This window comes from Macaca nemestrina, chromosome X (genome assembly GCF_043159975.1).
Source record: "Macaca nemestrina isolate mMacNem1 chromosome X, mMacNem.hap1, whole genome shotgun sequence".
NCBI classification, from domain to species: Eukaryota; Metazoa; Chordata; class Mammalia; order Primates; family Cercopithecidae; genus Macaca; species Macaca nemestrina.
In genome coordinates this window covers 80,285,246-80,357,334 of record NC_092145.1, presented here as the reverse complement: position 1 = coordinate 80,357,334, position 72,089 = coordinate 80,285,246, and the positions used below count along the sequence as shown (strand labels likewise).

The 72,089-nt window shown below is 40.3% G+C and overlaps 1 long non-coding RNA gene across 8 annotated transcripts; it reads right to left on the bottom strand.

The window, feature by feature from the left end:
* Positions 1 to 23,697: 23,697 nt before the first annotated feature.
* On the bottom strand, positions 23,698 to 61,344 carry LOC105496944 (uncharacterized). Of its 8 annotated transcripts, XR_011618215.1 has the most exons (6): positions 61,125 to 61,334; positions 48,365 to 48,511; positions 47,596 to 47,750; positions 47,062 to 47,162; positions 41,043 to 41,111; positions 23,698 to 37,923 (listed from the first exon to the last, which is right to left on the bottom strand). It is a non-coding gene; the product is annotated as an uncharacterized lncRNA (long non-coding RNA). The 8 variants fall into 8 exon arrangements; XR_011618211.1 differs by having other exon boundaries at positions 41,043 to 47,162; positions 61,125 to 61,344; XR_011618214.1 differs by having other exon boundaries at positions 23,698 to 34,932; positions 41,043 to 47,162; positions 61,125 to 61,344.
* Between the last annotated feature and the right edge of the window lie 10,745 nt (positions 61,345 to 72,089).

Sequence of the window (72,089 nt, the reverse complement as noted above, 5' to 3'; positions counted from 1 at the left end):
GAACTAATGGTAGTACTTTATCTTCCACCAAAAATTACTTTGTGTACACAAGGAGGCCATACTGAACATACTTCCTGACAATAAAAAAAACAAAATAAAACAGAAATGAGGGGAAAGAAGTCTAAAGTTACAGTATTCTCCCCTTATCTATGGTTTTCCTTTACAAAATTTCTATTACCTGGGGTCAAACGTGGTTCAAAAACATTATGTGGAAAATTCCAGGAATAAACAATTCATAAATTCCAAATTGTCTGCTGTTCTGAGTAATGCAATGAAATCTCAAACTGTCCAGCAAAAAGAATTACTCCCTTTTCCTGTGTATACCCCACCTTATATGCTACCACCCGTTAGTCACTTAGTACCCTTCTCACTTCAGATTGACTGCTGCATTTACACAGTGCTTAACAATGGCCCCAATATAAGAGCTGTGATGCCAACAATACAGATGTGCCAAAGAGAAGCCACAAAGTGCTTCCTTTAGGAAAAAGGTGAACATTTTCAACTGAATAAGAAAAAAAAAATTGTACACTGAGGTTACCAAGAGCTATAGTAACAAATCTTCTAAGTGCACTTTGGGAGGTCAAGGTGGGAGGACCATTTGAACCCAATTGATTCATCACCAAGTCCCTGAAGAAGCACCAAATTAAAAATCTTAAGATAACAAATGTGCTAGAAAAATACATGCTACCAATACAGGAGAGGAAGTTCTAAAATTACTTGCAAATGACAATGGTAAGAAATCAAATTTGGTTATGAAACATTCAGGCTAAAGAACCAAAGCATATATACCTCTACACTTAAAAATGTTGGTTGCTTCGTCAAATGTCTTTATTATTGAATAACTGATTTCCAATATTGCTGAAGTGCTATATTAAGAGGAATTTTCTTCGTAAATTTATCAATTTATAAAGGGCAACATTGTGAGGGCAAATAAAGCACTAAGATTCAGAGGAATGAGTTATTTGTGCAAAATACATAACAAAATTTGGCATTTAGACATGCGAAAAATATGGGCAATAAGATACTACTCAACGTTGCCAAAAATTCATGACTCCCCTCGCCAACCCCACACTCCCAAGAAAAAGTACATAGGTATGGAAATGCATTGAATAGTTCCTTTAAAACCTTTAATATTGGCTGGAAAGAACTGAGGAATCCTAATTAAACTGGAAAACGCACAAGAAATGTGCATGGAATGTACTCTCTAAAGGGGCAACACAGTGGACAGTCAAGGAACTCCACATATTCGTAGTGTTATTTGCAAGTGTCTAAGCAGCATCCACAAATAAAAAGTAGGTGGCTGAAGTTACAGGCTGATGCTACACATTAGTAACACAATGTGATCACACAAATTTGGCAAAACATAAGTATTCAAGTCTGAGGTGCATCAATTTGACAAAATGTATGTCAAACAGATGTCAGATAGCAAAAGGCTACATTAGGGACTACAGATTTGCACATTAGTTGCTCATCATTTCAAAACAAGTAACAAACCTTCAAACCTTTAATTTTATTGAGCAAATTCATTGTACCCAAGATCAATTGGCACAGAACAGAAATATCCCTACTAGGTAACATGAGTTGGCAAACGTAATTAGACATTGCACCAAAACCAACCCAAAACAAAAACCTAAACACAATTCACCTATCACTGTGTATATGAGAAAGCATGAATACTATCTCCAAGAAGTCCTTAAGATCCTGTACTTTTCTCAGCTGCAAAATCTTACTAAAATGTTACTGTCTAAACAATAGAAGACAGCACTGCACCTGTTATTTCCAAAAGACAAGGCCATGCAAATACATATGAAAGATTTCCATTGTTTCCCATGTTGTCCAGAGAAGCTAAAATTGGAATTTCAATTATACAGATCAAAATATTCCATTTGCTGAGTTTAGCTGCTAATTGGATGTCAAACCCAATTTGAAAAACCAGGGCAGATGCCGTGGTTCACCCCTGTAGTCTCAGCACTTTGGGGAGCTGAGGTGGTAAGATAGCTTGCGCACAGAAGTTTGAGACCACCCCGGGTAACACAGCAAGAAAACATTGTCTCCACATAAAATTTAAAAAGTAACCAGTGAAGCTACAAAATAGAGTAGCACTACTTAAGATGTTTATCCTACTTCAGGACAGCAATAATCCAGGAATGGATGTTGACAATGCAACTGCAAAGCAGCATATGTCAACATGTGTAACAGGAGCAGATGGACAATTTATTATTTTTTTTAGAGTCTCGCTGTGCCACCCAGGCTGGAGTGCAGTGGCGTGATCTCGGCTCACTGCAACCTCTGCCTCCTGGATTCAAGCGATTCTCCTGCCTCAGCCTCCCAAGTAGCTGGGAGTACAGGTGCCCGCCACCACGCCCGGGTAATTTTTTGTGTTTTTAGTAGAGACGGGGTTTCACTATGCTGGCCAGGCTGGTCTTGAACTGCTGACCTTGTGATCCGCCCACCTCGGCATCCCAAAGTGCTGGGATTACAGGCGTGAGCCACTGTGCCCGGCCGCAGATGGACGATTTAAAAAGGGTTATGGCATTAGCTCCTCTTCAAGAAGCCAAAGAACTACTAAGGCGTTCATAAAAAGCTGCTAAGAGAACTTAGTTATACTACTAACGTTGGGATTCCGTCTGTTAAACCTTAATTTTATGAAACGATGTCCTAGGCAGAATGCTTGAAAATAGTTAAGTGGCTACTAATATCATTAGGTCACTTAACCCAGTAGTGGTTAACTGGGAATATATAACCCAGTCTACCAGGTAAATGGTTTGGAACCATAGCAGAAGAACTCCAGTTGACCAAAAAAAAAAAAAAAAAAAAAAAAAAAAAAGAAAAAGAAAAAGAAAAAAGAAAAATGAAAAACTAAGAGCTTCATGTCCACTTGCAAGATGACTGTCCTTAGAGCTATCACATTGCCAATGGGTGGGGACTCTATTGTAAAGATATGGTTCCCATCCGGCAGGGATACTATGGTAGTGGACAAAATTTTATCAGCATCTTTCCAGAGAGCAAATAATTTGAAGATACGCACTAATACCATCAAGAACTCCACCTTTTTAGGATTCAGGGACTGTTGTGCGTTTATTGCTTGTGATGGTAAACTCCCATCTAAAATTTTCTGCTTAATTCAATCTAGGTGATACTTTATTAAGGCCGTAATTAAGCAATTCTGATTTCTTATTATCAGTTGATATAGGAGATATTTCACAATACACTGACAGGTTCTAGAAAGTCCCTTTCTATGGATAGAGAGTATGACAAGCTATGTAGAGACCTAAGTGTTGCTAGATTAAATGCTTTAGTCCAGTGTAGGAAGGAATCAATGAAGGTGAACTAACCTGAACTTCCAACGATGAAAAATCTTCTGTGCTGCAACATGAGGCTCCTTCGCATCACTGAAATGGCGAACCAGAGAAACATATCCACTAATCCCACCCATACTCCAAGGACACAGAAAAAAGTATTTATTCCCTCCCTTGTGGAAAGTGTGCAGTTTGTAGTTCCCTTATGCATAAAATCCAAAGTATTTCGCTTTAAAATGCTATTTTGTGTGCTGGATCTAAATTTTAAGATGTGTAAGGTAGTTATATATTTATATTATTATATAAATTTTATTGTATATATATTCATAAGCTCTGTCAGTATGTTACTCTTAAAGTTTAAAATAAGCCAAATCATTCTTTTCCTGACTGCATTTAACATGTAGTTGATGTTGGGATTTGAACCAGCAAGTGCAAAGAAAGCTTTCAGGGCCCTAAAAACTAAGTACAATAAGCACCGCATACAGTCAAAGGACAGATACTTCAATATAGAGTACTGAATACAAGGTGCACTGGTCAATCCAGCTGGCAGTGACCAAAGATTACCTTTCTCAATGTTTGTTGATATTACAGAGCTCTTTTGGCTACATGTACCACAGGCAAAAGACACCACTATTATCAGGCTCATTCCTTCTCCCGATGAAAGCACAGGTATTCTTTGTTGTCTTCATTGAAAACCTTTTGCAGACATTCTTGAGGTTGATACCCAAAACTATCCTTCTGAGTCAAAACCATATCACAACATCCTTTACTACAAGCTCTAGTCCTAATGTAAGGTATGGAATTTCTTAAATCATTTATTTTGGAGTCCCATCCAAGATCTCCTAACGTCATTGGTGATGTGGTAAAAGGCTAAAGGTAAATAGGGGAAACCTACAAAGGGCTCCCTAAGTCACTTGTGATCACTCTCTTAGTAAGTCATATACTAAGTATATACTTCTGCTAGGCAACTATTGGGAAATTTATCCATACTTCTCTTCCTGTAATATATGTGAGTTTGTGTATCTTAAACAATTCAAGCCTGCATATAATAATGGAGGCATTACAAGTTGGAACTTTTATATAAAGATAGTTCATAAACTTCATTTTCAACATACTGAGCAGGATGAAAGTGAAATAGTAGCACATGCAGTTAAAAAATAGCATGCAGTGAGTCCCTGAGATGAACATGAAGAATGCAGCATAGCAGTATCTGTCTCGGCAGTCTTCTGATCCGGTCAAGCAGAAGCTAGCTAACCCAAAAGCTAACCCTTTTAGCTCCCATCCTAAGGGGCCCACAGAATTTCACAAATACATACATTAGGTGACCAAGGGCCTTGTCTGCATGTTGCAGCATTCCCTGGGGAACAAATGTGCAGTGCTGGTCCCTATCATCTTGTCAAGGCATTCTCATCATATATGAAGAAACCTGGTTTCCTGTATCAGGTGAATATAGTTTTAGGATCAAAGAAACTTCTCAGTAAGTTAACTTTTCTTAACTATACCCTCAAGTGTAAAACATGGAATATAGGAAGTGCTTAAAGTCTTGCTGAAGCAGATGACTTCTAATGTCTGTAGGTGTGTTTGTTGCTTAAATGTCTTGTACTTACCAAACACTAAGATTATTTGGAACATTTGAAATCCACAGCCCAATCCCCATTTTAGTCTCTCTGCCCCTCTCCCATCAATCAAAAAATTGAACACAATAATAAGTAATCAGAAAACACTGACAGGACGCAGGCTGGCCCATCAACCGCAACACGGCACTAGAAGCCAAGGAAGGGGCAGGGAGGAAGCCTGCATATAATAATGGAGGCATTACAAGTTGGGACTTTTATATAAAGATAGTTCATAAACTTCATTTTCAACATACTGAGCCGGATGAAAGTGAAATAGTAAAGTTGCAAAGGAGAAATTTTTCAAAGTCACTGCTAATAACCAAATTGGCTGCTTGTCAGGGCTTGGTAATAGAACTGCAGCCATTCCTGACTTTCAGGGCACGTGACAGGTTACAAAACCATGTCCCCTGATTCTTAGATGATATGCACCCTTCCCTCCCTGCTGCCCCAAACACCTTCTCTGATGCTTCCCATCATACAGACACCACAGCCCCATATCACAAGAAACCATCCCTTCCACAGAGTTCCCACGTCTTAAACCAAGTGGTCCCTCACACAGTGTTTGAACTCATCCAGAGCATGAACAATTGCTCACCCTCAAAATACATGAAACCAGCAAAAGGGGGTAAAAGTAGGACTATGACTTGTCAGCAAGATAGGGGGACAGGCTTGGGGATGATATGAAGATGGTTGCTGAGATCACATTTCTTCTTGGTCTGATGCTCAATTTCTTCAAAGCACTATGCAGTTTTTCCTTCTTTGAAACAGATTCCAGATAGATCCTCCATCCCTTCCACTCTTTCTCTCCTGTCCCAAACCCTCAGGGCCCTACACTTAGCTATCTCCCCTCCCCAAAAACTTTCAAATAAAATTCCCAGTAACATCAACACTTGTATTACAGGAGATGTTTACCAGCTATACACTATCCCACACTCCTACTTTTTATTTCCCTTTTGTTGTATAATAAATGAGAAGCCAAGACTTTGAACTTCTTAAACTCCAAAAACAAAAGTAATAGGGGCACATGCAGTTTGTTTGAGTTTTCAATCTAGCCTGGGGAAGCCCACACAAGCCACCCTATACCCAACCCCAGATCTTAACATTCACACCTAAAAATTGATGGGTATAATCAAGGTAATGAAGTAATCATCTATTAAGCTCTAGAATTCTATAGATTATGGACTTGTATTCCACTTCTCAAACCACACATCCCTTACCTTGAGGCTTTGGAGAGGTACTGCCAAACTCAAAACAACTCTGACAGTAGCAGCGGCCCCAAAGGACTTGGATCAATATTCTGAAGATGAAGAAGGTCTTCCAAATAAGCAGCAGGTTGTCCACCATGAAAAAGTCTAATGCCAAATTAGTTTTTCTTCTATTGTCCTGCCCTCAGGACAAAAGGGCACCACCAGATTCTGCCTAAAAGCTACCTTTAAGGTTTGATATAAGGGAACATGAGGCATCCAATGCCCGGGTAAAAGTAAGGGAATATAATCCCTGATATTTGGGAATGCACTGGGACCAGGGTAAAACAAAGTGACTTCTTGGACAGACTAACTTAATTCTATAGGCAGTATGAAAATAAGACATCATTGGTGATGTGGTAAAAGGCTAAAGGTAAATAGGGGAAACCTACAAAGGGCTCCCTAAGTCACTTGTGATCACTCTCTTAGTAAGTCATATACTAAGTATATACTTCTGCTAGGCAACTATTGGGAAATTTATCCATACTTCTCTTCCTGTAATATATGTGAGTTTGTGTATCTTAAACAATTCAAAGTTTTCTTTGAACTATAAAATGCCATGAATTAAGCCCTCGAATTCAAATTGAACTGGAAGGCATTCTGATCTTGTTAAAATTATTTTCTCTCCAATTCACACTTATCTGTACAATGGACATTAATAACTAATTTGTTAGAGGATTAATACCAATAATTAACTTGTTAGAGGAGCCAGGAAACAGAATATCTGCAAGGCCCAGAGTAGATAATAATAAATAGGAATGCAGACATAAGATGTTCAGTTTTGGAACAGTAAAGCTGTAATGAGTTTTCTTTAAAATCAAACAATTGTACAATGCATTATAGTCTATAACTTACCCTGTAGTTCAAATAAATAAAACATTCCCCTGTTACAGAAAGACAGCCCTCCTCCCAGCAACATTTCAGACTGGATGGATTGATTCCTCACCTGACGTAACTCCAAAATCCTCACGGAACAAGCCAGGAAGTCAAATTGAGGCTGAAGACCTGAAAGTACAGGGGACTAAACCTGGAAAAATAGTTGACCCGATGGCTAGTTGGCTCCCAAGAATTTCTCTGTCCTGGTAGCCAGATAAAGTAATCAAAGGGTAATCCTATACTTGGAAAGCCAGTGGAATACTTAGGAACAAGTCTTATGTCAAAGGGCTTCTTCCATGGAGTGTTGTTAATGTGCAAAAACATGTCTATAACAAGGTTGTTAGGACAGACTCACCATAACAGGAAATACCAGAGAGGTCAAGGGTATCCAGGAAAGTCCAAAGATAACAATGTAGTACAAATAGAGCAATTAAGAGGTTACATTCTTGCATTATAAGACTTGGGGGTTCAAAGAGAAAGTCCAGAATTTACTGGCTGGCCATTCTTGCCAAGTTCTGAACTTTTATGGATTGGATGACTCTTTGAAATGTAATAAAAACAATAGTAACGTTAGTGTTGGTGAGATGAGTATATCAATTAGAACAACCTGTAGGTTTGGCTATCCTTAAAACAAGCCAACCTTAGGAAGAAACGTCCTTTAAAAAGAAAAAAAAAAAAAAAAAAGGGCATTTCTTCCCAAGGTTGGTTCTTTAAAAAAAAGAGAGAGAGAGATTAATTCTTGCTATGTTGCCCAGGGTGAAGTATAATGGCTACTCACAGGCATGATCTCACTACTGATCACCATGGGAGTTTTGACCAGCACCATTTCCAACCTGGGCTGGTTCACCCCCTCTCAGGCAACCTGGTGATCCCCCGTGCCCAGGAGGTCACCATATTGATGCCGAATTTAGCTCAGGAATCCAATCGGCATAGCTCACTACAGCTCAGAATTCCTGGGCTCAAACAATCCTCCCTCCTCAGCCTCCTGAGTAGCTAGGGCTACAAGCGCAAGCCTCCAAGCACAGCAAAAATAGCCTTTTTAGAAGTCATTTCTGAATGGGGTTATTGTTCCTGCCAGGTTTGAAAAACATGTGGACACAATGGTCACATCCAGGTGTGTACTAGAGAGGCACTGCACTTAATCCTATCTACCTAAGCTATAAACTTTTCAGACTGTATCCTCGACTGATCTTTCTAGGAGCACAGTCACCACTGGATATTGAAAAGGACCTAATTTTTACCTCCAACTGACACATCATTGATAAAGATAATGAGTCTTCACTATGTGCTATCGGGCTCGATGTTACCGAGAGTAGCTGCCCTCAATTACCCCATCAGAAAAAAATAAGGAATATTACTAGAATTTTGCTTCCTAAGTTAAAAACTGAGCTATGCATACATAGAACAGTGTGAGACACCTAACATTTAATGTGTGCTCAGTTAATGTTAACTCTTGGAGGTTTTTGGTTTTGTCTTTTTGTTGTTTTTTTTTTTGTTTTTTTTTTTTTTTTTTGAGACGGACTCTCTCACTGTCACCCACTCTGGAGTGCAGTGGTGTGATCTCAGCTCACTGCAACCTCTGCCTCCTGGGTTCAAGCAATTCTCATGCCTCAGCTTCCAGAGTAGCTGGGATTACATGCATGCACCACTATACTCAGTGAATTTTTTTTTTTTTTTTTAGTAGAGACGGGGGTTTCACCATGTTGGCCCAGGCTGGTCTCGAACTCTCAACCTCAGGTGATCCGCCTGCCTCAGCCTCCCAAAGTGCTGGAATTACAGGCACGAGCCACCGTGTCTGGACTCTTAACTATTGTTATCAAAAGACTACTATAAAAAAAGAATGCACTGCCTAGAATGGAACAAACAGTAAGAGATGATTAAGAGATATTTAAATGAGGCCGGGCATAGTGGCTTATGCCTGTAATCCCCTAGCACTTTGGGAGGCTGAGGCAGGCAGATCACTTAAGGTCAGGAGTTGGAGACCAGCCTGGTCAACATGGTGAAACCCCGTCTCTACTAAAAATACAAAAATTAGCCAGGAGTGGTGGTGTCCACCTGTAGTCCCAGCTACTTGGGAAGCCGGGGCAGGAGAATTGCTTGAACCCAAGAGACAAGAGGCTGCAGTGAGCCAAGATCACGACAATGCACTCCAGCCTGGGTGACAGCGCAAAACCCTGTCTCAAAAATACATACATACATACATACATACATACATACATACTTAAATGAGAAGTAACACAGTTGTTTTCGATGGAAAAGTACTGGAAAAGCAGATTAAAAGCATAGAATAACCTTACAGTCATTAAACCATCCAGTGAAAGAGAAATGAACAGAGCCATGTCCTAGCATAGGGATGAAACTAGAAAACAAAGAATAGAAATGCAAAACACACACGCATGCACACACACGCGCACACACACACAATCAGGTCTCTAACAAGTTCGGTTTGTAATAAGAGAAATTGTCAGAGAAATATGCCCACAAAAATGTATCCGTAAGTATGTTAAATGTATTATGTTCAGATTTAATAAAAACCTAAGTCCTAATGTTTAAAAGGAAAAAAATTTAATTAAAAAATAAAGGAAATGTTTCAAAACGATCATGGTCCAAATGAAAGATTTCTATGCATTCCCATCTAAAGAGAGGAAAATATTCTTGGTAAGAGCCACCTAAAAATGTCATCAATATCCGTACACACTAGAAAGAAACATAGCAATAATCCAAGTGGTTCTGCATATGCTTTCATTGTGCCATGCTTTTTTTCTTTCAAATATTTGAAAATGAATACCTATGGCCTTTTATAATTTTTTTAATACAAAGTATATTGGAGGAAAAGAAAATGATTCTCTTTGTAACCCTAAGTCATAGACATATATGTTTGAACTTATTACTTCCTTTAAAATATTGACTGAAGGCCCTCAGAGAATATGAAAGAAATACCAAGAAATAAAAGAGAAAGCATCATACGTTCAGGTAGTGGACATCAATTTTACATAACACAGTGACCTACATTAAAAATAATAGCTTTAAAAAAGAATAATTTTTAAATCATAAAACTATTTTAATGTAATTGTTTCACTTTAATTAAGGAGGAAAAGAATGAACAGTGATGCCAAAGATATCACATCTAGAATGGAAAATATTTGTGTTAATTTTTGGATAGCCTGTGGTAATATCACTATGGCTACCTCATAATCCCAGTAAACTGAAGTTGTATCTTAATACTTCAGAGTCCACGTCAAGATTTTTATTGCAAAATTAAACGATTCTTGATTTTATGTTACCATGACCAAGTTCATTAGCTTAATAAAATGTGTAAGCAATTAACAAAAGCATCACATGAATGTTCCAGAGCAGCATAATCCATTAGATAGCAGAAAAACAAAATGTGGTATATAAGCAAATTGTGACTCTAAACAAATACATACTAATAGATGTGGTATATATATAAACAAAACATGGTACATAAATAAAATGAATGATAAACAAAATGTGGCATATACATACAATGAAGTATTATTCAGCTATAAAAAAGAATAAAGTTCTGACATATGCTATAACATGGGTGAACCTTGAAGGCATTGTGCTAAGTGAAATATGCCAGATGCAAAAGGACAAATATTGTATGATTCCACTTACACAAAATATTTGGAATAGGCAAATTCAGAGACTGAAAGTACATTAGAGGTTACCAACGGCAAAAAGAAAGAGACGAATGTACTATACTAATACAAGGTATTAACAATAGGGGAAACGGTGTGGAGCATATGGGAATCCTCTGTACTATGATTGTAACTTTTCTGTAAATAAAAAACATTGTGAAACAAAACACTTATTTAAAAAAAAAAAAAAAACAGGATGATATCCACCCTCATAAAAATTTACCCTATAAACAATTAATACATATTTTGAATTTTCTTTTCTTTTTTTTTTTTTTTTGAGACAGAGTCTTGCTCTGCCGCCCAGGCTGGAGTGCAGCGCCCAGGCTGGAGTGCAGCGGCCGGATTTCAGCTCACTGCAAGCTCCGCCTCCCGGGTTTACGCCATTCTCCTGCCTCAGCCTCCTGAGTAGTTGGGACTACAGGCGCCCGCCACCTCGCCCGGCTAGTTTTTTGTATTTTTTAGTAGAGACGGGGTTTCACCCTGTTAGCCAGGATGGTCTCGATCTCCTGACCTCGTGATCCGCCCGTCTGGGGCCCCCAAAGTGCTGGGATTACAGGCTTCAGCCACCGCGCCCGGACCATATTTTGAATTTTCTATGTGCTAAAACATACTTACTACAAATTCAGTAAGTCAAACTAAACCAAGTTTATAATATCCTTGTAAAATCCCTGGTGTGCAAAGACAATTTTGGAAAACCTGTTTTGTGCTACAGTGGTAAAATACAGGTTTAATAGCCTGGACTCGTGTGTATTTGAAGAAAATTACTTAAGCAAGTGTAAAATGGTTAACACTGCAGTATAAACTAAAATGTTTTGGAAGAGCAATTTGAGAAGAACTTTAATAAATAAGAACTGTTCTTATTTTTACCAACTTTTTCAAGGATGCCATTATATAGAAATCATAGAACTACCCACAAAAAGACACAAGAATTAAGTTTTCACCACACCATTTTTTGTGAAAGAGACAATCGAAAGTCTTATTAATAAAGAAATGTTAAATTATGTTACATAAATTATGATATCCATGAAATTTCATTTCACACTAACAGTCAAGTATTCTGATACATAGTCCAGAGTCACATGTTAAACACTAAAATTGATGCTATTAAAAACATAAAATTGAATGGCTTGTGTATGAAAAGGGGTCCTGTTAAGCCATGCAAAGTCCATGGCAAGGCAGACAACTTTCTATGAATATGATAGTCATGACACACCCCATAAAAATTACTTATGACTCAACCAAGAACACAAGCAGTATAAAGCAATGGGCATGCAACAAACTACAGATCATGAAATATTATCAGAACTGTTTCTGATATAGCTCTGCTACTGTTACTATTACATGCACTCTTATTAAAAAGCCCCCTACATTAATTCTAATAAGTAAATTTTCTGTTACAAAAGTCCATATAGGCATTTATACCATGTGACATCTGGCAGAAATATATATAATAGTAGCAAAGAAAAACAAAAAACCTGGGTAGAATTAACACAAAATAGACTAATAAAAACATTCGAGATGGAGACTAGTGAACTGCTGAAGTAGGGAAGTCAAGAGTCAGGAAAAGTCATTGACTCAAACATTATTAAAATAGAACCAAGAAATTTAGAGTATACGGAATGGCATCACATAAATGAGTCTAAATAAAGATAGGCAGCAAGAGGCACAATAAATAACAACATTATAAATGTACTTCCACAATCAAAATAATTCTACACTATCACAGGAAAAGACAGTCAATGACACCAACCAGTGAGTCCAGAAGTGAAATAGATGAGAATTTAGTATTTGATATATAGAACTTTAAATGAGTGAGCAGGCACAGGGGTACTTGCCTACAGTCTCAGATACTCAGGAGGCTGGGTCGAGAGGATCACTTGAGCCCAGGAGTTCAAATCTAGCCTGGGCAACATGGCAAAACCCTGTCTCTTAAAAAAAAAAAAAAAAAAAAAAAAAAAAAAAAAAAAAAAAAAAACAAAGAAAGAGTGAACAAAATGTAGATTTTTCAATCAATATTGGGACAACAGCTAGCCATTTAAAATAAAATGTGAGGCCGGGCGCGGTGGCTCAAGCCTGTAATCCCAGCACTTTGGGAGGCCGAGGCGGGCGGATCACAAGGTCAGGAGATCGAGACCACAGTGAAACCCCGTCTCTACTAAAAATACAAAAAATTAGCCGGGCGCGGTGGTGGGCGCCTGTAGTCCCAGCTGCTCAGGAGGCTGAGGCAGGAGAATGGCGGGAACCCGGGAGGCGGAGCTTGCAGTGAGCCGAGATCGCGCCACTGCACTCCAGCCTGGGCAACAGCGTGAGACTCCGTCTCAAAAAAAAAAAAAAAAATAAAATAAAATGTGAAATCATTATATGGCTACCAACCTCAAAGTAAAATCCAAATTGATCAATAACTTAAAAATAGCTAAATCATGAAAGTACTAAAAAGTACTCATGTGATATTGATTTCCTCTGACCTACTAAAAGCTATATTCAAAGATTTCCTAAAATTGAACCATTTTTGCAATGGTGGGTATGAACACCACTTGCCCAATTGTGTATTGATCATAAATTTGCTCCTGGATTCTTGTTGCCAAATTTTTATTTACATTATTTGCTTATCTATCACTTTTAAAAATAGATCGACAGATTTTTCAGTTTTTATCAAGCTATAAATATGCCGACTTCATAATAAGACCATTGTCTTTCATATGCAGAAACCATCTCTGGAAGGTTGCTTGTATCTGGTAAGGAGGAAGGAAGATTGAGAACTGGGAATCTAAAAGCAGAAAAGAAGACTTTTAACTAGAACAACTTTAGTACAAATTGAATTTTGTAGTATTTACCATTTGCACATATTACTTTTTTTAAAACAACTTATAATCTCATCTCTACAAAAAATTTAAAAATTAGTGGAGTATTGTGGCCTGCACCTATAGTCCCAGCTACTCAGTAGGCTGAGGTGGGAGGATCACTTGAGGCCAGGAGGTGGAGGTTGCAGCCAGCCAAGATGGTGCCACTGCACTCCAACCTGGGTGACAAAAGGAAACCCTGTCTCAAAAAAAAAAAAAAAAATTAGCCAGGCATGGTGGCACGCGCTACTCAGGAGGCTGAGGTGGAAGGAGTGGAAGGATTGCTTGAGTCCGGAAGGTCAAGGTTGCAGTGAGCCATGATCTCGCCACTGCACTCCAACATGGGCAACACAGTGAGGCTGTCTCAAAAAAAAAAAAAAAAGAAAGAAAAGAAAAAGAAACAAAAAGAAATGCCCTACTGGACTGTAACTTATAAATGATTAAAATGGTAAATTTTATGCTACATGTATCTCACCACACACAAAAGGAAAAACAAATCACCTGGATCTTCCAAACACTATATATAGAAAATTTTTGTTCTCACTCTGGATACACCTGCCCCATTCTCCTAGCACCTACAACTGCTTTTATATCTCAGTGCTATATGTTTAAAAAATATAAGTAACAATGTATGTTTCACCCATTTTCTTCCACAGAAGAAAACTCATTATATGTATTATCTTTATATGCCTTTGTTCACTTAATATAGCCTTCAAATTTTCTACTACTTGCCACCTCATTCATTTCTATAGCATTCTAGTATTCCATTATGAGAATCTACCAGTTTATCCAGTCCCTTATTGATGAGCCCCTGGATAGTTTCCAACATTTTGCTATTATAAAATATTCTTCAATGTTACATATGCAACCTGTTTCACTTTTTCAGAAATGTAAGATAATTCTTAGAAGAGGATTCACTAGATAAAATAAAGGCGACTGTAATTTTTTTTCTCCCTTCCCCCCAGGAAGGCCGCCTTTACTCAGCCAGCGGCAGGAAACAGCCTGCTTTGGAGGTCAAATGGAGGGCTGGTGGGGCCGGCTCAAATCTTCTATCCCCAGCTCTTTTGAAATTCCAGATCCCTGGCTTTGTCTTAAGCAAAAGTACTGTGGAAGCTGCAGCATTTCCTCCTCCTTTCCAGAAACTGAGCGAGAAAAGCCACCCTGGAAGGTGTACAAACGCTGCCTCATGCCCAACAAACCACAGGACCTGGACGCGCTAACTGCAGCCCCACAGCCACCACCCACCAAAGCCCGGGGAGATTCCCCAGGGCAACTATTACTTTGATAAACATCTCCAAAGTATCCTTCATAAGTATTATATTATTTTGCATTCCAGCATTCTGTAAGTGCCAGTTTTCCCATAGTCCTGCCAACAAAGTTCTCAAATATTAACTTTCTGTAGCTTTTCACATTTCTCCTATAAATGACTTAAGCATGCTTTCATATATTAAAGTGTCATTGGTTTTCCTGGGAACTATCTGTTCATGACCATTGCTCATTTTTAACTAGGGTCTTTTGATTTTCCTTATTTTTTTTAGAAGCTTTTTATATATTAATGGAAATTAGCACTTAATATGCGTTGCAAATATTTTTTCCAGTTTCTCGTTTCTCTTTTGACTTCATTTAGAATGTTTTGACACAAAATATTTTATTTTTTAAAAAAATTAATATTTAAATATTTAAAAATATTTTTTATGCAGCTGCATTTACGAATCTTATTTTATGGCTTCTATGTTTGAAGACAGAAAGATTACGATGTGTTTACAATTCAGTGAGCAAAGGATGGTTTCATTAACAAATGGAATATGTAATTAACTAATTAGGACAGAGAAAAGAGTAAACCCTTTTCACTTAAATAGGTTAATTAAGAATTAAAAGACTTTGGAAGAACATGAAAAAATATACACAAATATACTGATTTGGTCTCAGAGTTCAGAATTCCTTTCTGAAAATAAATCTGTTAAGGGCAAACTGCCCCAAGAAGCTTCTTGGTGCTGCCCGCCCCTCCCCACTCTGCAACTCCTCTCCATGCTGTCCCAAGCCTTTTTACATTTCTAAGCCCTTATCTAGATGCTGCAGTGAAGCCAGCAGACTTTACCTATCAGGCCTTGCTACTATAAAGCACACCCCAATTACAAACCATCCGGACCACACAGGGGGAGGTCGTGGGAAGCATAAACAAACTTTACCTACAACCTCCGGTACCATAATGTGGCAGAATTAACCAGCAAACAACCCCAGGATGCGGCCACACCAAAGAACTCCCTCAAACTCCCTCCCCAGTATAAACCCTTCATTCCGTAAGCTAGCTGCTGCTGCCTCCTCTGTCTGTGATAAAGCAGCCAGCAGGTTTAATAAAAGCTTGCCTGAACTTGGGTCTTGCTGTCTTGTCCTTTCTCTCAGCTGAGCTTACAAAATCAAAAGTCAAATTTATTTACTTTACAATATTACAAATAACACAAATATGTTAAACTCAATTAAATTTTATGTCATGATACTTACCAATCTTTTATTTTCGGAATTCTTCTTTTGGTATTAGGAATAAGAAAAGGATTGACATGCTTAATATCCTTAATATTTTAAGCACTCTTTTCCATTTTTTTTCTTTTTCCGGTTCAGGTTTGAGCACTGATAAGCACTCTTTAAAGAGAAACATTTTAATGTTTTGGAAGTGCTTTCCATAGTAATAAGCCTATCCTCCTACTCAGCCCAGCTGACTAGCCTAGCTAGGAAACAGCCAGTCAGGCTGACAGTTAATAAGAACTCAAGCTCATGCCTGTATTTACAGGGCTTTAGGAGGCTGAGGTGGGAGGATCACTTGAGGGCCTTAGATCAAGACCAACCTGGGCAACATAGCCAGACCCCATTCTCTAACAACAACAACAAAAATTAGCAGGGGGTGGTGGGAGGCTGAGGCAGGAGGATCACTTGAACCCAGGAGTTCAAGGTTGCAGTGAGCTATGATCACACCACCGCAATACAGCCTGTGCAACAGCTTGTACAACCCTGTCTCCAAAAAAATAACCCAAGTTTTCAATATGTATAGCCACATATAAACTAGAACTTAAGACCTAAGGATTCATGTGAAAGCAGAAACTGAGTAAGTAGAAGCCCTAGGGTAGAGAAGGGCATAGAAAGTCAAACAAGAGAGCAAAACAACCTGAGGCAAGATGATGACAAAGCAAAAATGCAGAGCAAACATGAACGCACACACGTACACACGCATAGTTTCTCCAGATGCCTCGATTTCCTAATAGCTTTCTAGTTCCCCTTACTGAGAGGCATAGCTACATGCCGGGTCCTTTAGTGGGTTTCCAGTAAAATCCCTGTCTCCCTTACTGCTCATGATCCCTTGCAGTCTTGCTTATTACAGCCCCCTTATTTGATCTGGCATTTGTGTTCTTCACAAAAAAAACTTTACTAAAACCAGAGGCAAAATATAAAAATGCATCTGTCATCTAATGAAGAATAAATCTAGTCTTTGTCTCCTGTTCCTGGTACAGAGCTTCAGAGAGGCTTGGGATTTCCTGATTAATGGAAGTGTCTTTGTTATTCATAAGGAGCCCCTATGGACTATACCTGAGTTTATACTTGGGGGCGACTCAAGGTAGGCCCTCACATAGTTTCTTTTTTTTTTTTTTTTTTTTTTTTTTGAGACAGAGTCTCACTCTGTCACCCAGGCTGGAGTGCAGTAGCCAGATCTCAGCTCACTGCAAGCTCCACCTCCCGGGTTCATGCCATTCTCCTGCCTCAGCCTCCCGAGTAGCTGGGACTACAGACGCCCGCCACCGCGCCCGGCTAGTTTTTTGTATTTTTAGTAGAGACGGGGTTTCACCTTGTTAGCCAGGATGGTCTCGATCTCCTGACCTCGTGATCCGCCTGTCTCGGCCTCCCAAAGTGCTGGGATTACAGGCTTGAGCCACCGCGCCCGGCCGTCCCTCACATAGTTTCAAAGGACGGGCTGGCCATGCCAGACAGACCAAGCATATGATTAGAGGGTTGCAACTTTTAGCCACACCCCCAGATGTTCAGAGAGTAAAGAGGAGCTGGAGAAGGAAGTTAATAATGTGGCCAATAAAACTCTGGACACTCAAAGCTCAAGGAGCTTCCTGGTGGGTGAACACTTTGTGTGACTGGTAGTTAGTGTTAACTCCGGGTAGTTAGTGTCAGAATTGAAATGAATTGCAGGATACCCAGTTGGTGTCAGACAATTGGTGTCAGAACAGTATCTATCACTCATTATTCACGTACCAACTAACAAAATTATTAACTGTTTTCCACCAAAGTAGTACATTTTCATTAAGGAAAAAAAAAAGGATAACCAACATGAACATTTTAGTAGCTATACGTCAACATTTTTAACTCTACTAGGAAAATTCATCAAAGAGGTTACAAAACTTACCTCAATTTTCAATATGGAGGAAAATACTATTATCTATATCAAATTATGCCCAGATACCAAGGCCAATCTGTGTTTTTAATTCTCGTCAAGTGAAGAGGCCTATTATTTTAAACAAACTTCCTATATTCTAATTACACTGATGTGAAACCACACAATAAAAATCTAATATTCCCTTGTACTTCTTTCTTAAAGAATGGTTCTGGGCCGGGAGTGGTGGCTCAAGCCTGTAATCCCAGCACTTTGGGAGGCCGAGACGGGCGGATCACGAGGTCAGGAGATCGAGACCATCCTGGCTAACACGGTGAAACCCCGTCTCTACTAAAAAATACAAAAAACTAGCCGGGCGAGGTGGCGGGCGCCTGTAGTCCCAGCTACTCGGGAGGCTGAGGCAGGAGAATGGCGTGAACCCGGGAGGCGGAGCTTGCAGTGAGCCGAGATCCGGCCACTGCACTCCAGCCTGGGCGACAGAACAAGACTCCGTCTCAAAAAAAAAAAAAAGAATGGTTCTGGGCCGGGTGCGGTGGCTCACCCCTATAATCCCAGCACTTCGGGAAGTTGAAGCAGGCGGATCACAAGGTCAGGAGATACAGACCATCCTGGCTAACACGGTGAAATCCCATCTCTACTAAAAATACAAAAAAAATTAGCTGGGCGTGGTGGCACATGCCCGTAATCCCAGGTACTCGGGAGGCTGAGGCAGGAGAATGGCGTGAACTCAGGAGGCGGAGCTTGCAGTGAGCCGAGATCGCACCACTGTACTCCAGCCTGGGCGAGAGAGCCAGAAAAAAAAAAAAAAAAAGAATGGCTCCTTCCAAATATTTGAACGCCAATTTCCAAGTAAACTGTGGGGAAGGAATGGCACCTAAATTTTTAAATTAACACAATTCTTTCAGGTAACTATATGCACAGTATGAGAGCAAAAGGAAGCAAACAAAAAAAGCCAATATGTCAAAGATTTTGCTTAAAATCCTGTAAGCTTAGGTTATTGTCTTTAATGTAACCTAAAGGACTCCCAATATTTTTTAGCTTGCCCCCAAAACACAACAGGTATCATGTATTTAAACTCTCTCTCATTAAACTGGCCCACTTCTGCCCTTAAGCAGTTTGCATGTGATCAGTTACAGAAGGGTCCAGTATTTAACTATTTTACACATTCAGCTTATGTGCACAGACTGAGACTAGTATCCTTAGGAAGACCTGCTGCCAAGGTTGGCCTTTTACTAGATTGATTGTGCAAATAAAAGCGGGTCATGTTGAATACCTGCTTTCCTTCCGGGAATCTGGAATTTTGGTACATGCAAAGCAGAAAGTGCCTACAGGACCAACCTACAATAGAAACTTTGGGTGTCGAGTCCCTAATGGGCTTCTCGAGCAGAAACATGGCACACGTGTTGCCAAATTTTTATTGCTAAAAGAATGCCCTCTGTATGACCACTCATGGGAGGGAGATAGCATAAGGAGGCCTGCACACTGGTTCCTCCAGACTCCACTTTGTCTTTTTCCCTTATGCTAACCTTAGAAAGGCTATATATGCTTATTATGTTGCTGTAACATGTCTTAGCTGTATGACTTTATGTTAAGTCCCGTGATCTATGATCCGCAAGACACTGTCTATTTTTCGGCATTAAGTTGCCAAACCATAGAGGCAACCTTTCTTTTTTTTCCAACTTTTAAAATGCATTTTCACAATTACAGTTAAATAGTACATGTATGTATAATTAACAGTTAGATGTTTCTGGTTATAATTCTCCTGTTGCACTTCCGTTACTAGTTTAGAACTGTCAATAAATGAGATTACACATACAGAACACAAAACCACAGCTCAGTAATTACTTCTGACTTAGAATAAAATGTTACACTGGTTTTTAGGCAAAATGATGCATTTACCTAGCAAAGCAAGACTTTTTTTTTTTTTTTGGACAGGGTACCTTTCTCCAAAAAAAATGAAAAATGGTATTTCCCAAACTTGTTTCCTAATCTCATTCCCAGCAAGACACTTTTCTTCTTTAGTGATGCAGAAGATCCTTTTACATATTAAACTAAAATATATAGTTTATGTCCTACTTTCAATTAATGTCATTACTATCAAGTTCCAGGCTAATAAAAATAGGAACTTAGGGGACCTCCTCTTTTGGCTTTGGTGCCCCCCTCCCTCTGTCTCTGTAGGGGGAGCTTCTTCCTTCTGTCTTTTCTCTTCCTCCTTGCCTATTAAACTCTCCACTCCTTAAAACCACTCCACACGTGTCCGTGTTGTTTTATCTAAACCGGCCTCAGGAATAAGAACCCTGGTATTCCTCCACTCATCAGAGCCATATCATTTTGGTGCATGGGCCGGAAAAGGAAAATTCAATCATCAGACATGTTGAGTATGGAGCGGATTTCAACTTCAAATCTGTCCTTTAATCTCAAGGCTCTCTTCCAGCTACCCTGTCACCAAACTTTCTATTGGTAGTCTCTTACCCTCTCTCTGTGTGTCTAATGTACAGGAATCTTTACAGTTCAGGGAAAACAGGTCTGTTAGAAACAATCGTGAATCACAGCAGGCAGTAACTCAATAAATGCTTCTCTCTCTCTGTTTTCTCTGGCAAGCACATGGTATTTCTAAGCCACCTAGTAGAAATCAGGTTCTAGGCCTCTTCTGGGAACGGGAAGTTTCTGCTTTTAACAGTTAGGAGTAAGATGTCTTCCGTAGCCCAATTTTAGTCTCGATCTTGTCCCACTGGCAGGAAAACGACCATTTGGCTCCTATGTTCCTTTAAGGCACTGATTTTGTCTCCTATTAAGACAGTACTTAATTAGTAAGGGGATTTTTCAGTCCGGAGAGTAAATGCTTTAGCATGGGCTATAATAGCAGAATACACAGTTCAATCTAGCACCCCCCCCCCTTAAAGGGGCCTTGCCCAATTACATGGTTTTTCTTGAAATCCGTTTTTTGGAAGGCACACAGGCCATGCAAGTCTAGGAGGTCAAAGGGAAATAAAAGGCAGAGAACTGATTGATTGGGGACAGCGTGAGTAAGGAACTCAGTTCCTCTGGTGCCATGGCTTGGAGGGGCACATTGTAGTCATGGGCGGCACACTTAAGCGGGTGCCGGGAATCCAGGAGCCCTGGAGAGAAAATAGTTGGGGGGAAAATAGTTGGGGGGACGCCCTCTATTGTTTTCATCTCCAACCTGGATCACATTATGAAAGGAAGCAGACTAAAAGGATATTTATTCTCACTTCTCTTTCTAGATGGGTAACACTCCCCTGGAGTGTATGTTGAAGCATTGGGACTGCTTCGACCTTGCAACTTTGAAGAAAAAGTGGCTTATTTTCTTTTGCACAAGGGTATGGTCTTTTTGCTAGACCTTTGCAAATGTTGCAAGATCAACCCAGCTCTTTTAGCAACTATATCGGGCAGGCCCAGGAAAACTACTTCCCCAAAATTAAAAAAGTAACTTTCAAGGAAATCATTCTGATGGTCCCTCTTATTTGGGGCCCCTTCAGTGACCTTAGGCAAGTAAAGGGAAATTGAGGCTGATTTTCTGATGACCCTGATAGGTATACAGAAGCTTTCCAAAATTTAACTCACATATTTGACCTCATATGGAGGGATGTTATGTTGCTGCTAAGTCAAACCCTCACTGCAGCTAAAACAGGCAGCTCTGCAAGCAGAAGAAAATTTTGGAGATGAGCAATATGTCTCCTATAGTGGTCCAGAAGGGAAAAGAGAAAAATAGGGAAGGCAAAGAAATAGGGGATAAACCATTCCCAATAGGAAGAGAGGTATTACCTCTTGACAACCCTAATTGAAACTCCTTTCTATGGTGTTTTTCCTTCTTTTGTGGTTTAAAATGGCTTCTATCTCTTTTATAATGTTCTTCCAACCTAGGAAAAGTTAATTTGCCAAATCTTAAAATGCTTGGCATAGAGCTGAGCTAGGGGAAAGGGAACCCAGAAGCCTCATATCCCGGCAAAAGGGTAAACATTTCTTACCAGTTGGGCTTTTGGCTTCTCTCTCCCTGTGCCAACTGGTAAAAGGGATAATAAGGATCACTGTTGACGTTCTCTGTAAATGTATAATTAATGAAAAAGGATTTGTAAGGTTGGTCTTAAGCTGCAGACAATCTTGTGTGCTTTGCATGTCTTTCTGTATCCTTCTGTCGAAGAAAGGGAATCTTAGGTTAGGATGCAGGCCCAGGACCCCATAAGCCTGCTGTTCAAGCCAGCCCAGCAAAGCGGTCGGTGGCAAAGTCAGCTACAGGCCTCCATCTTGTTTCATGTCTTTGGGAACGTCATCTGTAACCGCATGGCAATACTTTGTTTTAGTCTCTGCCATTTTACAATGGTGGCTGTCTTTTTGTGCTAAATAAGATAAGCCAGTTTGTCAATCTGGGTGGTGCCAGCTGATCCATCAAGGGCAGGGTTTACAAAATATCTTAAGCACTGATCTTGAGAGCAGTTTGGGGAGGGTCAAAATCTTGTGGCCTCCAGCTGCATGGCTCCTGTGGCTAGTTTCTTGGTCTGGTCCCCAGGCAAGAGGGAAATATATCTTGGGAAGCCACTGTTATTGTCTTTGTGTTAGACTATAGACTGTAAACCAGGCTCCTCCCAAAGTTGGTTTAGCCTATGCCCAGAGATGGGCAAGGACAACTTGAGGCCTGGAAACAAAATGAAGTTGTTTGGGTGGGATCTCTTTCACTGTCTCAGTGACAGTTTTGCAATGACAGTTTCAAAAGCTATCACTCCTTTAAAAATACCTTGTATACTCAATTAAATCATAACCTAATTAAAGCTCGTTGGTTTCACCTGTAAGGGTGCTTTTGGTAACGTTCAAAAGCCGAAAATCTTAACTGCTTGGTGTGGTTAAAGTCAAGTAACAAGGGATTTAAAAGGATTTTCCTAAAGAGCGCTCAGCTTAATTAAAAGTAAATGTTCAAGTTATAGGTATATTTAAAGGCCTTTATGCTTTTCTCTTCTTGAATCTTGCTTTTCTGGAAAAGGGCTCTTTTCTTCTCAGTTGATTGAATTATTTTTCTCCATTTTTTGTCTCACCACTCTTAATGCATGCATATAAAGTCCTAAAATAACTTCTGGTAGTATGGGACTCCTGGGGAAAAACAGACGAGGCACCACAAACCCCGTTTTAGGAAAAAACCTGTTTTCCTCATGAAACCCTGGGAATTAAAAGGAGATAGATCCCTCTCAAAATCAAAGGCTTTATTCTGTTTTGCACTGTGTTATCTGACGGTTTTGAGTTTTGGGGGTTATCAGAAATTACTTTGCATTATGAGAGCACTTTGGTGTGTAATAACTAGGTAGAAAATACACAGTAAGGGATGGCTAATAGTAGTTATAAAACAGAGAAGCTAACAGCAATAAGAATAACATACTCTTTTACATTATTATATGTATATAATAATAACAATAATGTCTAACTTATTGGAAGCCTATTCTTTATCAGGAACTATATATGCTTTACATGTATTATTTCATTGAATCCTCACTGTATCCCTGTAAGGGAGGTGTTTTTAGATGAGTCAATTGAGGACCAGGGCTGCTAAATCAATTGCTCAAGGTCAAACAGCTGGAGTGGAGCTGGGATTAAATTTAGGGAGTCTAAGTAGCGTCTGGCTCTAATAATTAGGCCTTTATGTATCTATGCTGTTGTCTATATATCTACACTGGAATCTGTATGTCTATCAGCATCTGCAAGTGTATTACACATTATCTATCTCTATCTCTATCTACTTTGTATATTAAATTAAATGTTTGTTAAAAAAAAAAAAAAAAAACAGAGAAGCATGCTCTTGGCCACCTGAAAAATATGGAAACATCCCCATCCCCCACTGGGAGATGAGACTCCCATCAGGGATGGGCTGATTACAAATAAGCCAATTGGCTTTGGGTTGCCTTGCAATGAAATGCATGGTAGAAGCACTACACCATCTTCTCCCGTAGCATCTATATGGTCTTTTCATGAATTAAGCATTAAAATAAAAGCATAGCAAGGAGGTCTTAAGACACTAATCTGCCCTTTAGCAAAAGGGTTACAAAACGTTTGTAAAGATTTCACCTCATGGTCAAATTGGTTAGGATTAGATGGGATTATCTATATGGGTTCGTGGAAACGAATTGGAGTTAACATTAATAAACTAATGCAAGGGTAAAATTTTGCTTTGAACAAAATTTTCACGTCATAGTAAAGGCTGATGAAACGTTTTTGCCTTTTGAATTATTGTTTTTACAAAATAATTTATGGCAATCTGGAAATTGTCCTTACTGATGCCTGGCTTTTTGGATGGTTCAGACGGCCCCTAAAACATTCAGAAAAGAGGTAAACAAGATCATTTGACATGTTTAGTCACACGAGATTGCCAAAATGATGTCCAATCTTCTTTATTGTTATAAAGTTATATTGTTATAAGTTACATTTTGGTGAATAAATACTAATATGTTCCAAAATTGTATGGGATTTCTAAAATTCTAATGTCTATGTATATGCTATCAATCATAATTAAGGGTAAAGTTACTGTAAACCATGAAGATAAATAAACTTCTTTCTTAGTCATATATTTAACCATAACTATCCTGGAAATTTTTGATTCACAGACAATTGTCTTGCTTTGTTCCTTCTCAAAAGACAGTTTATAATCAAGCTATATTAAGGACTTTAACAGGTGTTCTCAAATGCAGGTTTTTAATAGCTTTAAAGATTGTAACATTGAAATAAAGAATGTATGGGACTCATGAAGAATTGACATGTTGACAAATATCAAGCAAAACAAAAGTTAACTAAGTGGACTATACTCAGAAAGTTAAAGCAACCTTTTTGACTGTTGCTTGAATATTGCTAATCTTTGTTTTGATTTTCAGAGTCAAGGAAAGTTATTTTAAACTATTTATGGGCTTTAATAATTGAGTAAGGTATACCCCTGTGAACAAAATTTGGAGCATGTTTACTTTTCTCTGCCTGGTTCCTCTAGAATTTGGAAACCATCTGTGAGTACTCTTAACTTATGGCAATATAGTTGTTTGCATCAGTGCGATACAAATCCATTTTTCTTTGTCAACAGGATACAACTGGAAAAACTGGTTATTTTACCAAGGCTTTGACTGAAAGGGTGTGCTTCCCTTTAAGGAATCAAGCTTGACGTGCAAAGCCAATAAAAGCCCCTTGGGGAGAACTGGCCTCATACCTTCTCTGCACAGTCCCTGCACAGTGTTCCTAACCTGTGGTCTGTAAAGAATGTCACTTACTAACAGGTATAGAAGCTCTGAGTTTATCTTGGGACCTCAAGAGGAGAGGATTACCCAACTCACAGGTATTACAGGATACAACCCATGGCTGGGCTCGGCTTTAAAAGTCTTATCTGAGGCTGGGCGCGGTGGCTCAAGCCTGTAATCCCAGCACTTTGGGAGGCCGAGACGGGCGGATCACGAGTTCAGGAGATCGAGACCATCCTGGCTAACACGGTGAAACCCCGTCTCTACTAAAATACAAAAAAAATTAGCCGGGCGAGGTGGCGGGCGCCTGTACTCCCAGCTGCTCGGGAGGCTGAGGCAGGAGAATGGCGTGAACCCGGGAGGCGGGGCTTGCAGTGAGCTGAGATCCGGCCACTGCACTCCAGCCTGGGCAACAGAGCTAGACTCCGTCTCAAAAAAAAAAAAAAAAAAAAAAAGTCTTATCTGAAATTCCTTGTGGAACAGAGTTTCATCAAAGCCAAGCCAAAAGGCCTATGTAAAAATAACCATTCTTGCTGCACTTTATGCAAATAATCAGGCCAAGTATAAGACTAAAGTTTATTCATAGTTTTTACCAAAAATGAGGACTGGAGAGAAGAATTTTGCTCCAAAGTTTACCATACATTTGTCATTAAATCCTACTCTCATTGTTTTTAAGCGTTATGCCTACATTTTAGACGAACCCTGCTTATTCCTGTGAATCAAGTGATGATCTTCTGCAGCTTGGAAAAAAAGAAAAGGGATGGGTAAGGTAAAAATGTGAATCAATATGCTAGTTCTGGGCAATTATCTTGCAAATTCTGCCAAGTAATGAAAGTGAGTAAGTGCCCATAACCCGGAGGTTTCTTTGTCTGGGAAAATAAAACAAAGAACTTCATAGACCCCCAAAGGGGAATTCCGTATCTTGGCAAGTAAAATTTTAGATGGAAATTACCTACCACACCACATTTGTGGGAACTGCTGTCCTCATTCTACTATTTGCAATAGGTGCTACACATGGTAGCACCTTCTAACTGAAATATTGGACAGAGTTTCCATTACTGTAGTATTTTGCTTAATTATTATCCTTATAGCAGGGATAATAGTTGACAAAAAGGAAGCATGAAAGTTTTACTATCACTGAGTCTGCTAGGACTTTTTATTAGGTTTAGTAATGTAGTTTTAAATGAAACACGCTGCTTTTGGATTAACAACTCTAGTAAAGTAGAGGAAAATCTACAGGTACTTAGAAATCAAATCAAAATTATTGACAGGCTCAGGGAAAATGCCGGCTTCAGCCTCGAGTGGCTACAATCCCTCTTTAATAAATTCCAGTCTTCTTTATGGAATTGCTTAACCCCTTTATTAAGCACTCTCTTGCTTATATGTCTTGTATTGATATTTGGACCCTGTATACTCAATACTATAACTCAAATTGTTTATTCTCGCCGAGAAGCAATCAAACTCCAAACGGTGCTGTAAACTGAACCACACATGGACAACGCCATTCTTCTGAGGATTCTTAGATCAACCCCAGAAGGAACCTTAGCTGCTGTTCCCCATTCGATGTCCCTTTTCAGCAGGAAGTAGCCAGAAAGAGTCGTCGCCCCAAACCCCCTAACAGCAGTTAGGGTGGCATCTCCACAGGGGGGAATGTTGTAGGAAAAGGGGTCCTTGGTAAGTTTTCGTTTGTTAAAGCATCTCTGGGAAAGTTTCTTGTAAAGCTCTGGCTCTCAGAGCCAGGCCAGCAACTTTTGATATGCAAATGCAGGCCATTAGGAACTGTGCCCACCCAAACATGGAGATTCCCGGGGCCTTCTTACCCTTTCCCCACAGGTTCCTGGCAACATGGCCGCCCCCACATATCCCCACGTGTGTAGACTATCATGGTGCCCTGCATTTGCATATTAAAAGGCTAGGGTGGGAGGGCGAGCTTTTTCACAGGCCATGTGAATGAAATGCCTAGTCAAACCAATCCCTTGAGCCCTATGCAAATCAAACACCGCCTCCTCCAGCCTCTGCATATATACCTGGCAGGTATTGTTGGCAGGTAGGGGCCTCCACTTTCGGCTTTGGAGCCCCACTCCATCTGCCTCTGTACAGGGGGAGTTTCTTCCTTCTGTCTTCTCCCTTCCTTCTTGCCTATTAAACTCTCCACTCCTTAAAACCAAAAACAACAACAACAACAACAACAAAAACAGGAACTCATACTTTTCAATTACAAATAGTACATGCAATCCACCCTACTTGGATGACTACAAGAAGTTCAGAATCTTTCAGTGGCCCATTGTAGCTAACTGCATAGACTTGACCTCCAGCAACCATGACTCAGGACCGAGATAAAGCATACGCTGCTATCTCTAAAATGACAAACTTGGCTGGGCACAGTGGCTCAGACCTCTAACCCCAGCACTTTGGGTGGCTCAGCCGGGTGAACTGTTTGAGCCCAGGAGTTTGAGACCAGCCTGGGCTACTTGGCGGAAACCCCATCTCTACAAAAAAAAAAAAAAAAGTCCAAAAAATTAGCCAGGCATGGCGGTACACGTCTGTAGTCCCAGCTACTCAGAAGGCTGAGGTGGGGGAGAATCACTTGAGACTGGGAAGTTGAGGATACAGTGAGCCATGATCGTGCCACTGCACTCCAGCCTGAGTGATAGAGACCCTATCTCAAAAAATTAAATTAAAAAATAAATAAACTGACAAAGTTAATTATCTAGGTACAGTTAAAAAATGAAGGAGGTTCTCCTAACAAAACTATAGTAATTGATTATTATCATAGTATCTTCTCTAATACCTCCAAATGCATTTTCCTCCTCATGCCCACTTTGGAACATACCATGCTATCAGTATTTTTGTTAGGCTCTTTTCCATGGGTACGAACCATGTTTCAGAGTCCTGAGAGTATTCACTGCACCTTCTATGACTAAAATTACATTTGGTAAGGAAACAATTAGTCAACTGTGCAAAGATAAATTATAAGCACATTCATCACAGCTGACATATAATAAGAAGGTGAATAATCTTCAATATGCCAGTTTATTAATTTACTACAATATACCCATCAATGTAACCAGAATACTTGTTTCCACATAAAGACTACATTCTTTTCCTATAGCCAAATTATAATCATAAAATTGCTTAATTAAGCACAGAATCAAAACAGGTGTCACAATTAGATAAAATATATGCTCAATACTATCAAAGAAGTCTGGCATTTAAAAGTCTATACAAAGGCCAGACATGGTGGCTCATGCCTGTAATCCTAGCACCTTGGGAGGGCAGGCAGATCACTTGAGGCCAGGCATTTGAGACCAGCCTGGCCAACATGAAGAAACTCCATCTTTACTAAAAAATACAAAAATTAGCTGGGTGTAGTGGCACAAACCTGTAATCCCAGCTACTTGGGAGGCTGAGACATGAGAATAGCTTGCACCTGAGAGGCAAGGTTTGTAGTGAGCCAAGATCTCGCCACTGCACTCCAGCCTGGGTGACAAACCGAGACTCTGTCTCATAAAAAATAAAAGTCTATACACCAAAAGTTTCATAGTTTTAGTTGAGCGACAAGATTATAGCTTATCTTGATTATATTTATTTCTTTATGTGGTATCTGAATTGTTTATAAGTATCTCTGTACTTTTTTTTTTTTTTTTGAGACAGGGTCTTGCTCTGTCACCCAACTTGGAGTGCAGTGATGCGATCATAGCTCATTGCAGTCTTCAATTCCTGGGCTCAGCAATACTCCTGCCTCCGCCTCCACCTCCTGGGCTTGTGAAATTGGCAGGTAAATTTCTAAAATGGTCTCATGACATTACTTCAGACTACAGCATCTGGCTGACATTTTCTCTAACACTGCTGCTTCAGTAAGAGTATAAACAGTATAAACAGAAGCATCTTTAGAAACATATATATAAGATGAAGGGCATATGTGCTTAGTGGCCAAGATGTAGAAATGCAATATGAACACATCTGAATCAAGTGGTGGCCACACTCACATTCCCATCTAAGGGAAACTGTTCCACCCATAGTTCTGGAGAACATAGTTCTGGGAAGCAGTCCTAGACAGCAATAATTTTTAAAATATGATCTGCCTTGTAGTCCAAAGCAGAAAGTACCAGGTGTAGGGGACACTTCCCCAGTGCCATTATATATCATCACAAGACTCAAAAAGTGACTGCCCAAGCAGGGCAGAATTAAGTCACTGAAATTCTTACACTAAGGAATAAAGTCTGTGAAATGCAAAATAAATAGAATTTGTGGAATGCAAGAAAGTTGGAAAACATGAAATAAATCCCTTTGGGCACTATCTCATACACCCGGGCAACAAGCAACATTTAATTATGAATAGTTGAAAATTTATGGGGAAGCAGAATGCAGACTAAGCTCAGAGGTACAGTAAAGGTTGACTCAACAATGAGAAAGGCACTGAACAAACACACCGAGGAATTAAGAAATGTTAAAGGTGGTATACTAGGATGGATGACACAAACTCTTGCTGCTGACATTCCCAGATGTGTCTTGGAACTAATTTCCAAACTCAGGAAACCGAATTAAATTTTTTCTTTAAATTTTAATTGTCTTTACTCAAATTCCTTACTTGACTTCTTATGAGATCCCTGTCCATCTTAGAGGCTGACCAAGCCCCGCCTTGGGTGGTCCGAATTGCTTAGGTGGTCCCAATTGCTTGGCTGGCCCAAGAGATGTCTGTTTCTTAACAATACAAGAGCCTATAGAAATTGCTAAAGGGATTTCAGCCACAACTGAAGCTCACCAAGAATGAGTTTTCTGGAAGTGGTTAAAGTGTCACAGTAGGGAGTAAGGAAGTAAGAATCCCCACCAAACGTAAGAGAACAGAATGATAATAGTCCCTACTAGTCCATGACAAGGCTGCCAATTAGGCATTTAAAGCTATCAAAGATGATGCTGTGAGGGACCTGGCAACTTTTGTAATAGTCTGACTTTCAGTGTTTTACTAATGGCCAAGCAGCAAATATTTTAGGATTTGTAGGCCATATGGTCCCTGTCCCCATTACTCCACTCTGCTGCTGTAGCATAAAAGCAGCCATACACAACACATATGAGTGTGAGGCCAGGTGCAGTGGCTCACGCCTGTAATTCCAACACTTTGGGAGGTCCAGGCAGGCGGATCACCTGAGGTCAGGAGTTTAAGACCTGCCTGACCAACATGGAGAAACCCCGTCTCTACTGAAAATACAAAATTAGCCAGACGTGGTGGTGCATGCCTGTAATCCTAGCTACTAGGGAGGCTGAGGCAGGAGAATCGCTTGAACCCAGGAGGCGGAGGTTGCAGTGAGCCAAGATCACACCATTGCACTCCAGCCTGGGCAACAAGAGCAAAACACCATCTCAAAAATAAATAAATAAATAAATGTGACCATGTTCCAATAAAACTTTATTTATGGACACTGACACTTGAATTTCTTATAATTTTGATGTCATTAAGTATTATAATTCTGATTTTTTCAATAATTAAAAAATATAAACAACAATCTTTGCTCAGACTATACAAAAATAAGTGTTTGGCCAGATTTGGCTCTTGGGCCAGTTTGCTGGACCCTGATATAGAGAACTGAGAGGCTGCATCAAAAATGGTCCTTTAACTTACTTTTCTTTGAAGATGCTGTATTTTAATATTCTCAAGGATATTCTGATGTCCCCATGGATATTCAGTGTAAACTGCCTACTTAGTGAAATACTGTTGCTCTATTTTTCTCACCATTTTATCCATTTTAAGTGTATACAGTTCAGTAGTATTAAGTATATTCACATTTTTGTGCAACCAATCTCCAGAACTTTTTTCATCTTGCAAAACTGAAACTCTATTCCCATTAAACAATGACCCTCTTCCCCCTGCCCCAGCCCCTGGCAACAACCCTGGTACCCCCTGGCAACTACTTTCTGTTTCTATTAATTTGGCTCATGCTTCAGGCTACCCCATACCATCATTCTGGGACACAAGAACCAGACAGCAATTTGTGTTACTATCTAGAGTGGCAGAGGTGAATACATTAGAGATTCCATACATGAAAACTGTAATATGTTAAGGGGCTCTAGATTAAAAATATGTAAATAGCCAGGTGTGGTGGCTCACGCCTGTAATCCCGGCACTTTGGGAGACGAGGCAGGTGGATCACCTGAGGTCAGGAGTTCAAGACCAGCCTAACCAACATGGTGAAACTCCCCCATCTCTACAAAAATACAAAAACTAGCCAGGCATGATGTCGGGTGCCTGTAATCCCAGCTACTTGGGAGGCTGAGGCGGGAGAATCGCTTGAACCCAGTTGTAGTGAGCCAAGATCGTGCCACTGCACTCCAGCTTGGGCAACAAGCAAGACTCTGTCTTAAAAAAATAAAAAAATTATGTAAATAATATTAAGTAATATGTAATTATTAAGAAATGTCTGTCTGCCTGGCGGCCACATAATAAAATACACCTGTCACATCAGTCATGGTGTCTGACAACACACCCTCAGCCTTCTAAGAAAAACAGAATTGCACAAAATCTTCATACATAGCCATAGAAAATAATGTTTTATTTCATATGGCACCAAATCAAAGGACAACCATAGGGTAAGCCATAATCTTATGGCAGAATCTGAAGTGAGAAGCTCTAGTCAAAAAACAGTAATCTGAACCAAGGAGACTGGCTCCCAGAAATTTGAATTGCTGAACAAAGAATCACATAAACATCAGCAAAAACTGAAGCTGAAAGGTTTCCCAAAATAAAAAATAAAGGTATGAGGGATACATAAGCATGTTCAGTTGTCATGATTGGATTGGGGTCACCACTGATACTTAGTGGAAAGCAGTCAGAGATAGAAGATATTCTGCAATGTAGCAGCCAGTCCCTCAAAGCAAAAAATTGAAATATATCATCAGACTCATTACAAATTCAAATTAGTACTTTGGTACATAAGAATGAAAACTTTAACATGAAGTGATATAAAAGCTCAGTAATTCAGGATGTTTTTAGGAAAATGAAGTTCAAAACAGAATAGGTGGCAAGGAACAGTGGCTCACGCCTATAATCCCAGCACTTTGGGAGGCTGAGGCGGGCAGATCACTTGAGTTCAGGAGTTTGAGACCAGCCTGGCCAACATGGTGAAACCCCATCTCTACTAAAAATACAAAAATTAGCTGGGTGTGGTGGTGTGTGCCTGTAATCCCAGCTATTCGGGAGGCTGAGGCAAGAGAATCGCTTGAACCTGGGAGGCGGAGGTTTCAGTGAGCCGAGATTGTGCCACTTCATTCCAGCTGCATGCAGCTAGACTCTGACTCAAAACAAACAAGAAGCCCAGAATAGGTGCATTGGCTTAAGATTTCATTACTGTGCCAAATTACAAATCTAGTTGAAAAATTGAGTCTAATATCAGTTACTGCTTACTGTTAAGCTGACAAATTTAGTTACAAATAAGAGACACTTGTTCAGGGAAGGCAGAAAACTGATGAGGTTCTTAAAAGCTTCCTTGACTCCCTTATTATGCTGAGGGGATTTGCCACCCAAATTCTCTAATTAGATTCTTGTGAAATGCCAGATTGCCAAATTGTCATATGTATAGCTTCACAACCTCTTGCTCTTACTTGACTTAGCCTAAGTAAGTTTCTGTTGTTTACAAACAAACTCCAACTCCAAACATGATTCTTTTTTTTTTTTTTTTTTTTTTGAGACAGAGTCTCGCTCTGTTGCTCGGGCTTCAGTGCAGTGGTGCTATCATGGTTCACTGCAACCTCTACCTCCCAAGCTCGAGCTATCCTCCTACTTCAGCCTGGGACTACAGATACCAGCCACCATGCTCAGCTAATGCTTTTTTAAATTTTTAGTACAGGCGGGGTCTTCCTATGTTGCCCAGGCTGGTCTCAAACTCTTGGGCTCAAGTGATCCACCCACCTTGACCTCCTGAAGTGCTGGGATTATAGGTAGGAGCCACTGCACCTGTCCTGATTGTTTTCTTTTTTTTTATATAATGAGACAGGGTCTCGCTATGTTGCCCAGGCTGGTCTTGAACTGCTGAGCTCAAACAATCCTCCCGCCTTGGCCCCCAAAGGGCTAGATTACAGGCATGAACTACTACCATGCCCAGCCAATTTTTTTTTTTTTTTTTAAGTAGAGACAGAGTCTTGCTATGTGGCCCGGGCTGGTCTCGAACTCCAGAGCTCAAGTGATCCACCCACCTTGGCCTCCCAAAGTGCTGGGATTACAGGCATGAGCCACCACACCTGGCCTGATTGTTTCTAAATGGCAGCAAGAACAGGATTTGACAGCAAGGGCAAATCACATAATATGTGGCATATTCAGAATTGGTTGTGAGTTTCCAGTAGAAAGCACTGAGAATATCCATAGGGCAAAATGGAATACTAATAATCCTCATCTGCCTTTGCCTTTGTACTGGACAGCAGACCTTACTTAAGCCCATCAAAGGCAAGGTTTGGGCCTGCCACAGCAGATTTCAAAAAGACAAAGCAATGCAAGCCATGTGTTCAAAATGCCCTAAGTGGCTATTCAGGTAATATACAAAAGTAAGACCAGGCTAATTAGTGTACTGTGTGGTAAACTAGAGAGCAGAAGGCCCTTCTTTAAAATGAGCCTACCACTGCTTGTCCTCAGTGTGAATTTAGACCCCATCTTCTGATATTTCAGGAGACAGTAAAAATCCAGATTTTTATCTAAAATCTTTTTAATTTTTAAACAGTCACCTGATTTTAACAAAATACTATGTGTGCAAAAAGGAACCATCTACAGGAATGATCTAGTCCAGAGGATACCAGGTTGCTCACAACGTCTTATGAAGTTGTTTAACCCATAGTGAGAAATACTATACAATTACACCAGACCAAAGACATACATACATACAAATATGTAGCTGGGACAAAAATTTCACAGAACAATGCAGTCATCCCTCGGTATCCATGGAAGAGTGGTTCCAGGAATCCCTACAGATTCTAAAATCCATGGATATACACATTCCTTATATAAAATGGTATATTTACATATAACCTACATATATCTTCCTGTCTCTTTAAATCATCTCTAGATTACTTATAACAAATACAATGTAAACACCATATAAATATATTGTATTTTTTAAAATTTGCATTATTTTGTATTGTTGTATTTTTTTCCAAATATTTTTTATCTGTGGTGGTGGAACCCACAGATACGGAACCTGTGGATACAGAGCACCTCCTGGTGATGCTTGATGATGCCCTTTGCCAGATGAAGGCTGATATTTTCTTATTTTCTTATCTGTCTTCTAGCTAAATCTATTCTTTCCTAATCTACTTCATTTTAATATCCACAATTGCATTCAAAACTGTGGCCTAGTTTTAAACACTGCCCAAGAGAAACTGCCAAGCCATTGGCTGAGTTAAAGAGGTAATGGTACATACCCATGTTTTGTACCACATGAGAAAAAGGAAACATTTCAAATAAGCCAAAACTATAAAGAAACAGAAGCTATGAGGTTATACAAGCATTTATAAACATATTCTGTTGGCCTGAAATATTTTAAAACAATTGAAGCTTCCCCCCAACCCCATTGGTTCCAGGATCCCCCACAGATATTCAAGACCTTTACAGAAAATGTTCTAGTAATTGCATACAACCTATACACATCCTATCATATACTTTAAATCACCTCTAAATTTAAAAAAAAAAACAAAAACAAAAAACAAACCTGAAGCCAATCAGGCTTTTTGTAGACAGCTGGTCATCTTAGGCAGACATTTCCACTGGGCAACAATCAGCAGAAGTCAAGTACTAAAGTCTTCTCCTTTGGAGAAGGAAATATGTATGTCCCAATTACACACAATGTCAAACATTCCCTACTAACCTCCTAGAAGCGTCAGTTGCCCTTTACCATTCCATTTGCACCCTTGTTTATATTTTAAAGAAACTGCCCTCCTAATGTCTCTATTAAAAATGATTGAACAAAAGATCACCCCCCTCACACACAAAAGACAGTGTTTCAAGAAAAGAAGAAAACACCAGAACCATCTTATACATTTATGGCATCTGGATCCTACAGGCATTTGCAACTGCAGTCCTTGAAACAAAGAGAAGTCCAACAGTCAGTTGTTAATGGATACATTATAAGCTGTAAGAAACAAGCAAAGTAAAAGCAGCAAAATAGGGTAATCATCATATTAATGGCAGAAAACAAAAGTGAAGATCCACAAACTGCTGCTGTGGGTATATAAGTATCTATCTAAACTGGGATACAATAGGCCTAGTAAATTTGTCTTCTCAGGAATTGGAATTGAGCTATTAAAAGTAATCACAGTTCACAAAGGAAACTGAAGCTGAAAGGATACAACAAGCAACACAATGCAGAGGTGAGGTCAAGAGGATCATAAGCAGGCAAAACTTATGAGGAAGATGAAGCCATAAGTAAGCAGAACCTATAAATAGGCTAAAAATATGAAATGGAGGGCCGGGCACAATGGCTCATGCCTGTCATCTCAGCACTTTGGGAGGCCTAGGTGGGAGGATCACCTGATGTCAGGAGTTCGAGACCAGGCTGGCCAATTTGGTGAAACCTCATCTCTACTAAAAATACAAAAACTAGCCAGGCATGGTGGCTGGTGCCTGTAATCCCAGCTACTCAGGAGGTTGAGGCAGGAAAACCACTTGAACCCTGGAGGCAGAGGTTGCAGTGAGCTGAGATCTCACCACTGCACTCCAGCCTGGGTGACAGAGCAAGACTCCATCTCAAAAAAAAAAAAAAAAAAAAAAGAGAGAGAGAGAGAGAGAGAGATGGAGAAAAAACAAAGTGGATGGGCGAGCCAATATTTAAAAAGCAGAAATTATAAGACACAACAGATAAGCAGAGAGGCCGGGCTCACACCTGTAATCCCAGCACTTTGGGAGGCTGAGGCAGGCGGATCACCTGAGGTCAGGAGTTCAAGGCAGGGAGAAACCCCATCTCTACTAAAAATACAACATTAGCCAGGCGTGATGGCAGGTGCCTGTAATCCCAGCTGCTTGAGAGGCTGAGGCAGGAGAATCACTTGAACCCAGGAGGAGCTTCTCTGAATCCAGTTCACATACCTAACAGGCATAATCATATTAAGGTCCCCCTAAACAGGTGTCCCTTGGTATCCACAGAGGAATTGGTTCCAGAATCCCCCACAGATATTCAAATATTTTATATAAAATATTCTAGTAAATGCATACAACCTATACACATCCTCTCATATATGTTAAATCATCTCTAGATTACTTATAATACCTAATACAATATAAATGCTATGTAAATAGTGGTTATACTCTATTGTTTAGGGAATAACGACCAAAAAAAAAGTCTGTACATGTTCAGTACAGACACAACCATCTATATTTTTTAGCCAAATATTTTTGATCCACAGGTGGCTGAATCCACAGATGTGAAACCCACAGATACAAAAGATCACCTGTATGTGAAACTGCATGTGATCCAAGTCACCATTATTTCCCCACAGGTGGCCTGCAAATAACCTGTCATTAAGTGAGCTCAACAGAGAATTTGTTTCTAGCAATCACAAGTGCCTAACCCATAGTAAGAAGCAGAACAGCCCCCTAGGAAGAATGTAGTTTAGGAAACTAGCTACAAACCTGAAGAGAATCCTCTTTGTTTTGAAGATGTTGTACAAACCAGCTTGTGATATCATGGAACTTTTAGAACTTTTACCCAGGAGAAGGTGAGTCTTTAAGAGACTTGGTAGATACTGCGATCAAGCAGCTTTAAAGAGCTAAACCAGATAGAATGAATGTGTCATAGTGTTATCCATGCCCAAAATCTTTCTAAAGAAAAACCTTCTTAGCCAGGCAAACCAGACTGCTAAGAAAGCATTCTTGTGACCAACTATCCCTCCTCCAAATCCAAAGTTGATCAGACCAAGGGTAAGTAAGGCTCAGACTCAAGGGCATATGTCTACAAGCTGGTCAACAGCCTATGACTTGTGACATGAAAGCCCTCCCCAAACAAGGATGAGGTGAGAAAATTAGATTAAATTTGTAATTGGGAAAAACAGAAGAACAGAAACTCAGCAGCTGAAGTGAATGGATACATGGTAAAAGAACATACCACAGCTACGTAAGAAGCATGAAAGATTTAAATAAGATCAACTTGTGAGGAATAGGCACAGGAGTCAGAAGCCATAAAGAAGCAAAAACTGGCCAGGCATGGTGGCTCACGCCTGTAATCCCAGTACCTTGGGAGGTCAAGGCAGGAAGATCACTTGACACCAGGAGTTCAATAATAACCTGGGCAACATAGTGAGACCCTGTCTCTATTAGTTAAAAAAAAAAAAAAAAAAAAAGAAAAGAAAGAAGCAGAAACTATCCATTAGCAATAGGATAAAGAATAGAAATGAGGAAGTGAGTATGTAGCAGGAAAGGAGTTCATAGCAATAATGTAAACTATTACATTCCTAGTAATTTACCAAATTAATTAAATAAAGACATTCCTAATAAACTGAGCTAAGTTGTCAAGTCAGAATACTATATTATGGGCCAGGCATGGTGGCTCATGCCTATAGTCCCAGCACTTTGGGAGGCTGAGGCAGGCAGATTGCTTTGAGCTCAGGAGTTTGAGACCAGCCTAGGCAACACAGTGAAACCCCATCTCTACAAAAAATACAAAAATGAGCTGGGCATGGTGGTGCATGCCTGTATTCCTAGCTACTTGGGAGGATGAGGTGAGAGAATCGCTTGAGCCGGGAGTCGGAGGTTGCAGTGAGCCAATTGCACCATGGCACTCCAGCCTGGGTGACAAAGCAAGACCCTGTTTCCAAAAAAAAAAAAAAAAGAGAGAGAGAGAGAATACTATATTATGATCTGGTGTAAGGGAAAAGGGAAAGAATACTGAATGATGAGAATCAATAATGCCTATAACCAGTAACAAACAAAAAGTATGTGTGACCTCACAAAGGGTTGCTTAGAAAATTAAAATCTCCAAACTATAGATCAGAATGTAGATCTGATACAACTTAACAGGCATATAAAATAGCATTAGGATATAAGGAGAGTAAGATTTCAGAGTTAACTGTGAGACTGTCAAGTTCCAAAGATGGTCAGGTACCTCTGGATGCTACATGACTGAGTTGCATTCTAGTTTTAGAGCTTGATTCTGGATACACTTATAGTAGCTGGACTGTGTTAGGCTAAAGCAATTTTGTATTGTAAGTAGGGAAAGAGATACATTTGCACATAGTAATCAATAGGGGGAAATGTCCTAGACCTGCCAAATAGCAACTACTATCCCTGCGGTCTCAGGAAACTTAACAACCCACAGGGAATCAGATTCTCAATTTAATGACAACTTGGCAACATGGAGAGTAGCAAGAGCTAAAGCCGACAGTCTGTAAAGAGAAAGATAGTGTAGAAGGAAGGTCACACCTATAGTAGTTGCAAAAGCTCAAGTTATGAATGAGAAACAAAATCTAAGTATTCAGTAACCAGGAGGTTAGAGAAAGACAGAAAATGAGGAAATCAATCTGTAGTAGGACCAAGATGATGTGCACAAGGAGAGAAGAGCTTAATCACATTAATGATACCACACTAGTCGAATTCCGTAAACTTCTTTAAAATTATCCAAATGACCCCATTTCTTGCAATGAAATCTGGATTGCAAGGAAGAGACCCTCAAAAGGAATGCAGCTATTTGGAATCGGTTATACTGAAGCAACAGGGTAGAGAGCCAAGCAAAGTACACAATAGTGGTGACATGCAAAGCATCTAATTTAGCTACCGCCAGTGCTCTCAGAAACTTAAAACTGTGAAATATGGAAACAGGTAATCAGTAGCAAAGACCAGAGGTGAAAAAGGATTCTAAGGGAAAATCAGAGGCATAAATATGAGGAAGTCCACTATGACTAAGCAGAAACTAGGTGAGCAGAAGTTGTAAGAGTACAGTATCATAAAGCAGGTATTGGCAAACTACAGCCAACAAACCAAATCCAGCCCACTACCTTTTTCTGTAACTAGTTTTGTTGGAACACAGCCATACTCATTCATTTATGTATTGTCTATGACTGCTTTCATGCTACAAGAGCAGAAACCATATGGCCCAGAAAACCTAAAATATTTACCACTGGGCCTTTTACAGAAAAAGTTTGCTAACTCCCCTCATAGAAGATAGCATAAGCCAATGGCAGGAAAACTGAAACAGGCTGAGAGAATATTTAAGTCATGTTAAAAGCAGAGCACTGGAGAAAAGATTTTGAAAGTCCTACTGTTGAGAGCTCCACAAGTACCCTTACTATAACCCCGCAAACCCTGAATGTGCTGAACATTTAGAAAAATTAGTTACATACCACACACCAAAGAGGTTCCCAATGGGAAAGATTTGTATTAAAAAAAACAATAAAAAGTATAAAGGAATTATGAACTATAAAAAATATATTTATCTTCCTATTATAAAATGCAAGTGGAGAATAAACCATAAAGAAAAAGATATTTGAGCTACATACAAATTAATAATTTATAGGCCAAACTGGGGGAAATATCTGCAACATACGATAGACTAAAACTAAGTCTTGAAAAATAAACTCAAAAATAAAGACCCAAGATTTTTACCTCTTCTATCTTGTTAGGAATCAAAGAAATACAAATTAAAATATCAAAGGCCATTTTTCACCTTTACAACTGGCAAATTCTTCTGAAACCTTAATACAGTGTACTGGTGAAAAAGTAAAAAAAAAAAAGGCATTCTTATACACCACTAGAAGGACTATATATTTTATCCAACCTCAGAAAATAAACACACATATGTACAACAATTTATCTATAGAGATATTCACTGTACCACTATTTATACACAATTAAAAGAGCAGTAATTAAAACAAGATTCCAAATATCGGATACAAGTTAAATTTTTACATTCATGCAGTGGTGTATTATGTGCCAATTTTTAAAAGATGTTATTCAAGTATATTTAATGGCATGAGATATATTTGAGATTGGTTCAGTTTAAAACAATAGGCAACAAAAGATTTCATTAATGATCCTAACATCAACAATTGAAAAAGACTGCAATCCCCCGCAAAACAACTCACTTTTGAACATAGAAAAAGACCGGGCAGGGCATGGTAGCTCACGCTGTAATCCCAACACTTTGGAAGGCTAAGGTGAGCAAACAGCTTGAGCCCAGGAGTTTAAGACCAGCCTAGGCAACATGGAGAAACCCCGTCTCTACGAAAAACACAAAAATTATCTGGGAGTGGTGGTGCACACCTATGGTCCCAGCTACTCAGGAGGCTGAGAGGTAGGAGGATCCCTTGAGCCAGGGAGGTCAAGGCTGCAGTAAGCCATGATAGCACTACCACACTCCAGCCTGGACAACAGAGTGGGGCTCTGTCTCAAAAAAACAAAAAAAAAAAAAAAAAAAAGGGAAAAAAATAATAAATAGAAAATAAAATTTGAAATATCAAATTTAGCAAACATAATTCAAAATTCTTGAAAAGTATGAATCTGGCTGCTGGGCATGGTGGCTCATGCCTGTAATCCCAACACTTTGGGAGGCTGAGGTGGGCAGATCACGACATCAGGAGTTCGAGACCAGCCTGGCCAGCATGGTGAAACCCCATCTCTACTAAAAAAAATATCAAAAATTGGCTGGGCATGGTGGTGTACACCTGTAATCCCAGCCACTCAGGAGGCTGAGGCAGGAGAATTGCTTGAACCCAGGAGGCAGAGGCTGCAGTGGGCTGAGACCGCACCACTACACTCCAGCCTGGGCGACAGAGCTAGACTCCGTCTCAAAAAATAAAAATAAAAAAAGAAAAGTATGAATCTTCTTCCAGAAATGTAAAGTTGGTTTATTATTAGGAAAGCTATTAAACATAACAAATACAACAAACAGTCAAAGAAGAATATTTACTTTCATATTCAACAATTGCTTACCTGAGATACCTGTTCCTTTGTCCAAATCACCTTTTGAGATATCAGTGGAAGAATTAATACTTCATAATCCTGAAAGCCAAATTTAGGGTTTGAAATAGCACAGCCCACTATCTTGCCTGTTAAGATAATGATTATATCCAAAGTAACCTCCGTATTAGATTCACTTATGAGGTAAGTAGGGTAGAAAACACGTTGGTGAAAAAGGTAAGCACACCAGAGCTGGTAATGTAAAGTTAAGAACAAATAACACAGTATAAAGACAACATCACTTCTAAGCCATACAAAGAAAGACCCATGATGAGGAAGAGATTCCCCTAAGGAATGGTAATAACATGGCCCATGAAGAATATTCATGGAATTTGTATGAATATTCTGCAAATCATGCACGTAAGACACAGATCACAAGAGACTTCAGTGCTGATTCAAATACAGCTGTATTATTTTTATTATATACACTGTAAATCAAATAACTCTGAATGGTTGTTTTATTGTATACATCTTTCTGTTTGAAAGTCTTTGTGTATGTATACTGTAGAGCAGGGGTCAGCATGCTATGGCCCCTGGGCCAAATCCAACCTACTACCTGTTTTTGTAAATCAAGTTTTACCAGAACACAATCATGCTCATTTGTATCCATATTGTCTATGGACGTTTTCATGCTACAGCAGCAGAGTTGAATAGAGAGACTACCTAGCCCTTTACAAAAGAAGTTTGCCAACCCGTGCCATAGAGTGTCCCTTAATGGAACAGCTGGCAAAACCTACACCTAGCAGAACGAATGAAATGTTCATTCATAGTAATTTACTAAATTAATTAAAGACTATTCGTAATAAACTGAGCTAAGTTGCCAAGTCGGAATACTGTATTATGATGTGGTGTAAAGGAAAGAACACTGAGTGATCAGAACCAATGATGAAGCAGTAACAACAAAAAGTATGTATGACCTCCCGCCTCAGCCTCCCAAGTACCTGGGACTACATGGGACCACAGCCATGCACCACCACACCCAGCTAATTTTTATTTTTCGGCAGAGATGAGGTCTCGCGACGTTGCCCAGACTGATCTCAAACTCCTGTGCTCAAGCTCAAGCGATCCTCCCACCTCAGCCTCCCAAAGTGTTGGGATTACAGGCACGAGCCACCATATCCGACCTCCATCTCTACTCTTTTGAGTCTATGTGACTTTATTCATTGTATGAGTCAGGCAGCTACTCTGAATGGAAGGAAAAGAATTATTATTTCGCAGGAAAGAACAAATATGGTTACCCTTATATACAAAGGGTCAGAGCATAGAGGTATTGAGAGCAGATGAAAAAACAAAGACATTTCAGAGCACAAAAGATAATAGAATAATGACAGGCCATTGCTGTACATACTTACTTAGCTGTGAGCGCCAGAGTAGAGTGAATCAAAGGAAAGTAAAGAAGGGGTACCCATTCAATACTGCTTCTTGGGTCTAGCTAGTTTTAATGGTGCTAATGTACACAGTGAAAGCTAATAAACTTGGTTCTGAAATCAGAAATTTCTCTAAAGAAAATAATCAAAGAAGTACACTAAAATTAATATTTAAAATGAATATTTAGATAATAATAAATTTTAAAACCTGTAGGCCGGGCACAGTGGCTCACGCCCGTAATCCCGGGTGGCCGAGGTGGGCAAATCACGAAGTCAGGAGTTCGAGAATAGCCTGGCAAACATGGTGAAACCCCATCTCTACTAAAAATACAAAAAATTAGCTGAGTGTAATGGCGGGCACCTGTAGTCCCAGCTACTCAGGAGGCTGAAGCAGAATTGCTTGAACCCCGGAGGCAGAGGTTGCAGTGAGCCAAGATCGTGCCACTGCACTCTAGCTCAGGCAACTGAGTGAGACTCCATCTCAAAAAAAAAAAAAAAAAAAAGTTTGTGTAAAGAGAAAAATGGCTGAATAAAATAAGACTAAAAATAGCACATGACTGCATTCTGGGATTATGAGTAATTTTTCTTTTCCTCTTAATACTACTTTTTGGTGGTTTCCAATTTTTAAACTTTTTTTTGTTGTTGTTGATTTTGAGACAGAGTTTCCCTCTGTCACCCAGGCTGGAGTGCAATGGCACGATCTCAGCTCACTGTAACCTCCACCTTCTGGGCTCAAGTGATTCTCCTGCTTCAGCCTCCCGAGTAGCTGCAATTACAGGCATGAGCCACGCTGTCCCACTAATTTTTGTATTTTTAGTAGAGACGGGGTTTCATCATGTTGGCCAGGCTGCTCTCAAACTCCTGACCTCCTGCCTCGCCTCCCAAAGTGCTGGGATTACAGGCATGAGCCACCACGCCTGGCCAACAATAAACTCTTTACATGCATAAACATAATAAATACGTTAAAAAAGAAGAGAAACCTACTATGTGTACCCCATGCCCTAGATAAATGCCATACAGCTACAACAAAAAGACTTTAAGTTGGGGATAACCGAGCTGCCTGGGCTATCAAAAGATTTTAAGTTGGGGAGTGTAATGCAGTCTTGAAGGCTAGCCTACCAAAGAAAAGAGAAAGGGAATTAGAAACAGGACATGCCTATGACAAAGAGGAAGATGGACAAAGTGATCATGGAAGAACAGAAAGAAGAGTAAAAGGAGGGTTCAGATAAAAAATCTTGCTTATTCAACAGGATTAAGAAAGGAGACCAGAGCTAGGCACGGTGGCTTATACCTGTAATCCCAGGATTTTGGGAGGCAAAGGCAGGTGGATTGCCTGAGTCCAGAAGTTTGCGACCAGCCTGGGCAACATGGGAAAACCCCATCTCTACAAAAAATACAAAAAATTAGCTGGGCATGGTGGCGCACGCTTGTAGTCCCAACCACTCGGGAAGTTGAAGTGAGAGGATCACCTGAGCACAGGAAGTTGAGGCTGCAATGAGCAGTGAATGTATCATTGCACTCCAGCCTGAGTCACTGTCTCACAAAAAAAAAAAAAAAAAAAAGAGAGAGACCAAAAATTGCTCCATAAAATGGAATGCTTTCTAGGGACTATATAAGGCACTTGGCTTTGGCCTTCCTCATCTTGGTGAATGTCTCTTTCCAGTTACCAAGACTTCCAGTGCCTAGTTTAGGAATGCTTTGCCATGGATCAGGAGAGAAATGAAAACCCCATCATCCTTGGCCTGTCCCGAGAAGAAAACTGACCTTTGTACTCAGAATGGAGGCTCTGGGAGCTTAGGGTGGGGCTGACACACTACGCATAACCATTTTCACTTGTGAACCACTTCAATGCTACACATAGCCCCATAAGAGGCAAGCCTGTTAAAGGGGAGTGCAATCAAGAAGGCCTTCTACTCTTTGAAATTCTCCAAGTGCCATACATTTGGCTGTCTTAAAACAATGAGCCATCCTTGCTTTTACAGGGCCCTTTTATGGCTCATTTCTCTGTGGGAGGCCACCGTGTCTGCCATATTATAAGACCCTGCTATAGAAACAATAGGCATGGTGGTGCATCCTGTAGTCCTAGCTACTTGGGAGGCTGAGGAGGGAGGATTATTTGAGTCTGGGGGGTTGAGGCTGCAGTGAGCTGTGATCGCACCATTGCACTGCAACCTGGGAGATACAGCGAGACCCTGTCTCAAAAACAAGAAACAAAAAAAGACAAAAAAACCCAACTCCTTCTTCTCAACAATTTCTCCTTATCTGAGGCCAGCCACATACCCACTTTCTAAGAACTTTCTTGCTGTCTTAATCTTTTCAAGGCAGGTGACAGCTTTATATAGTAAATAGGTCTTCACACTCAAAGAGACTAGGTCAGGAGCCACTTTTTTTTTTTTTTTTTTTGCTTCTTTTAATAGCTAGTGACTTTGAGATGATGGGGTTTCTGGGAGGGATTGGGAACCTTTAAGAATTCTGTTAACTTTTAGAACTTTAATACCTGATGGGATCAGATAAATAGTTGTAGGTAGAAGAATTCCCAGAGTAGGTATATTAGTGTCAGGTGCAGGATAAACTATGATGCCCTTCCAGTAAGAGGACATCTGGATGTTTCTTTTTTTTTGAGACAGAGTCTTGCTCTGTCACCAGGCTGGAGTACAGTGGTGCGATCTCAGCTCTCTGCAACCTCCGTCTCCCAGGTTCACATGATTCTCCTGCCTCAGCCTCCCATAGCTGGGACTACAGGTGCCTGCTACCACGCCCGGCTAATTTTTGTAGTATTAGTACAGACGAGGTTTCACCATGTTGGCCAGGATGGTCTTGATCTCTTGACCTCATGATTCACCCGCCTTGGCCTCCCCAAATGCTGGGATTACAGGCGTGAACACCATCATGCCCAGCTACTTTTTAATTTTTTTGTAGAGACAGGGTCTTGCTATGTTACCCAGGCTGGTCTCAAACTCCTGGGCTCACGCAATCCTCCCACCTCGGCCTCCCAAAGTGCTGGGATAATGTAGGAGCCACCACACCTGCCCAGAGAAGAAGGGTTTTAAGCCAGAAGAGTATTATCAATTAACTTCTAAGTTGTTAAGTGGGATTATAGAAGGGATGATCATTGATATGTACATCAACCATGATACGCCAGGGCAGAGGGAAGAAGGGTATGTAGGGATAGGTGAGCAGAACTGGATTCTGATTCCCGGTTCCAGTGAGCATTTCACTTTGTACCCATCAACTAAGTCTTTCCTAAAGAATTCAAGGACTTTTTTCCCCAGTTCAGGTATTACACTTTGCTATTCTATGCTTACTAAAGGCCAAATTCCAAGATTTAAAAAGGGGAAAAAAAAAACAAACTTCAAGACCACTTAAATAGAAAACGCAAGGGGTGGGCATGAGGGCTCATGCCTATAATCCTAACACTTTGGGAGGCGGAGGTGGGAGAATTGCTTAAGCCCAGGAGTTCAAGACCAGCCTGGGCAACATAGTGAGTGAGATGCTCTCTCTTTTAAAAAAATTTCAAAAAAAAAGAGAAAGAAAAGAAAATGCAAACATGAATTATGTTCTTAAGTCCCAGTTCTGCCACTGATTACAATGTAACCTAACGTTACTTAAACTTTCCAAGACTCATCTTTGAGATGGAGATAGTAATAACACAAAACTAACTCTTCCAGTTTTCTGTAAAAATTCAATGAGACAGGGTACATAAAGCACACAGTAGGTGCTCAATGAATGGCATCAAATTATTAAAAAGCTAAATGTCATGTATTTCCTCAATAGAGAACTACAGAAAATTAATCTTCTAAGGGGGCTTATTCCCCAGAAAGGTCAAGACATCTGCAGAAATATGCAAAAAAGCCAGGGAGGGTAAGTATACTAAAATAAGGATAAAGTCTTAATTAGAAAACATAAGTTGTAACTTTTTGGATACTCATGAATGGCTCAAGTTTAAAAGTCACCCCTGAAAAGAAGGAAAAAATGGGGGAACCATACATATAGGATAAATGAGTTGACTACGATGAGGCATATAAAACATAGTTCCTTCTGTATATGTAGCCCAATTTGTGAATGTGCTTTCTAGGTGAGCTTAATTTGAGTGGGAAGAAATTCAGAAGCAAGCTGATTACTATGAGATTCCATATGTTCTAGGATCAACTGTAAATGCAAGTCCCATTGAAAGGAAAATGGGGAGAGGAGGATTTGTAGACATAGTACATTTATTTAATCTATGCCACGAATTGGCAAACTTTCTGTGAAGGGCCAGACAGTAATATTTCAAACTCCATGGTCCATATGGTTTCTCTCCCAACTACTCATCTCTGCTGTAGCATGAAAGCTGCCATCGACAATAATGAATGAACACAACTGTGTTTCAACAAAATATTTACAAAAGCAAGAGCCTATGTCACCTATATTTCAGTTCTTCTGATCTGCAGGAGTGATCACAGACTGGGTAAGCATAAAATCTACATGAATTGTTTTAAGAAGGATATATTATAGAATAAATTGCAGGCTTTGAAAGTGCTGGCCTGTCACTTATGCTCTGGAAATGGCAGTTCTAAGAGCCTCCCTGACAAGAATCAGGGCAAAGTAAGCCTCTCTTCCCCTACTTACCTTCATCACTATGTTACCTTAATCACTGACAGGACCCTCCTTCTTTTGCTGCATGGTCATTCACATGGAGGATCTGGTGGACTCTAAAATACTTTTCAAATATCCTTCACAATCCAGCCTAGTGAGAAGTAACAAAAAGAAAAAAGACTGTTTGCATCATCTATGACCTTCCTGACACTCAGCTTGGTCAGCCTCCATTGCATTGAGCAACTGTGGCAGGTATTAAAAGGGAGAATGGGAAGAAGGGAGAAAAACACAAGATGTTGCTTAGTTTAACCTAATCATTTTTAAGTGCAATTTTTTACATCATAATGGGAAAAAACAATTGATATAACACTTATGATACATTATACATTTACTGGTTACTTATCCCTTTGTCTAACTTCACAAGAATGAAAGTTCCCTGGCAAGACTTTGTTAATATCTGCAACAGTCTCTGGCATTTAGTAAGTACTTAATAAAGCTAGAAAGTTAGAAAGGGCGAGATCATAACCTATTTCCCTTCTCTTTTCTACCACCAACTGGGGAACCCCAAGCCACTGGCAACTTACCAAGGCTTCCCAACTGCCTCACAAGGACATCCATGGCAACCGTAATTCATCCTCTTCCTCTGATGAACTTGCTGGGCAGGAAGCATCAGTATGAGTAACAGGCAGATCTTAATGTTGCTCTTGACCAATGAGAAGTTTTCTGGCCATCCAGGAATCTGCATGTTTAACAAGCACCCCAGGTGATTTTATGCATAATAAAACTTCACACCATGGACATTTCCAACATCAGAGGAGTAAAATCTCAGGAGCTATTACAGAAATCTTTTAGTGTGAAATGAGTCCAAGGTGTGTGGATCACTTGAGCCCAGGAGTTCAAGACCAGCCTGGGCAACATAGTGAGACCCCCATCTCTATTTAAAAAAAAAAAGAAAAGAAAAAAAATCTTTTACTGTGAAATAAAAACATTTCTGTCTCACACGGCTTCCTTGGATTTGATAGAACCTAGATGAAGCACTGAGTAGAAGACATAGTACTGACTTGGACTCAAATCCATTTTCTATGCCAACTAGCTATAATCTTGGGCAATTTGTGCCATCTACTGTGGCCTCATATAATCTTGGGCAATTTCTAATTCCCCCATCTGTAAAAATGGGACGATAGGGAAAAAAGAGGTTAGATTCTTTATTCTGTAGCACAGCCTGAATATTTTAAGACTTTTTTTCATATCATAATGTGAAAATATCCAGTAATTGCTTAGTGCCTATTAAGCACCCTTACCCTACCCCATCCCACTAACTGAGCAAGCCCACCAAAGCCACTGGCCACTTACCAAGACTTCACAATGGTTTGATAACTAGGTGCAGGATGCTGGTTTGAGCCTCTCCCAATTCTCTGATAACCTCACTGGAGGTTAACCAGGCAGGGCTCAATATACCTCTTCACCAGTGGCATAGTTTCTGATTGCATGTGGCATCACCTATAGGACAGGGAGAAGAAAGAAACAAACATAAGATGGAACAGTCAAGGTTTGAGATCTAGCTTTAATTTTATTTTTACCACCTTAGTCAAGTTATCCAGCCAGTCACACCATGGATCTCAGATTTTACTCTTGCTAAGCATTCACACTTAGCATCACAATTATATTATCTGGCAAAGGCAGTTACAAGGTCTACGATTATTAGTAAGGATTCCTGCCTTTATTTTAAATGAGAGAACTGGGTACAGAGGTACCAATGACTACACCAAAGTGTTAGTACCCAGATGTGAACTCTAATGCTTATCTTCGTAGTTTCCTTCAAGTTCTTCCCCTCTTTAGACTTCAATATCGCCGTGAATAAGGGGGTAAACTTGACCCCTTAGTGGCCCTTCTGTGTCTGGCAGTTAATGAACCTATATTCTTTAGTCCTGACCAAAACAGCCTGCAAAAGGTGAATGAAACCTTCATCTAGTCATCAGATGGCATCTGGTTTTCACACTGATAGGAAAAGGTTACAAAACTATGGGCTCTTGGACCAAGACCCTATCATTTACAATCTCAACTCCCACCACCACTCACCTTACCTTAAGTGAAAAGGAATTGAACATTATCTGCTCCCTCACCCAGCTGTCTGGGTTATCAATAGGACCACAAAAACTAGGCAGACCAGTGGCTATGCCCCTACCTCCAAGAATCAACCACTGGAGTAACAGGCTCTGAGTCATGAGACACAAGCCAAAGACCATCAAGGAGTCCTTTCATTCTTTCTTTTTTTTGAAACAGAGTCTTGCTCTGTCGCCCAGGCTAGAGTGCAGTGGTGTGATCTCGGTCACTGCAACCTCTGCCTCCTGGGTTCAAGCACTGCAACCTCAGTCTCCCAGGTTCAAGTGATTCTCCTGCCTCAGCCTGCCGAGTAGCTGGGATTACAGGCGCCCGCCACCGCGCCTGGCTAATTTTTGTGTTTTTAGTAGATGGGGTTTTACCATCTTGGCCAGGCCGGTCTCAAACTCCTGACCTCAGGTGATCCACCCACCTCAGCTTCCCAAAGTGCTGGGATTACAGGCGTGAGCCACCCTGCCTGGCCAAGGGGTCCTTTCTAAGGAGCAGCCTATTGCCTGTAAGTTTCTCAGTCCCTAGCTGCTTAGCATGAAAAATAACCCAGAAATCTGGCAATTCAGCAATGGCCCAAAGCCCAGGTTACTGTTATCATTATATGCTGGCAGCACAAGTCAATACTGCTAAGTTTCCTGTTACTCAGTGAGATGCGGGCAACCCTCAACTCAAACCCCTGGAAGACACAAGGAGCAGTTACCCAGGACTCATTTTTAACTGTTTTACCTACCACCAGCCAGAAAGAATCTGTCCTCTCATCTACTAGTGACCATGAGACCAAGGCAGAAAGTTCTCCCACCATAGATAAGGAAGACTGGTGCTGCCTAGCTGAGAGGAGAGGGGAAGCAGGAGCCTTGATAGGTTTGAGCCATCTCTTTATTGGAGCAACTAAGGCTACCATTTACTAGAGCAAGACTTGCATATTCATAAGTAGCTGCTGCCACTAGCAATTATTGTAGCTTTAAAGCCCAGAGGGACAAGGGTAGAAAAGGAATGTGTAGAGGGCCTAATTGGGAAATAAATGGTCGGTGTAAACACTGATCCAGAAAATGCCTGCACTAAGGAGCCAGGAATCTAAGGGTAGGTGGTAGTTAGTGCCTTCCTCTGAAGACAGCGATCTTATTTCCACCATTCCCTTCCCCCACCCCACCCAGCTCTTTTCCGAACTAAATTTCTCCAGTTTCCAGAACCCCTCACCACCCCCACTTATTCCACTTCTGTTCAAGTCAACAGTTTCAAAATGGAAATAGTTTCAATGTGTCTCTAGCTTTGATAGTCATAGATGAACACTGCAAAAAAAAAAAAAAAAAAAAATCCGGAACTATATTAGGCAAAGAATGTAAAAATCAGCCAGAGGCCGGGCGCAGTGGCTCACGCCTGTAATCCCAGCAGTTTGGGGGGCGGAAGCCGGCGGATCACGAGGTCAGGAGATCGAGACCATCCTGGCCAACATGGTGAAACCTCGTCTCTACTAAAAATACAAAAATTAGCTGGACGTGGTGGCGCATGCCTGTAATCCCACTCGGGAGGCTGAGGCAAGAGAATCGCTTGAACCAGGGAGTCAGAGGTTGCAGTGAGCCACAATCATGCCACTGCACTCCAGCCTGGCAACAGAGCGAGACTCCATCTCATAAAAAAAAAAAAAAAAAATCAGCCAGAATCCCAGAAAAGTTTAACACTTGGGGTACGTTCTTCCAACAACTTTCATATACATGCACAAACATGAATTCTTATTTTACAATGATTAGATGAAACTATACTGTTTCTCTTTAGCCCTTTTTCAATTAATATGCTCTATACATCTTTCTAAGTCAAATATTTATCTTCAAGACTATTTTTATTTTTAATGGCTATGTTGTGCCATTGTTATGCCCAGACCGTTTATTCCCCGAAGAAGACCACCAGAGTCCAGAGTCAAAGCTAAGCAGCAAGGATCTTCATTACAGGTTCGAACCTGGAACTCTCCCTCGCTCGTGAAACGAGACAGGCAGGAGAGCTCCCCCACTGAGCTCCGAGCAGTGTTATATAGTCTAAGAAAAGTGGGCATAGAGTTATTATACAAATCAGATATATGATTGGCTAGTGTTTGAACAAGGCGATTTGGCTAACTATGATTGGTTCCCGCCATTTCTGATATTTTGGTTCAAACTTTGAGGCGGGAGAGCAGGTTTATGGCAGCAAGAGTTTATCTTACTTAAACACGTCTTGTGACCTTGCCTCAGAACTTACAAAATCTCTGGTATGTGCAAAACAAAATCTCTGGTACGTGCAGAAAACCAGGTACTCACAGAACTTACGAAATCTCTGGTATGTGCAAAGATTAGAGAGCAGAACAAGGGTGTAGCAGGTGGGGGGCGGGTACACATCTATCTTTGTGTCCTTTCACCATTACATGAATACACCAAAATGTATTTAACCAAGTTCCTATTCATGACTAGGTAAGTTTTTCCATTATTTACTGTTATAAACACCGTGAATATGCCCATATCTAAATCTTTTTTTTAATATTGTTAAACATATATTTGGGGGTATATCCCTATAAATGAATACAAACTTTACAGTGTAAGAGATGTGCAAAGATCAGTAAAACAGTCTCTACCCTTGAGTTTAAATCAAAGGAGATAGACACAAACAGGTAACATTGACCATTATCATGTCCATGGATAAAGACAAACAAAATTTCATGGTGCTTCCTAACTGAAACTGCAGCTGTTGCTAACAGAAAAGGCTCAAAGAATACTATTAGACAGTAGCCCAAACTAAAAATCCATTTGCTAGAATTCCAAAGAGTTATTCTAATGCTAAATATTGCCTCATTGGCATTTCAATATGACATTGTTGTTTCTCCTTCAGCAAGCCTTAAAGGAAAGAACCAAGCAGAAGCTGCTCAGAAAACCACCTACCCTAAAGGCAGAGAAGTGAGTAAGGTGCAAGGCAGTATATGACACTGGACCTGGACTTCCATCTTTCCTTCCCCCTACTATTTCCAGTAAACAACAGTGAGCTATAGCCATTTTCTTTCAGAAACAACGTGGATTCTCTCCCTGAGACTCTCATTCCTACACAGATCTGCTTACACATAGTTGTGCTGTGCTGGTATTCATGCCAACTTAGAAGACACAAATAAGAATGAAAACAAACTTTTTCAGCACCATGATGGGTCAGATACAGATGACATTAACATGGACGACAGACAGATTTTTAAAACCTATTCAACAAAGATGAGTTAATGTGATAACGCAAACAGTCCTGAATCTTATAGTAACATTTCAGTCACAGGCGCATATACAATGGTGGTCCCATAAGATAATAACACCATGTTTTTACTGTACCTTCTCTATGTTAGATATGTTTGGATATACAAATACTTACCGTTGTGTTCCAAATGCCTACAGTATTCAATACAGCAACATGCTGTACAGGTTTGTAGCCTAGGAGGAATAGGCTATACCATATAGCCTAGGTGTGTAGTAAGCTATACCATCTAGGTTTGTATAAGTACACTCCCCTATGATGTTCACACAACAACAAAATCACTTAATGATCCATTACTCAGAACACATCCTGTCTTTAAGCAACACATGACTGTATAGTGAAATGTTAATTATAAAATCTAGGCCGGGCGCGGTGGCTCAAGCCTGTAATCCCAGCACTTTGGGAGGCCGAGATGGGCGGATCACGAGGTCAGGAGATCGAGACCATCCTGGCTAACACGGTGAAACCCCGTCTCTACTAAAAAATACAAAAAACTAGCCGGGCGCGGTGGCGGGCGCCTGTAGTCCCAACTACTCGGGAGGCTGAGGCAGGAGAATGGCGTGAACCCGGGAGGCGGAGCTTGCAGTGAGCTGAGATCCGGCCACTGCACTCCAGCCTGGGCGGCAGAGCGAGACTCCGTCTCAAAAAAAAAAATTAAAAAAAAAAAAAAAAAAAATCTAGGTGTTGGGTACATAGCTTTTCACCATACAATTCTTTCAACTTTTCTGTATGTATGTTTGACAACTTTCACAATAAAATTTTGGGAAAAATCCAGCAAGCAGCTTTAACAATATGGCTGTAAGACTTTTCCTTCTATTTTATTTTATTCCTAGGATGATCCTATCCAACAAGATGAGCCTATTCAATGTTTCCTCCATTTTGTTTTAAATTTAGCTTTCTCAAATATGACTTTGAGCTCTCCGACTTTTTAATGAAGTGAAATGAATCAAAATGTATTCATAGGCAGGTTACCAAGATAGTACATGTAAAGTTGGGGAGGCACAAGGGGAGGTGCTCTAAGCTCTTGGAAGTCTAGGCTCACTACCTGTATATGTCTAAATAAATGAATATTTCAGACACCCCACTTCTTCATTTAAAAATTAGTGTTAGGAACCTCTAAACATTTGCCTCAGCTTACCTTTCTGCCTTATCCCACATTAAGTCCTTATTTCCCATATTCTCATTGCAAAGAACTGTGTAGGAAGGAGAGGAACAAGGGCGAAGGCACCAAAGCATGCTATGTCCATGTGTTTCAAGTTTGAATACAATAAAAGGTATTTCTAGAGTAGAGGTTCAAAGCTTGATGTTGAAGGACAGATTATAACTGACTGACTGCAGGACCCTGGGGGAGGTCTTATAATTTCCTACTTTAAAACATGTCTTAGCTGGTTTATCTGTAAAAGAGGAAAAAGACTTGTCATAAGCAATGACAAATGAAGTAAATAAATATGAATTTCTGGTCTGGTGAATGGAATGAGGAATGAAACCATCACTGTCGAGTGATGATCCAGAGTAGGCACAGCAATCTTTTTCTACAAAGGCTTTGTGGGCCACAATGTCTCCAATATATTGAATGGCAAAAACAGCAACTACTTTTGCACCACCCTAGTAGCTACTTAACTGTGCCATTGGGATGCAAAAGCGGCCCCAGGTAAAACATCAGTGAATGAACGTGGCTGTGTTCCAATATAGAACTGTATTTGCAAAACAGGTAGCCCATTGGCAATAAAGTTTGCCCACCCTTGGCTTAGAATATGGAGTCTGGTTGGGTGCTGTGGCTCACACCCGTAATCCCAGTATTCTGGGAGGCTGAGGAAGGTAGATCGCTTAAGTCCAGGAATTCGAGAATTCGAGAACAGCCTGGGCACCAAAACGAGACCCCGTCTCTATGAAAAATACAAACATTAGCCAGGGGTGGTGGCGCACACCTGTAGTCCTAACTCAGAACGCTGAGGTGGAAGGATCACCTGAGCCTAGGAGTTCGAGGCTGCAGTGACCTGTGATCGCGCCATTGCACTCCAGCCTGAGCAACAGAGTGAGAACCTGTCTCTTAGAAAGAAGGAAGGAAGGAAGGAAGGAAGGAAGGAAGGAAGGAAGGAAGGAAGGAAAGAAAGAGAAAGAAAGAAAGAAAGAAAGAAAGAAAGAAAGAAAGAAAGAAAGAAAGAAAGAAAGAAAGAAAGAAAGAAAGAAAGAAAGAAAGAGAAAGAAAGAGCAAAGTCCTATCTAAGAATACTATTTGGACTATTTGGATGATTACCTGGGCCCTGAGGATGAGGCCCCAATCTAACAGTTATCACTCAAGTCCCACCAAGAAAGCAAGTGTCAGCAATAGCAACAGTTGCAACATCTGTAAATATCAAGGACTGAAATCCAAACACAAAAATGGCATTGTCTCATGAGAAACTCTTAGGAAGACATATACAAAAATATCAAGTTTCTGACCACATGCTTTTTGAAGAAACAGTTGACAGTCCAGAGCCTGTGGAGCTCACTTTAGCAGGCACACAATAAATGTTTGCTGATGAGTCATTCATTTATTCATCTAATAAACATTTACTGAGGCCTACTAATGTGCCAGGCTGGGCTCTGGAGATGAAGACACCTTCCTTGCCCTCAAGGAGCTCACAGTCTAACTAATAACAGGAAGAGAGACAGGCATATATACACAGACAATTACAATACAATCTGATAAGTGCTGTAACACTTATCAGGTTGTATTATAATGGCCGATGTAAAATTTCTTCCCAGGGGGTGCTGCTCCAGGCTGCTGCTGGCTGTAACATCAAGACAGGGGAGGAACAAATTATAGAAATCAAAGGTTAAATGTTTTTTGGTTATTTCAAATATTCAGGCTTTCCCTAACCCCTGGCCATAGATGGAATTGGGAACTAGACACTGGCATGATGTAAAATGGGACTTCCGTGCACAGACTTCCAATAAAGGAACTTCTCAACCCCCTCTTCTAAAACATGAGGGGGTTTTTTTTCCCTTTTTGCTTATATACTCCTCTTAACCTCCCCACCCTACTACTCACATGAGCCTGGTTTAATATCTACAGCTAGCAAAATGCTGAAAAATGGGAGCTTACAACTAACTGGATTAACCCAGTGTAACTGGATAGCAAAAAGCAATAAGTAACAGCTCATTTGGCACTTCTAAATCCAATAATCCTCATCCTTCACTGAAAAAAAAAAGTTAGAATGCTATTAAATACAAAATAGATAATATACAGATCAGAGTAGGAATGTTAGAATAGTTTATTTAATAAACATAATTAAACAGATTCTCTAAACTAGAAATAACATTCAGTTTCAGGAAACCAGAATTAGACCCCTCCAAGACCTTTGAGAATATCTAATTCACCTATGTATTATAAACAAGAAAAATGAAACAGAGAGGTAACACACTCTGCCCACTCCCTTTTCAAAATCGTGTGAGTGATAATAACAGACTCCTTGAGGTAAGATTACCACTGTAATAGTTATTACCACTGTAACAGTTTTACACAAAGATAGAATGGCATTTTTCTGTGTCTCATACCTTTCTTAATAATACCTAGGTTTTTAATGGCTTTTTTGTCTCTGACCAGCAAATAGGGCTGAAAACATCAGCAAGTTGTTGACAGTTATACTGAGATCACTGTTTTGGGACCCAATGTCTCTATGAGGCTGTTATTTAATAAGCTTAACATATTATTTTCCCCTAAAGTTATTACACTGCTCTTGCCTGTACACTGTTCCTTTCTGCCAATTAGACAACTCCTGGTGCCTTCTCACATGCTAGTGTGTTCCTTAATGCATTTCACATCCCCAAAGCATTTAACAGTATGCATAAATGTGGACATTTCACTACCTGCCTATATCCTCCCTCAGGCCACTCAAATATTTAAAATAAGACCCGTCCCTGAATGGATGCGGGAGAAGAGACCACTGTTTTGTTTCTTGTCTAAATTAGTTTCTCATTAGGGACAAAATGTTGCCCTGTCTTCTCCCCATGCCCAGAGCCAGGAAGCACCACTGTTACACAGTACTCAAAAGTGCTTTCCTTTTAGATAAAAAGCAATGGATTTCTGTTTAAAGGTCAGACAAGGCCAGGCAAGGTGGCTCATGCCTGTAATCCCAGCACTTTGGTAGGCCGAGGCAGAAGGATCACTTGAGCCCAGGAGTTCAAGACCAGCCTGGGCAAGACCTACACTCTAAAAATAAAAACAAAAATAAGATAAGAGGTCAGACAAATGTTATCTCAAAATGGCTACCAAGAACCAGACATGTATCCACACAGCAGTTATATCTGGAACTGCAAACATTTCTTCAGACTCAATGGCAACAAATATTACTGGGAGCATATCTGCAACAAATGACATTTGCAACTTACAAATAACATTCAGGCACAAATTGAATAATTCACAAAAGGAAATAAGAGCTAGTAATTAAGATCTAAAGTCCAGCCTCACCAAATAATAAAAGAACTGTATCACAAAACAAAGACATCAGCCAGGTGTGGTGGCTCACCCCTGTAATCCCAGCATTTTGGGAAGCCGGGATGGGAGACTCACTTGAGCCCAGGAGTTCAAGACAAGCCTGAGCAACATGGCAAAATCCCATCTCTACAAAAAAATTTAAAAATTAGCTGGACATAGTGGCACACACCTGTAGTCCCACTACTCAGGAGGCTGAGGTAAGAGGATCTCTGGAGCCCTGGAAGTCGAGGCTTCAGTGAGCCATGATCACGCCACTGTACTCCAGCCTGAGCAATAAGGGGAGAGCCTGTCTCAAAAAAAACAAAACAAAACAAAAAAATGAAGAGATACCATTCATTCATTTACATATGGAGTCAGCAAAAAAAAAGCAAAAACATTTTTTTATAAGTACCTAAACGACTGGGTACAAAAACTGACATTAATTTTTTGAAAAGTAACTATGCCAATTCTTTATAATGTTCAAATCTTTTGACAAATAACTAATTCTAGAAGTCTCTTCGATAACAACCCAAAATAGATGAATAATAAAAACCAAATGAAAAGATATTCATTACATAATTTAAAATACTGAAAATCTATAAAATACTTCCATACAACAGAACATCATGAAACACTGACAATTACAAAGAATGTTTAACATGGACATACGCATGTTATAATGTTAAAAACAAAACACAATATAAAATAGTACACATATATTATCAACTGCATAGAAAAATGCACAGAATGAAGTGAATAAATGTATTAACAATAGTTCTCTCTGGGTGGTGAAATTATGGATGTTTTTTCTCCCATGCTTGATAGTTATCCTCAAGCAAAGTTATGAAATTTATCAAATTTCTAGACTGAGGGAGCTATTCAAATTTAAACAATAGAAGAAAAAATCACAAAATAGAAGACAAATTTGCCAAATAATTTCAAATCTCTACTAACCAAAAATTTAAAGACAAAAATTAAGAGGCAAACAATAACATGGAGTAGGTATTTATAACATTACAAAAGTCTGAGTAATCTTTATTTACAGAACACACTCAAACATAATAATAAACACTAAACTAAAACTTCAACGCATAAATCAACATAAGATATGAACTATCATTACATGAAAGAAAACTGCTGAGATATATATGGAGGAAGAAAATCCAAACTAATAAGCAAATGAAAAATTAATACTGGTTTTTATCCATTAAAAATTAACAAACAACAACATTCAGCGCTTGTATGAGTAAAAATTGATACAACCTTTTTGGGAAGAAGTTTGGCAATAGACACTGAGAGTTTAAAATGTTCATACCCTTTGATGTACTAACTCCACTTCCACGAATGTATCCTAAGCAAATAATAAAAATGAAACAAATGTATTTTCAGTCTTTTATTACAAGAAAAAAGACAATAACCTTTCCATCACTATTGTATATTTGGATCAACACGGCGAAATATTAATAATGGGTTAAAAAAAAACATGTACTGCAGCAAATGACTGGTTAGACGTTTCAAAGCGTTAGAGCAGACAGAAAATCAGGCAAAACAAGAAGGGTGTGTCCAGCCTGCCGCAGTCGGCCATTTTAGACCCTCTGCAGAACAAAAAGCACAGAAGACAAGGGTAGTTAAGGATAGCCACCCCACTAGGCACCAAATCAACAATTCTTTACCTTTTGTCTCCTAGGTATGTAACCCCTGTAGTCTGCACAGTCAGAAACAGAAAACAGGTCTTCTTTCTCAAATGGCTTTGGTTAGTTACAAACAGATTTTGAAATCATAAAAGAAAGTTCCTTTAAATTCGCCTCCTCTTTTTAGGGAATAAAGCATAATGCTTAAGAGCACAGGCTTCTAGAGCCATCCCACCTGGATAAAAACCCTGTCTCAGCCATTCAACTGGCTGTAAAGCCTTGAACAAATTAGTCTCGTGTCCCTCAAATTTCTCATTTGTAAAAACTTAATAACAGTACTGCTGTTTCGTAAGATGGTCGAGAGTACCAAATGAGTTACGGCCTATGTAAAAGCACGCAGACCAGAACCTCAAACGTAGTAAGTGCTATTGACATTTAATCATTATTACAGATAGAGAAATAGGCCCAGTGGCCGGGCGTGGTGGCTTACGCTTGTAATCCCAGCACTTTGGGAGGCTGAGGCGGGCGGATCACTTGAGGCCGGGAGTTCGAGACCAGCCTGACCAACATGGCAAAACCCCATCTCTACTAAAAATACAAAAATTAGCCGGGCGTGGTGGCGCGCACCTGTAACCCCAGCTAATACTTGGGAGGCTGAGGCATCAGAATCGCTTGAACCCGGGAGGCGGAGGTTATAGTGAGCTGAGATCGCGCCACCGCACTCCAGCCTGGGCGACGGGGCAAGACTCTGTCTAAAAGGAAATAAATAAGTGAGCGAGAGAGAGAAATAGGTCCAGAGAAGGAAAAGGACCATCATGAAATCATAGCTAGGATTATTGGAAAAAGATGTTTTTTTCACTTTTTAATCCTGTGCCCTTTCTAACTATGTATCTGTATCTAAGTGCTAAATTACTAGTTTTAGCGATTCACAGCAAGTCTTCAGAGAGTCATGACAGTACATCTGCCTTTAAAATAGAAACTCTAATCTTCCCCCTTGACAAAACCGTGCTGAAAGTTCTACAGAAGAAAAAATAAAGGAAAGGGTGAAAGCCCAGGTCACCTTCATACCACCACTGCCATTAACTACTTTTCTATCTTTCTCCACGACAGTATGAGTCCCAGGCAGCCATAGGTCCAAATTCCAGGTTTACAGCAAAGAGTAACAAGCATTTGGAAACACATCCAAACCCTCACGCCTATGTTCTCAGGGGAGAAAATCAAGGGCTTTCGGCCAACATTAACATTAGATTCTCACACTACAACCACAGTGTTTTGCTACTCTGATGGGATGACTGTATTCAGAGCCAAGTACAGAGACCCAAGATCGGAAAGCCAGAGAGAGTCCTCCGAATGCGTACTGCCCAAATGTGGCCTGTCTCCAAGTGCTCCCTTTTTACGCATTTCCTACGCACCGCCAGCTGCCGCAACCTTTTGCAGAGTCATCATCTCCTCCTCATTTTTGAACCCACTTACCGATAGGCCAGTGAGAGGCTAAGATTCTGGCTTAATTTCTAGTGGATCTGGCCACAGCATGGGAGAACTCCAACTCAGGTTGACTGATCCCTTCACTCAGCTAAAAAGGTAGTTCTCTGCAGGGCCTGCTAGCCCAAGATGGCCAAGCAAAGACAGCTTACCTCCCCCCTCGCCATTTTGCAACCTTAGTTACCCGAACGCTGAGCGCCTCCCCTCCCCGGCACTCCGTCTGAAATACGCATGCGCGCCGCTTCCTCCTTACCGTTCTCCCCAACCTTCAAGATGTTGTCTCAAATACGCATGAGCTCCACCTCTACCTCCCAACTGCTGGTACCAACTCCTAGCAACTTTGCGTTCGTAAATATGCCTGCGAGTCCTTCCCTTCCTGACCTTCCAAACCTCCAACCCCTACTCCATTCAAGTCTTGCGCATGCGTGCCTCCCTCTCCCCGCCACCCACTGGAGCCCCTCCCCTTAACTCAGTTCTTCTCAAATACTGTTAGCTTGAGCGCCGCCCCTCGGCGCCGCGCCTCCTCATCCAGCCTCTCAAATACCCTGCGCAGCCCGCTAGTCCTCTCCCTTCTTGCTCCTATTTGTATACAGTATGCATGCCTGATGCTATGTGGACGTGTTTCTCGCCACTGTTCTGCCCCAATGCCCAAGGAGAGCCATTACCAGCCTTCCCTACTGCGGGTAGAAGCGATAAACTAGGGAAGTTGAATTGGGGAAAGAAGGCGTTGCAGGTGATCAGAGTGAATCCCAGATCTAGATGGAATGGGTCTAAACTCCAAGGGAGGGGGCTAGAGTACCCCGGGATTCACATAAGACCAGTCAACCTGAACAAAGGCAAGGGAAACTCTCATAAACCATCGGCTGAACATAATCCTAAGGCCTCGCCCTTTAAATACATCTGCTACAAATGACGAACCACAAATGTTTTAAACAGGGAACATTATGGAAAACACCGATGCTCAGGTGCCTTGACTCTAGTTAGAGGTAAGGAGTCCGCATTCCTTTCACAATGGGAAGCAAATGCTCAACATCCTTTTGGAAAACTGGGGCCTGTAACGGATTCCATTTTTTCCTCCCGTGAACTGGAAAAATGAACAAATTAAGGATCTTCCTGGCCCAAGTTCCCTCCGCCGCCCTCCATGTTCTGTTCTTCCCCTACATCGTTCCTTTACCTCCTGGTTGAATTCAGTGTCGTAGCAGGAATTCTTAGAGCCGGCCGTCCCAAGATGGGGTGGAGAGAGCGGCATGAAAGAGAGAGAGAGAGACGCCTGAATGGCAGCAGCAGGCCTTAGCGGCAATGGACAGCAGGCACATGACCAACTGTGCCTTGAGCCGCAACGCTGAAGCCAGAAAAGCACAACCGCTCCAGAATCGCCGCAGTGTGCTTCCAGCGCATGCGCTGCTCACGCCCCTTAACCCCGCGCCCGCTCTCCCGCCTCTAGGAGTCTAACCCTTAGCGGTCCACCGACCTCCTTCACTCCCTTCCCAGGACGCTATCCCACTCTGCTTCTTTCACTTTTCCCCTCCCCTCGGTCACACTGGCCTCCACCATCACATCCCTCCCTCAGCCCATCCTTCTTTCGTCAATCCCTCTCCCATTATTCTTAGCCAACCATCTACCTTTATTTCCTCTGTTATCGTTAGTGGTCTACCCTCCAATTCTTCACCTTCCCTGCCAGTCTGCAGCCCTCTTGGGCCTCTTACTCCTCTCCTCCTATGCCTGATATTGAAAATTGTAAAAATTACCGCCAAAAAAAAAAATTTGTATAACAATTGTAGCCTGGGCGCGGTGGCTCACACCTGTAATCCCAGCACTTTGGGAGGCCGTGGTGAACGGAACCCTTGAGTCCAGGAGTTCGAGACCAGCTCAGGTGACATGGCGAAACCCCGTCTCTACAAATAAATACAAAAATTAGCCGGGCGTGGTGGTGCGCACCTGTACTCCCAGTTATTCAGAAGGCTGAGGTGGAAAAATCACTCGAGCCCAGGAAGTCGAGGCTACAGTGAGGTATGATTATGCCAGTGCATGCCAGCCTGGGCGATAGAGTGAGACTCCGTCTCAAAAAAAGAAAAAAATATTTCCACACATCCTCTTCAAAGCAGCTCTCAGGGTAAGCCCAACCAGCCTGTCTTGGGCAAAGAGAACACCTTATTGATGATGACCCACAGAGAAGATCCAGGTACAGGGAACCAGAACAAAAACTGCAAAGATGTTCAATCAATTTGGGGGTAAGAGGCAGTAGGCCACCAACATGGACAGCTCTTTTCTTTCTATTCACAACCCTGGTATTGTCTGGACATTAAAAATGAGATTCAGTGTCCTTCACTGCTTACTACAAGGCCTGTTCTTGTCTTCTGTGAGAACTCAAATATTAATTTTGAAAGAAATGGCATTATTTACTGAAGAGGCTCTGAAATACATCCCTCTTTGGGTGTGAAATAGAAAGAATACAAAATAATATTTTGTTTCTCTTTATTATGTTTTACTTTGGTGTCTGGTTCTTATTGCTTTCTAAAAAAGCCAGTTTGGAAATATCAAAAACTGAGACCCACAAATTCATAAATCCTAAAACCCATAAACTTATACATCATCATCCTCTCAAATTAACTTGTTAAAAATGTTATATCAACATTATTCAGGAAAAAATGGGTTTGCATTTTTTATATAATATACACAAAAAGATTATACAACAGTATGCATATGAAGAAGAAAAAAGAGAAATAGGCATGCATTAAATAAAAAAGAAATGCTGAAATCTCAGTGGCACAAAGAACCCCTTCTAAATTAAAATAATCATTTATTATTACACAAAAGTTAAAATATAAGAAAGTTTACCCCAAATTCTACAACACTATTTTAACAAATCCTTTTATCTCTGTTCTTTTTCTGTTTTAATGGTTTTATTGATATACAATTTACATATCATATAATTAACCAACTTAAAGTATACAATGCAATGGATTTTAGTATATTCACAGAATTGTGCAGCTACCACTGCAATCAATTTTAGAATATTTTCATCACCCCGAAAAGAAACTTCATACCCATTAGTATAGTCTTAGTCCATTATGTGCTACTGTAACAAAATACTGCAGACTCAGTAATTTATGAAGAACAGAAATTTATTTCCTCACAGTTCTGGAGAATGGGAAGTCCAAGATTGAGGGACTAGCATCTGACAACGGCTTTCCTGCTACATCATCCCATGGTGGAAGGGCAAAGAGATAGAGAGAGAAAGCACCCAAGAGGGGGCCAGAACTTGTCTTTTAATAAGGAACCCACTACTGAAATAACAAACCCACTCCCTCAATAATAGCATTAACCTATTCATAAGAGTGGTGCCCCCATGACTCAAACACCTCCCTTTAAGGCTCACCTCCCAACACCACCACATGGGGCATCAAATTTCCAACATATGAACTTTGAGAGACATATTCAAACCACAGCAAGCATCTTTGTGTTCTCTCATGATTTTTGTTCAAATATATAATGTTTTGGCTGGGCGTGGTGGCTCATGCCTGTAATCCCAGCACTTTGGGAGGCAAATACAGGAAGATTGCCTGAGTCCACAAGTTCGAAACCAGCCTGGGCAATATAGCAAGACCCTGTCTCTATTTAAAGAAAAAAAAAGAGAGAGAGAGAGAGAGGTGGGGGCCGAGTGCAGTGGCTCATACCTGTAATCCCAGTACTTTGGGAAGCCAAGGCAGACAGATCAGTTAAGGTCAGGAGTTCAAGACCAGCCTGGCCAACATGGTGAAACCCTGTCTCTACTAAAAAACACAAAAATTAGCTGGGCATGGTAGCAGGCACCTGTAATCCCAGCTACTCGGGAGGCTGAGGCAGCTGAATCGTTTGAACCTGGGAGGCAGAGGTTATAGTGAGCTGAGATCGCACCACTGTACTCCAGCCTGGGTGACAGAGTGAAACTCCATCTCAAAAAAAAAATAAAAAATAAAAAATGTACATATAATGTTTTAACATTAACATTTTTTATGACACTATATTTGTGTTTGAGGCTGTGTTTTTACCATGCACAGATGAATCTTCATCAGCAAACAGAATTAGTTCTGTTTCTTTCAAGGAACTTCTACTTCTACCTTCAACTCAGGCAAGGAGCTTGGTCCTAGGCCCAGCCATATGGAAATCACTACACATCACCCCAAAGTCTCAATGCATAAGAGACTCAACTTTCCCCCGACCAACACCATTTACCAATGGCACAGACAAACATCAACATTTTATAGATACAGTATTGTGCTGTTTTCACTGCTTTTCCATGCCCCTAATTATTGATTATCTTCACTATTTTTAATAAATGGACAACATTGCATTTTTTGAAAGTATTATAAAGTTGAAATCAGCACATAATTCTTGCAGATTGAGTTACTTACTCTTTCCACATCCCTTTATTCTGACAAACTTCCATAATGCACCGTGACCCCTTAAGAAGAAAAATTCAAGAAAAAGGCACAGGCCAGGCACAGTGGCTCACGCCTGTAATCCCAGCACTTTGGGAGACTGAGGCAGGCAGATCATGAGGTCAGGAGCTCAAGACCAGACCGGCCAACATGGTGAAACCTCGTCTCTACTAAAAATACAAATATTAGCCAGGTGTGATGGCGGGTGCCTGTAATCCCAGCTACGTGGGAGGCTGAGGCAGGAGAATTGCTTGAACCCGGGAGGCAGAGGTTGCAGTGAGCCAAGACTGAGCCACTGCAGTCCAGCCTGGGTGACAGAGCAAGACTCCGTCTTGAAAAAAAAGGAAAAGAAAGAGGCACAGCTTGTAAATCTTGAACCCTGTAAAATACTTAGAGTCCTAGGCCTGCCTATTTGTCTAAACTTCCCAGTTAACAAGCCGTTCCTAAGGAGTGGTAAGGAAGAAATTTGGGAACCTCTATTGTATCCACTCATTGCAAGCTAACAACTGAGACTTTATTTTTCTCTTTTCCTCCATCCTATACATTTCTTAGGAGACTGGGCTTCTTCTAGAGGATGTGATGATGGATTTTATATGTCAACTTGGCTGGGCCACAATGCCCAGATATTTGGTGAAACATAACTCTAGATGTTTCTGTGAGGGGTGCTTTTGGATGAAATTAACATTTAAATTAGTGGATTTCGAATAAAGCATTGCCCTCCATCATGTGGGTGGACCTCATCAATCAGTTGAAGACTTGAATAGAACAAAAGACTGACCTATCCCAGGTAAGAAGGAATTCTGCCAACAGATGGCCTTTGAACTGCAACATTGGCTCTTCTCTAGGTTCCCAGCCTGATGGCCTTTGGGCTTGAACTACCATATCAGCTCTTTACTGGAGCTCCAGGCTGTCAGCCCATCTTGCAGATTTTGGACTTGTCAACTTCTACAGTCATGTGAACTAATTGCTTAAAATCTCTCTCTTTCTCTTTACGCACATGCATGCATGCGTGCACACACGCGCGCGCGCACACACACACGGTGTTCTCTTTCTCTGAAGAACCATGACTAATACAGATTTCCTGAAACCTACAAATACTCTCAATTGAGATTGTGGCACAGGAAGGAAAGGTAGTCAAGAAGACTCTCTCATCCCTTGAATTCAGCTTTACCTTGCCAAATTGTGGTTGACTAAATCTGACATGGGACTGGTCTTAACGTTCCAAAGGCTACCATTACAAAAATGTAAAACAACTTAGAAAACAAGAAATACCTTTTGTCTTCCTAGAGTCCCATCTCAGCCTCCCAAGTAGCTGAGACTACAAGCATGTGCCACCGTGCCTGGCTACTTTTTTTTTTTTTGAGACCGAGTCTCTAGGGAGTCTCAAGGAATGACTCACAGAAGAATATAAAGCTGACCAACCAGAGTTGTTAGGACCTTTGAGGCTAAAACCAGATTCATGAATTCAAGAACCCAGAGAGCTGTGATCTGGGGAATTGAAAGACAAAATGGGAAAAACAAAAAACAAACAAACAAAAAACACTGCTGCTGCTGCCACCACTATAACTGATTATTGGCATAGGAAGCTGGAGAATTAATGCTAAAATTCTATTACCTTTGAGTGGTAAGTCTGCACAACTCACTTGCCAGCAAAAACAGGCAAAATGTGGCTTGAAGATGGCTTTCACTTCACATATGCCTTTCAAATGCTGAGAAGTTGATTCTAATTGATGTAACCTAGTTTACCTCCAGGCCCATAGCTGCAAGGGTGTGTGAAAAGTGAACGCTTTGAATTTACAGCTTCTCAAACATGAAGGAGAATTAAATAAAGGTTCAGTGGGCTAATCATGAGTATCCAGCTCCGTAGTAGATACGATACAGTAAAGGGAATATTCGGCTGGGAGTTGGTAAACCTGGGATCTAGTCCTTGTTCACAGTCTTAATTTGATCTTGGGAAAGTTGCATCCTCTCTCAGGCCTAACAGAGTTTATCTAGTTTTTATTGGGAATAAGGATTTTAAATATGAGAGTAGTGTGATCATCTTTACATTTTAGAAGAAACACTTAGCCAAGAGGTGATGGTGTCCTGCTTAGTGTAGTTGTGAGACGGAGAGAAAAGTGACACCTCTGAGAAATATTTAACAAGTTAAAGCATTTTATGATAATAACAGGGTCAATTCATCCAGAAACTATAATGATCATAAATATATATGCACCTAAAAACAAAGTCCCAAAATACATGGGAAAAACTTTCAAAATTGAATAGATAAATGGGTAATTCAACAATAAGAGTTGGAGACTTGAATAATTCACTCTCAATAATGGATACTAGAAGTAAATGGAAAATCAGCAATGATATAGAAGACTGCAACAATACTATCAACCAAAATGTACCTAATTGACCTCTAGAATGATCCAAACAATAGCAGCATGATAAACATTCTTCTCAAGCACTCATGAAACATTTTCCAGGACAGACTGCATGCTAGCCTCAACAAATGTAAAGTGATTGGAATTATATGTTCTGCAATCCCAACAGAATGAAATTACAAATAAATATGAGAAGAAGACTTTGAAAATTCACATATATGTGGAAATTAAATGTTATGTTCCTAAATAACCAAAGGATCAAAGAAGCAATCATAAGAATAATTAGAAAATACTTTGAGATAAACGAAAAAGAAAATATATCATACCAAAATTTATGGAATGCAGCTACAGCAATGCTTAGAGGGAAATTTATAGTTATAATCAGCTGCATTGTAAACATAGATCTCAAAGTAATAATCTCACCATCCACCTTAAGAAACTGAAAAAAGAAAAGCAAACTAAGCTTAAAGCAAGCAGAAAAAAGAAAGTAGGCCAGGCGCGGTGGCTCACGCCTGTAATCCCAGCACTCTGGGAGGCCGAGGCGGGTGGATCACGAGGTCAGGAGATCCAGACCATCTTGCCTAACATAGTGAAACCCCGTCTCTACTAAAAATACAAAAAATTAGCCGGGCGTGCCGGCGGGCGCCTGTAGTCCCAGCTACTCGGGAGGCTGAGGCAGGAGAATGGCCGGGTGAACCCGGGAGGCGGAGCTTGCAGTGAGTGGAGATCGCGACACTGCACTCCAGCCTGGGAGACAGCAAGACTCCGTCTCAAAAAAAAAAAAAAAAAAAGTAATAAAAATTAAAGTGAAATATAGAAATAATAGGGAATACCAAAAAAGTAAAAGTTCGTTTTTCGAAAAACCCTTTAGCTAGACCAACCAAGAAAAAAGAGAGAAGTCTCAAATTTCTAAAATCAGGAATGAAAGTGTTCATCATTAATGACAATTACAAAAATAAAAGCAGTATAAAGGAATACTGTGAACAACGCTATGCCAATAAATTAGATAAAATGATGAAACAGCAAATTCCCAGAAAAATGCAAACTGCCAAAACTGACTCAAGAAGAACTAGAAAATCTGAATAGACTTATAACAAGTAAAGAAACTGACTTAGTGATCTTTAAACTTCCCACACGAAAAGCCCAGGCCAAGATGGCGTCATTAATAAAATGTTTCAAACATTTAAAGGAGAAATAATACCAATTCTTTGCAAACTATTCCAAAAAAAGAAGAGACTGGAAGATCTCCAAAATTATTCTATGAGGTCAGTATTACCTTGAAACAAAAAACAGACAAAAATGTCACAAGAAAAAAAATCCCTATTGGTCAATATTCCTTATCAATATGGACATAAAAATCCTCAACAAAATACTAGCAAATCAAATCCAACAACATATAAAAAGGATTACATACCTTTACCAAGTGGAATTTATCTCAGAAATGTAAGGTTACCTACAAAAAAATAATCAACATAATACACCATATTAACAGAATAGAGAGGAGAAAACTGACATGATCATCTCAGTGGACACACTTTGATAAAATTCAACACAGTTTCATGATAAAAACACCTAGTAAACTAGGAATAGGAGGGAGCTTTCTCAATCTGATAAAGGGCATCTACTAAAAGCCCACAGCTAACATGATACTTACTGGTAAGACTGAAAGCTTTCCTCTTTAGATCAGAAAGAAGACAATAATGCTTACTCTCACAATTGCTATTTAACAATGTACTACTGGTGATTCTAGCCAATGCAAAAGGCAAGGCAAACTCAAGGATACAGAAAAATCATTTGATAAATTCAATACCCCTTCATAATAAGAACACTCAACACATTAGGGATAGAAGAGAGCTTCTTTAACCCAATAAAAAAGTATGTAGATTTTTTAAAAATTTAAAAACCATGGCTAACATCATACTTAATGGTCAAAGACTGAGAGCTTTCCTCCTAAGATAAAGAACAAGACAGAAATGTCTGCTTTCACCACTTCTATTCAGCATTGTGCTGGAAGTTCTAGCAGGGGCAATTAGGCAAGAGCATGAAATAAAAAGCATCCAGATTAGAAAGGAAGAATATAAACTATCTTTACTTATAGATGACATAATCTTGTCTATAGAAAATCCTAAGGAATCCACTAAAAATCTACTGGAACTATTAAATCAGTTCAGTAAGGTTGTAAGATACAAGATCAACATACAGAAATAATTGTATTTCTATACAATAACAGTAAACAATTGAAAAATGATATGAAAATAATTCTATGTAAGATAGCATCAAAAATGATGAAATACTTTAAAATTTAACAAAAGACGTGCAAGACGTGTATACTAAAAACTACAAAATATCAGAGAATGAAAATAGAAGCCTAAATAAATGAAACAATAACTTGTGCTCATATATTGAATGAGCCAATTTTTTTTTTTTTTTTTTGAGACAGAGTCTTGCTCTGTCGCCCAGGCTGGAGTACAGTGGTGTGATCTCAGCTCACTGCAACCTCTGCTTCCCAGGTTCAAGTCATTCTCCTACCTCAGCCTCCTGAGTAGCTGGGATTACAGGCGTGTGCCACCATGCCTGGCTAAGTTTTGTATTTTTAGTAGAGGCAGGGTTTCACCATGTTGGTCAGGCTGGTCTCAAACTCCTGACCTCATGATTCGCCTGCCTCAGCCTCCCAAGTGCTGGGATTACAGGTATGAGCTACCATGCCCAGCCAGACTCAATATTTTTAAGATAACAATAGTCTCCAAAATGATCTACAGATTCCATAATCCATATCAAATGCCCATTTGCCTTTTTGGCAGAAATTGACAAGCTGATCCTAAAATTCATATGAAAATTCAAGGAACTCAGAATAGTCATATCAAAAGAGCAAAGCTGGAGGCCTTACTCCTCCCAATTTCAAAGTATAATGCAAAGCTACAGTAATCAAGATTATGTGGTACTGGTATAAAGATAAACACATAGATAGAACTATGAAATAAAATTTAGGTAAATATATGAGAAACTAAAGAAATAAAGAATGATAATAACTAATTTCAGAAAACATAAAAAACCATGCAGGTAATGAAGTGATCGGAGTACTCTCCAAATGGCTCAGGCATGAGCATCATTTACATACTTACAATTATGAAAACATTGAATATTGTCCCAACCAATATTAGGTGAAGGGAGGCATACTTGGAATGAGGAGTTTGGACTGTGCAAGTGCATAGGGTGGGTGGTAAAAGAAGACTAAATGTTCATCCTCCAAAATGGAAAGACACAGATAATGTCTAAAATTGAAACATCAAAAAGTCATAGTAGCCAGCGTATGACTGTGGTTCCAGGTACTCAGGAGGCTGATCGCTCAAGCCCAAGAGTTTGAGACCTGTCTGGGCAACATAGCAAGACTCTTCCTGTCTAAAATAAATAAATAAATAACTAGTAATATAAAGATATTTTTACATGTATGCCTCTAAATAGTATGTTTCAAACTATGAGTTCCAATTATTTAGTAAATTAAGGAATCCAGGGGACAGAGCAAGATGGTGGGATAAAAGTCAACACCATTTGTCCCCCTCACCTCTGCTGGAACACCAAATTTTTTTTTTTTTTTTTTTTTTTTTTTTTGAGACAGAGTCTCCCTCTGTCGCCCAGGTTGGAATGCAATGGCGCGATCTTGGCTCACTGCAACCTCTGCCTCCCTGGTTCAAGCGATTCTCCCTGCCTCAGCTGGAATTACAGGCGCCCGCCACCATGCCCGGCTAATTTTTGTATTTTTAGTAGAGACGGGGTTTCACCATGTTGGCCAGACTGGTCTTGAACTCCTGACCTCAGGTGATCCGCCCACCTTGGCCTCCCAAAGTACTGGGATTACAGGCGTGAGCCACCGCTCCCGGCCTGGAACACCAAACTTTAACAACTAACTGCACACAGAAAACCACCATCACGAGAAACAAAAATCAGGTGAGCAATCACAGTATCTGGTTTTAACTTCCTATCACTGAAAAAGGCATTGAGAAAGGCAAGAGAGAGTCTTGAATCCCTGACACCACCCCTCACTCGTCACCCTTCAGCAACCATGTAGCCAAAGAGAGAGAATCTTTGCATTTTGGAAAGGAAGTGCACAGCAACTGGGGAAATTTACATTGAACTCAGTGCTGCCCTGTCACAGTGGAGAATAAAGTCATGCTGGGCTCAGCCAGCACCTGTGCATGTAGGGAACACTTTAACCAGCCCTAGCCAGAGGGGAATCAGCCATCCCAACAGTCAAAACTTGATTTTCTCAGCAAGCTTTGCTACCGTGGGCTAAAGTGCTCTGAGCTTCTAGATAAAATTGAAAGGCAGTCTAGGACACAAGGATTGCCATTCCTAGGCAACTTATAGTGCTAGCCTGGGCTTAGAGCCAGTGGACTAGGGTAGCACGTGACTTAGAGAGATACCAGCTGGGGTGGCTAAGGGAGTGCTTGCACCATCCCTCCCCCAACCCCAGGCACTGCAGCTCACAGCAGAAAGTGATTCCTTGCTTCTGCCTAAGGAGAGGAGAGCAAAGAGTAAAGATGACTTTGTCTTACATCTTGGATACCAGCTCAGCCACAGTAGAATAGGGCACTTAACCAAGAGATTGAAATAATTAAAAAGAATCAAGCAGCTGGGCACAGTGGCTCATGCCTGTAATCCCAGCACTTTGGGAGGCTGAGGTGGGTGGATCACCTGAAGTCAGGAGTTCCGAGACCAGCCTGGCCAACATGGCAAAACGCTGTCTCTACTAAAAATAACAAAAATTAGCTGGGGGTGGTGTGTGTGCCTGTAATCCCAGCTACTCAGGAGGCTGAGGCAAGAGAATCGCTTGAACCCAGGAGGTGGAGGTTGCAGTGAGCCAAGATCACACCATTGCACTCCAGCCTGGGCAACAAGATCAAAAACTCCATCTCAAAAAAAAAAAAATCAAGCAGAAATTCTAGAGTTGAAAAATGCAATTGACATGCTGACGAATACATTACAGTCTCTTAATAGCCGAATTCATCAAGCAGAAGAAAGAATTAGTGAGCTTAAAGGCAGGCTGTTTGAAAATATACAGTCAGAGGAGTTGAAAAAAGAATAAAAATGAATGAAGTGTGCCTGTAAGATCTAGAAAACAGGGTTGAAAGAACAAATTTAAGAGTTATTGGAGCTGAGCATGGTGGCTCATGCCTGTAATCCCAGCACTTTGGGAGGCCAAGGCGGGCAGATCAGCTGAGGTTGAGAGTTCGAGACCAGCCTGACCAAAATGGAGAAACCCCGTCTCTACTAAAAATACAAAATTAGCTGGGTGTGGTGGTGCATGCCTGTAATCCCAGCTACTTGGGAGGCTGAGGCAGGAGAATCACT